Here is a 72,089-nt window from a genome sequence, read left to right as displayed (position 1 = left end):
GAGATTGAAAAGGTCGAACAGATTGCGAAATTACGCACCTAAATAAGAAAAGGTTGCCTAGTAAGCACCACTCAACCGTGTGCTGCCGAGAAAGACCATATTTTTTGTTTATCAAAACTTATATAGCACTTTCTTTATTTTTGGGAACAAGACGTATGAAACTCTTTCTGTCTGTCTGTTTGTCTCTGTGTGTCTCTCCGTGTCAGTCTGTGTGTCTGTCTGTCAGTCTGTGTGTCTGTGTGTCTGTGTGTGTGTGTGTCTGTCTGTCTGCTTAGTGACTCCGTTTCCCTCTCTTTTTCTGAAATCAATTCAAGTCTATTCATACTGGTCACAGGTAAACTATTTGTATGTCGCTGGATGTACTTTTTTTTTAAATTACGCTTTAGCGTTTATGTTTTCCTGTAGTTGATTGAATTTAAACCCTAAGAGTGATATACAATACAAAATAAAATAACGTTTTTTTTCGAAAAGCTGTGCTCGCGATGCACTTACAGAATTTCTCGCTGAAACATCTGTCCGAGTCATTCCATGAAAAAGCGTACACGTATTGTTTTGAATCAGGGACCTATATTAGACATTTCCCCCTCAAAATCCTTTTCAGCATCTCTTTGCAGACAAAGAGGGTAGAAAATAAAACAAGTCGCGTAAGGCGAAACTACTACATTTAGTCAAGCTGTCGAACTCACGGAATGAAACTGAACGCACTGTACTTTTTCACCAAGACATTACAGCTTCGTCAATCCCCGCGAGAAGGAAATCGCTCACCTTCCACGTGCAAAACGCAGTGAAATTAACACGCCACAATAGCGCGGTAGCGTATTATGCTAAACAGGAAAGCGCGTTTATCTGTATTTCTTGTTAACTTTCGGAGCTTGTTTTTAATACAACCTATCATATCTATATGTTTTTTGGAATTAGAAAATGATAAAGAATAAGATGAAAATCATTTTTGGATCGATTTCTTATTATTTTTATCGTAAGACTAATTAATCTATTTTCGTTAATTGTGATCACATTTTAGCAGCTGTTGGCACCAGCAGGCTGGCCCTTCTTTGGCCCCTATTAAAAACCCTGGATGTTTACAATTTTCAGTGATCTATTGCAAGTGCTGGCAACCTGTTGGTTTCCCAGGATTAACTGTGTTAGTGAATTGAAACTTTAGAGTATGCACCAGAGCAAAAATGTTTTTGGTTACCAGTATTCTAAATGGAGTTTTTATTGTTGAAAGAGAGCAGGGTTCTGAGTGTTTTTCACAGTGGTAGATGTGTTGTTGACACTTTTGATGCTGTTACATGGATTTTAACATACTATTCCTACTGTGTTTTGTGGAACCTGATTGTGGGTCTGTGTTTTAAACTGTCATGAATAGTCCTGTGTAGGACTTAACTTTGGAAACAAAAAGTTTTTTAAGGGCAAACTGTGATCTGTGTATTTGGGTGTTAATTTTCTGACTGGCAATAGGACTTGAAAGGTGGGTGTGGATTTTTTTGTTTGTTTAATTTCTGCACACTTCGTGATGGAAACTCTTCATATGAAAGAAGCACACTTGGAGAGACTACATTCTCTTTGTCGTGTATGTGGAGAAAGATCAAAAAAGAAATATGACACTGTAGTGAAATTGTGTAGATATTCCACCGTAGAACAATATTTGCTTGAGAGTCACTGTGTGGATTGTGAAAATGTGGACTAGCACTACATGGAGAACAGGGGGTGAAGAAACACATTCCTTTGTTTACACCCTCAAGGGCCGAGTTCTGGAAATAAACAATGATGAAGATAAGATCAGAGTGCTCATGAAGGAACAACTAACTATTGTCTCTCCCCTCCTTATAGAACAGCATTGTCAAGTCCAAAGAAATGCAAACCTGTCTAAACTGGCCTAAATTACAGTGTTTCTTTATGGTTTTGATTTTGTAGAAGTGTTTATGTTCCTTCAGAGACAACAGAAAGGTGTTTTATTTCCTTCTTTGAGAAGTGTCTTTTTGTGAAACAAGTTTGAATACGATGTTCTGAAAAAGATCTCAGCCTGCTTCTGTGATACAGTTTTAAAGAATTAACTGTCAGCAACTGACTCAGTGACTGACTAATAGAATAACCAGAGTTCTATAGACACAAACAGTGAATGTGAGAACCCTCTCTCTCTAAATGTTTACACAAGCAACAGGAGTACCGTTAGCTGCTATCAGTCTTGCCTGGCGCTCGGCCCCCCCACAGTGGAGTAATTAACCCCTTCCTGCCGGCTAATAGGATTCGGTAACCAGTGATCGGTGAGTGATTCTGCATGCAGGCATGCTGTACTTCACACTGCATTACTAACATTGCTTGTGGGATGTGGACATCTTGAGTAATTGGGGTGTGAATGGAGTGAAGATCGGAAGGGATTGTGCTGGGACAGGAATGCGTCTGTTTGTATTCTGTCTCTTTGATACACCACACACTCTTTGCATCTACTCTCGACCTTTTCATGCTTGGTATCATTTTAAAGCTGAATGTATCCCCTATAATCCCATGGGTTGCCCGATTATATTTAATCGTTTCAGTTATGTGTGTTAAGTCAAAATACACACTACCATACTTTCTGGCTGTAGCAGCCAGCACTAGCAGACAGCAGTGGAGCAAGTGTGTTATTTATAGCGGGCCTACTGCCAGGCGTGAGACTGACCGGGTTACGCTGCCAGGCCAGCCCAGCTAAAGAGTGGGCTCTGCACAGCAGTGCATGATTGATCTTCGGCTCAGCGGTTTGTTAAGTTGACGACCAGACAAACTCTTATAATACAGACATGTTGCAGTTTAATATATTTTAGGTATAGCAATTGTTGGTGTGTCTGTACGCTTTAAAAACCGCTGGGTTGAATATCAGTCAATGTGACGTGGGTTTCATGGCCAAGAATTCAACTTTCCAAAAACTGACCTTTCTTTATTTTGTTACATTCTAAAGTTCGGAACGTTGGCAATCTATTTGCTTTAGGATTTTTTCATTCTACAAACACGGATACATTTGCTGTGTATCCGATGGTCTTTACAACAGTTGAACCTTTCCAGAACGAACGCTCAAGGGATTGACTAAACATTCGCGTTAAGTTCAGGCGATCATTATGGTCAAGGTCACTTTTGTAACTCCACCACTATTCCAAATGATGTACAAAGAAAACACGATAGAGAAACAGACAGACAGACAGACAGACAGACAGACAGACAGACAGACAGACGGACGGACGGACGGACGGACGGACGGACGGACGGACGGACGGACGGACGGACGGACGGACGGACGGACGGACGGACGCAGGGACGGCCAGACAGACAGGGGGCCAGACAGGGAGCCAGACAGACAGACAGACAGATATACAGACAGACAGACAGACTGACAGACTGACAAACAGAGAGACAGTTAGTCAGACAGACATAATTCACAATATTTTTTTAGTGAGGTTTAGCCTCTTCACAAGGGAAGGAGAACTTGGCCATACAAAACTTTGCACATACAAAAAAGTAATCCGGAACCGATGCAACAAAACAGAGGAAAGAGACAGAGAGACAAATCGATGTGTAATTTTCGAAAACAATTAAGAAAACATGCAACATTTTTTTTCTGAATGAGAGAGAGAAACAGAGACAGATAGACAAACAGACAGACAGACAGACAGACAGACAGACAGACAGACAGACAGACAGACAGACAAACAGTCAGACAGATAGACAGACAGACAGACAGAGAGAGAGAGAGAGAGAGAGAGAGAGAGAGAGAGAGAGAGATTATTGGATTGATATGACTATGGGGCACAAGAAAAATGGGTTTAAAGGGATTGATAGCTTTTACTCCAATGCAAAAGGTGAAAAGGTACTACACATTTACCAATTGATTGAGGGAAAAACGAGAAAGCAAAATATATTTTCATGCAACATCTATTGTCGTCATCACATCAAGCATGGGGTCCTGATTTGGCCTAAATGGTCTGCTGGACCCATTAAGCAACAGTTAACTAACTAACTAACTAACTAACTAACTAACTAACTAACTAACTATATATCAAGCATGTGTTCTATTTATGTGTAAAATGTCGGCACTGAAAAAGCAATAACTGTTCTTTCAGTCGGGCCAGTACATTGATCAGTGTACAGCTCCCTTGCTCTCTCTGTCTCTGTCTGTCTGTCTGTCTGTCTGTCTGTCTGTCTGTCTGTCTGTCTGTCTGTCTGTCTGTCTGTCTGTCTGTCTGTCTGTCTGTCTGTCTCTCTCTCTCTCTCTCTCTCTCTCTCTCTCTCTCTCTCTCTCTCTCTCTGTCCCCCTCCCTACTCTACCCGAGTGAAGGTGAATGGAAGATACCGCAACATTTACCACATAACAGAACAACAAGTTATGTTATAGCAAAATAAATAATTAGTTGATACATTTTTTATTTAATTTAATACATAAAGGTTGTTCACCTGTAGTTCCAAATACGGACGCTGCCTACGCAGCTCAGAAAGGAAACACTGTTTTGTTGGTCCTGAATAGCCAAATAAATTAAAAACCGTACACAAAACACCCATATACAACACAACACTACCGTAGCACAACCATGCACTACACAGCACAACCGTACACAACACAGCCCTGCACAACACAACACGGCCGTACACAACACAACACAACCATAAACAACGTAGCACACACCCCTAAACAACTTCACCTAATCCAGCACGACACAAACATACACCATACACAATCGAAAACAACACCACACCACAACACAGCACAACCATGCACACCACAACACAACACAACGCAACACATCCGTACCTCTCTCAGCACAACCCAACACAACCCAACACCTCACAACACGACAAAACACCTTACAATAGAAAGAAACAGACATACATAACATAACCGTACACAATAAAGCACAATAGTACACAACCCAACACAACCTAAAACAACACAACCCAACCCTACACAGTTACTTTTAGTAGGCCTACACACTTGTGAGCGTGATCTGGTAATTTCGCTTCGCTTGCGTCTGGCTAACATACGAGACCAAACATAATATGCAAAATTGCAAGGATCGACCTCCTTGCATGAAAAGTCAACAACACTTTGTTATTTTCTCATTGTATAGAAACCTGAAATGTGGCAGCAGCCCACAGGGGTATCTGTGTTCGTACACACCGAAGTCTGTTCACTCGAAACCGTTCTGACAATTATGTTTTATGTTCAAAGATATGTTCATGTATCATGTTTAAAATCAAATTCCAACGACAAAAAAAGAGAGAGAGAGAGAGAGAGAGAGAGAGAGAGAGAGACAGACAGACAGACAGACAGACAGACAGACAGACAGACAGACAGACAGACAGAGACAGAATCAAATGTAAAGCGAACTGTTCAAACCTGTTGCGATAATTAATGTACAGTTCTGTAAAATAAACTGTACTGTTAGTGCCCGACCCGACTCCCCAAACCTACGTCGCGGTTATCTGATGCTCTCTCTACGTCGTGCCTCTGCGCGCCTCCATTACAGAGAAATGGAAGGTGACAATCTCTGTGTCTGTTTGACTCTTGATTTTAAATACAAAATCACGGAATATCTTATAAAGATTGTTGGTGATTGAAGGGTTTGTGTGCATGCTATAGTCCGACTAACGTGTCAATAGCGGACGTTTTTGGCGTTTTAATTTTTAGGAAAAATTAAAGACCTTTTGCCCAATCGGCTTCAAGAAGAAAACTTGTTTTATGACGATTAGTACTATCTTTTGTTGATAAGTTTTATTGTTTTTGAATTACCTTAGTAAATATTTGAGTGAGATGACCCAACATCGGGTACATTTGTATCTCTCAAGCCTCAATGAGAGCAATGATGCATTTAACTGATTTTTAATTAAAAAAGGGCTCACACTTTAAATGTTGAAAACGAATAGTTTCATTACAAGATAGAACTAACGGCCATCAACCCCTTTTTTTCTCTCAAGCAATATGTAAAAGTTGTTTCAATTTGTTTCCATTTAAAACGTCCGCTACTGGCACCTCAGTCGGACCATACATAACACTCTGCGACTCGCTCTATCTGAGAAGTAACTAAACTGTTTTCTTTTAAAGTAATTTGTAACTCTCCGCTCCGCACGCCAATCAAAACAATTCCAAGGAGACGCCTACATCGTTCGGCAAAAAAACACCAAAAAACCCTGCCCCGAGCCAGAACTGAACTAGAAAGGGTTTCGATGACCGTGGGCGGAGCTTAGTGCAGAGGCTGATCACGTGGTCAGGTGGACCAATGGCAACGCGACCCTTTTACGGCCTCTCTATTGTCCAATGTGTGTACTCTATGACCCCTTGAAAACTTCAGCGATTGGTGTGAAGTGTCCTCTTTAGAGAGGGTGAGTTCAGCGGTTAATTGCTTTTAACATACTTACCTGAACACATTCATTCCTTCCTTATAAACGATTCAGAGAAAATACCCCCCTTTCTATACCCCCACCCCCTTGCATTTTGAAATCTTCTAACATTATCTGAAATTGAAGCTGGCGTTAGAAAACATGACTGAAACCCCACGCTGTTAATATCCTTCCCGATAAAAGAAGAGATACACGAAAATAACGGCCGTTTTCTCAAGGCATATATGTACATACGTGTCAAGGCTTAGCTGTCCAAATGAAGTGCTACCTGAATTTAACTCTTTAAAAAAAACACTAATATTGATTTGCTAGATTAACATCACATCGCTACCCGAACCGATTTTTATTGAAAATAAACACCTTTTTAAGCTCATATATAGACGACGCATATTGTGTAGTAAGTTTGTCGGAACTTTGGCGGAGTAATTTGATAGAGTTTTTAGATTGTGTCAACGACTGTAGACGTGATGTAAGGCTACTCCCTAATGGACCAAGTTCCGTGGGACTGAAGAATCATCAACCGATGTAAACTGCTATTTGTTTAGGTGGTTCAGTCTTTCCCCATCGGCAGCCCTGTAAGCTTACATTTACTGAAAAAATCCTGTTTCATTTTTCTCTTTGAGTAAGAATATTTGTCCGCAGCTTACGGACTAACCCGTTCGATAGTATTACTTGGGTATAAACTTCCTTCCCAGATTGTCTCTGTCTCATCGCAAAATGACACAAAAAAATTTCAATTTACAATATTTTACTTTGCCATCTTTTTCCCTGTTCGACGACTCTTCCGACTCTGTGAGTTTGTATGCGTATGTTGAATCCGATTACGCTTGTTCGCTAAACTGAAACGTGATCGAAATGACATTCGATCGATTTTGACACTAACTAGTTTAAAAAAAAATGTATTCACACACATACGCACACGTGCGCCCGCACTTTTGCAGTCCCATGCACTGACCGCTGGTTCTACCTTGTGCGCTTGTCGGGAGTTTTTCTTTGTTTCTTTTTTTATTTTGAGGTAATCGATAATAGCGTGGCATGAAAAACAATGTTATGAAAACCCGGTGAAAACATATCACTCCAATGAATGCTGTCCATCATGTGCGAGGTCGGGAAAAGTGTTACACATATCGCGTGAAAACGAAGAGTGTACAGATAAAACTGAAAAGGAATTAAAGCGGAGAAGTCGGCAACTCAGTCAAACCACCTCTAAACAAGTGACAAATAGTACTTAACTATCGACTACTAAGGTTCATTTGATTTTAGTTTTTGTTTTTAACGGCGCCATTAAGTTAAATGAAATGCATCTTTTCTGGTTCACATTTAAATAAATAAAAATTTTTTTTAAAAACCCCTACCTTTCTTGTTTTTTTATTCACATTTAAATAGTCAGCATTTTATCTTTTACATTTAACGTATACTGCATCCCGGTATTAGCATGCTTATTATACAATAACATAAAAACAGCGCTAGCAAACCATGAACATAATTAATTTCCTTGTAAATCTGTTTTGCTTCTTTCTTTCTTTCTTTATTTGTGTGGGGTGTTTTTTTGCGTGTTTATTTTGGGGAGAGTGTTTTATTGTTCCTCAAAAGCTCTTTGGTCAGTATCCCTTTAACTTTGAACTACCGTTCACTTTTAGGACAGAGTGCAATTCTTTTATTTTTGGACAACAACACTGTTGGGGTTGATGTACAAAATTGATGGCTGACTGATCAAAAGATCAAAATATTGTGTGCGATAAAAAAAGCAAGTCTGTTCCTTTAAACCTTTCGTTTAACCAGCAGGTGACATATGGCATGGCACGGCCCCCGTTTGACCACCCAGGCTCTCCCTCGCCCACTTTGTCCCCGCAAGTTTTGTTGCTACCTTTTTTATATGCACTGTCAATAAAATGTTTTGAGGCGAATTTGTCGTTTGCTTACAAAAATAAGATAGTTAATTATCAGATCAGCTTTGTAAAGGAGATACTAAAAACCGCACATAATTATAAAAAAAAGTCGGATGCGTGGCGACAACTGCCGCTCCGACTGAAGGCTATTTACTGAAAAGGAAGGTGGGGGGGGGGGGGGTCCTGGGGAGAGGTGAAGGGGTGGTGGGCAAAATGGGACAGAGCCGATACGATTACGATGTGAAGGGGGGGGGGGGGGGGGCAGCAAATGTTCGCATGCACATGGTGGTCAGTAACTTTTAGTAACACAAATCGACGTTTGATTTTAATCCCACACAGATGTGTTAATTTTTCTTTTGTTATTTTCTTTTTTTCTGTCAGAAGAAAATGTATGATTGAAAAACGTGACAGGCTGGATAAAATTTATCTGAGTGAAACTTTATTTCTTTCAGGGTCCGCCTTGGTTTTTAAAAAAACAACAGTGTTTGATTTTTAACTTGATTTCATTTACATGAATTCAAATCAGAAACGAAGAAAATATCGTAACACCGCAATATAACAGTGTCACAGAACCGTGAAACAATTCCGCGAAAACATTCTCTCAATGCTGACAAGGTCTTGGTGCGTGGTTCTCACATGTGGTGTCCAGATGTCCATCTTAGCTAATTTAAATTCCGCGTGTGATGTTTTAAGTGGGCCTATTGGGACGAAGCTGAGTAGATTCGGGGTGCGAAAATCAGCAGATTCCACGATTTTATGATCCGCAGCAGAGACTGTCAAGTGCTCTTACCGTGCAAGACGTGACCAGTCGGTCGGATCGATCGAGTCCAGGTGTGATTTTTCGCGTTCTACCTACAGGCGTTTTATCTCAGCTGATAACTCCTTGCCAAATGGTGGCGAAAACTCTCAATGAAAAGTGACATCGCATGCGTTGGGAAGACCGTGGGAAAATATTGAGACCTCAGAATATGGTCCTTTTAATCAGAGACGATTGACCAAAGCAAAAATAATACGACAACACAGCATAGTGTGTGTGTTTTTGCACGCGGTTTGTTTCTCATAAGGCACGCAATAAGCACACCCTGGTCGTAAGGGAAGATAGCCTAATATGGACAACTGCCTGATATGGACCACCTCCAGTTCTGACAAACTAACGGTGCTATAGGTCTCAAAACATTTTTATTCGATGTATTCGCCCTCTCTGGATAACTTGCATATATATTTTACTGAATATATATATATATATGTCAAAACAGTTGCAGAAACACAAACCTTAAAACCGTTAGGCTTTTTCTCGTTTGTGCACTTTTGGTAGCGTTCACTCTAAATTTGACACCTAGTAACGGATTAATTTCTGTCCACAACCAAGGCTGTTAATTATCACACACACATTTCTACATATGACAGCTAAGACCGTATTTGCTACATTTTAGCAGTGTTGACCCCGAGTTTTTACTGCAAAACAAAAAATTAAAAAAATACAGCAACATCTCAAAGTACGTGTGTGTCGCCTAAATAAATATTGACCACCATCAACTCAACTGAGAACAAAAAAGGTAAAGGCTAATTTGATTAATTCAGATTGGTGAAAGTAACCTATAACTAGTCCTCGAGCTTTAAAAAAAAAATCATTTTATTTTCATTTTCATTACTTTATTGTCCCATCGCTGGGAAATTCGGGTTGCTTCCTGAGTGGAAAGCTAGCAGCAACGGAGTCGCGCTACCCAGGCTTCTGCGTGTTAAGGTGTATTCCGCCACCTGCACTTATGGCAGAATGACCAAGGTCTTTCACGTGCCATTGCGGTGACAGGAGGTGGGACATGGCTTCCGTCTTTGGGTCTGCACATACAGTTGACCCGTGTCCGTCCCGGCCTGAAATCAAACCTGCGACCTTCCGATCACAAGTCCAGTGCTCTACCAACTGTTCTTCTTTTTGTAGATGTTGATAATGTCATTTACTTTCACTCTGTGTTCAATAAGTTTCTTTAGTTTGCTGTTGTACTTCAAATAATATTCTCAGCAACCCGAAACAGATACATTTAAAGCATCTTTGAATTAATCTGACTTGCACACTAAGTTGTATTCTGTTATTTTGAGGTATAGGGGTCTTTTTACAGTGATTCGTGAAGGCCTCTTTACAGGTTCATAGTAGGCGCCCATGCTCCTAATATGGACCATTTGTCTGTTTTTAATTGTTGTTGGATGTTTATCAAAGCTAATTCACTTTAATTAGGCCTAATGGTTAACATAAGAGAGAAGGACTACCAAACACAAAATAAAAACAAAATCTGATCTTTGGTGATTGAAATACAAATTCAACATATCCTGAGTCCCGCTTCATACAGAAACAAAGACAATTCTACATCGTAGATCGGCTCGCGAGAAAAAAAGAGGTATTAAATCAATACTTATTGGAAAGAGCAAAGTGTACTCTCCTTGTGTGTAAAGTTTAAAGCCAATTGGATGATATTAGAAGCAGAACGACTTTTACAAAGCAACACAACCGATTTTTATTCAAGTAAAATCATGTACCTGTCATATGCGGCTGACGAAATCGGCCGGTATTTTCACACTTCCACAAAAAACAAACCGCTGGATCAATGAACTTCATGCTTTTGGAAACGTTAGTTAATTCATTCCTCTTTCAAGCACAATAGACATATGAACAAAACAAGATTCGTTCTGGGCAAAATCTATTTCGAAAGTGTGCAACCCCCCCCCCCCCCCCCCCCCACAACCCGATGTTTCGTTCAACCATTCAGTTTTCATAACTTGACCAATGTATTATTTTCTGTAAGAAACTATCGTTTGGTTAGCAATTCACAGAAAGAAAAAAACTAGGAAATGAATAATGTAGCAGCAGCTGTAGACTGCACAGTTGTGTTTTTAAGAGAGGCAACAGCCGATCATGCCGTGAAACAATTCGATTCACAGTTTCAGATCTGACCATGCTTTTACACGCAATAAGACAATCACTCTCGTTAGAAGCTTGCTCAAATCAACAGCTGGTTTGTGTTCTCTGTGCAGAGTTGATTTTGTAGGCGAAAGTGTGTGACCTTTCAACCGTCTGCGCGCCTTAAGTCATTGCTCTGCATAGCTCTGCACTTGTCATGCTATTTTTAGCCGTGTACGGGCCGTTGCGTCCGTGTCGTGTCGTTCTCTGATGATAACGACATGGGCTGCCTCGTTCAAAATGTCAGGTTTCGTAACTCGACTAATGTCGTATTCCCTATAAAAAAAATATAAAAAAAACCCACCTACCGTTAGATCAATACACAAAGAGAAAACACTTGGACATTATTATTGTAGCTCCAAGCCAATGGACCCATTTTAGTTGCTTCGATCAATGTTCCAAGTGCACAAGACTAAAGCATCCATGCATATGTAATGTAGTTTCTGTAATATCAAATTGTTCAGTTTAGTTGCTACTGGGTTGTGTTCTGCATTGAGTTCATAGCCTACATGTATTCATGTTCTGCTGTAATGTTGCTGTTGCAATATATGCAAGTGCCAAGATTATGTCTTTGACGTGGATGTGGGGAATTTCATATTCGCATGCCTTTCATAATTAAAGGCCCGCTCTGCTTTTACATGTGATACGATCTTCCTTCCACTTGGTCACATTAAACATACAGCGTTGAAAGCACTGCCAGTCATGTGATCGTTCCAGTTTGCCAGAAACGACGACATGGCCATTGGTTTCAACACATTTCAATGGCGCTGGCTAGGCAAATAATTGATACGTGTATCCAGGCCTTTAGGGCTTGGACACACGTGTCAAATCAGTAACCATAACCATTAAACATGACGCGGTTCTGCAACTAATTTGTTGAACTGAAGCACTGGTCGTGTGATCGTTCCTGACAAACTGGAATCCGCTCAACTGGAATTGACGGACATATATTTCTCATATTGAACGAAACATGGCCATTACTTGACACATATGTGTCCAAGCATTTAGGCCTCTGCCACACGGAGTGTGTCATTGTCTTGTTCAGTACATCCGGAATAGGTATAATATTCGTGAATCATCATGTTCAACACCATAATTACTGCATTGTGTAAATGCTAATGATGTTGGTGTGAACTGTATTTGTTTAACCGTGTTTTATTTTGCAAACACGTGGCTGCCGGGTTCGTAAATGTAAAGAGTCACTTGGACATATGCCCAAGGGAACACTGCGTCATCAAGGAATATGCGGGATCATTAAACCACTTTGACCAGAATGCTTTTTAAACGGATGAACACATGGCATACGCTGTGTAGTGAACGTCCAATAAACAGACAATATAAGTGTTAAACTATGGAATTATCGAAGCAAGTTATATAATTGTGTGCGCAGTACCAGTTCCATGATGATGACGATGTCATGGCATAATTAGTGTATACGCAAAGGGTGTTTCTAGACATTGTTATTTTTCATGAACAATTTTAACGGAAACTGATAAAATACATTTCCGAGATTTGAACACTTTTCCAGTCAGAACCCTTACCAGTCATCGTTTCTCAAATTTCCTAAATCTACCGTAAATCTCACAATATTTGCGTGTTTGTGTTTGCAACTTATTAACATCTATGTTTTATTGACAATAAAAGCATGTGTTGTCTGTTATCTGTTATAAAACAAGCTTTTAATGCTGATTACTGCAATTTAGTCAATGATAGTAATACGAACAAAAAGGATTTCTGATTTAGACACATTATTTTCATCGCAGTTGCGTTCTTCCATTCCCCGCCTGACAAAACCCCGACCCCCCCCCCCCCCCCACCACCCGCCCGCCCGACCCCCCACCACCCACCTCACACTTACGATTCACTGACCCCAGCATCGGCAAAATCACGTATGCGTGTGCTAGCAGCAACAAAGTCGCGATACCCCAAAGTCAAGGGATCTGTTAGATTGTTATGTCATTACTTTATTGTTCCATCGCTGAGAAATTCGGGTCGCTTTCTCACAGAGGAAAGCTAGCAGCAACAGAGTCGCGCTACTCCAAAGTCAAGGGATTTATTAAGTTTGTTTTATTTCTGTTCATTACTTTATTGTCCCATCGCTCAAAAAGTCGGGTTTGGTTTCTTTGTTATGCTAAAAATTGTAATATTTTATCTATCGGGTCCAAGCCAACCCCCACCACCCAGCGTAGAGGCTCTAAACAATAAATACTATTAATAATAAAAGGCATGCATTACTTTGTGGAATGCGGTATTTTTAGATTGCTCTTATACCAAATTGCTCTCTTTGTCTCTCATTCCTACTCCTTTACACCCATGCTTGTTCTCATTCCTTTATTTTAGTATTTTTCCAAGTTACATCTTCTGTTCTATGTCTATCTAAATACGAAAACATCGCCTTATGTATGCATGTTTGAGAACATGGTATGATAATTCAATATGCAACAATATGAATGTGATACATGCATGTATTTGGGTAATAAAAAACTCTGAAAGAGGAATAATTAAGCAGTTAACCTTTAAAAAAAATTACCGACAGCAGCGAACCAGTTTTCAGTTATGGAGCAACATTATATTGCCTCCCCAATCCGAGATTCGAACCAGCGCAATGTGCTGACAGACTTCGCTTCTTGTCTCCATTAAGAGATAAAGAGATAATAATACAATTTCATTTCATTTTCAACTCGGGCCACATTTCGGGGCTTTACTCCTGGTTCTCCTGTCTGCCCCCCCCCCTCCCCCTCAAAAATATTCTTAAAAAAATATAATGTTAACTAGGTTGGGTCTGGTGCACTCCAAAGTTGCGAGTTTGCCTTCGTTGAGAGGGCTGCCCGAAATTTCTCCCGAGGGAGATGAAAATAGAATCCAAAATGTCAACAAACAAACAAAATTCAAATCAAATAAAATAACAAACAAAAACACTATCAAAATTATCAAATAAAAAATCAAACACAAAATATTAAACAAGGCAAAATAAAATCAAATAAAAAAATTCAAATTTAAAAAATTCAAATAAAAACAAACTAAGTTCAAATCAAAAGTTAAATAAAAATAAAATCAAACTCAAACAAGAGAGAGAGAAGGCAACACAGTGACGAGTTGAAGGGCACAGACTGGTGCCAATGCGAAAATATTTACCTTAGTCAAAGGGAGATAACTGCGATTTCATAAAATTTGCATAAATTTGTTGGTACTTTTATGGGAACCTGTCTTGGTTCAGAAAATGTTGGAGAGTTCCCTGGAACCTTCCCGAAAATCCTGCAACATGTTCTAAGGTTCCCTCCAAAGTTCCGGAAAAACCATCTATATGTTCCTGCCCAAACACCTAGGTTCCCGTATAGACACCTACACCACGACCCTCGTTTCGATTCCCCCTCGATGTTAAAATATTTAGTCAAAACTTGACTAAATATAAAAACAGTTATGTTCTGTCCTAACACTGACTAAAAATAAACACAATGCTCTGATTTGTCCACCTGGCCACGATGTCCAGATACTTGTCATCAGTGAGAAGAGTGTCCACAATACAGGCCATCCTGTGTTGCCACCAGGTGCTCAGCTGTGATAACACGACGGGTGTCACGTGCCAGTACGATGCAGGCTGGGACAGTTGGTCAGAGCAACAGCACAGCTGTAAGGCATCCGCGGTATTTGCTGCACCCAGGCTCCTACACACTGCCTGCAACAGGGAAATGTGAATGTGGTTAGAGAATCCTCTGAATGTTATGTTTGTTTTAGAGTGGCAACTTAGACCAAAGAAATGAATTAGCTGGCAGTCATTCCGATACATGTAACCTTCTAACGTAATATTCTAACCCTTATCTCTTTCTTTCTCTCTCTCTCTCTCTCTCTCTCTCTCTCTCTCTCTCTCTCTCTCTCTCTCTCTTTCTCTCTCTCTCTCTCTCTCGCTCTCTCTCTCTCTCTCTCTCTCTCTCTCTCTCTCTCTCTCTCTCTCTCTCTCTCTCTCTCTCTGCCACATGCTCGCTGATGACACAACACTACGGACACAAAATAGACGTCTTGAAAATATTCAACAATCTCTTCAGCACACCCTAAGAGACATCTCACAATGGTGCTCTGAAAACAACATGGTCCTAAACCCTCTGAAATCTAAATCAATGGTAATTACAACGCGCCAGAAGCATCAGTTGTCCCCCCTCTCACTAGATCTCACCATCAACGGAAACTCAATAGAAAAGGTTAGCGAACACAAACTGCTAGGCGTGATTATCGATGATAAGCTTAGGTGGCATTCCCACATTGAACATCTGTGTAAACGCGTTTCAAGAAATTTATTCCTACTTTCAAAACTTCAGTCAGTCATAACTTTAGACGCCCGAAAAATGTTCTACAACGCCCACATCAAACCTCACATTGATTATGCCTCTGTCATCTGGGATGGCTGTAGTGATGCATTATTCAAAACTATAAATTCTCGTCATCGTAGGTCAGCTAAACTCATTCTGCCTGACCCATCACTAACTACTGACGCAAAACTGACAGCCCTCAATATACCTCAACTTAAACAACAGCTTTTATTTAATAAATCAGTTTTCATGCACAAGATCCTACATGACCAAGCACCCGAATATCTAACTCACTTGTTTCAATCAACACCTTCTCGGTATTCCACTTTCAAGCATAATCTGGCCTGCCCGAAGCCACGCATTGACATATTTAAAACTAGTCTTTCATACTCGGGAGCTTATGTCTGGAACTCCCTACCTACATGCTTAAAATCGACCAGTAACCTTAAAACATTCAAAACACATCTGCAAAAATACATTCAAACATCACTTTAATGTAATGTGCCTGGTTGCTCAAACGTATGTGTGCCTTTTATCCTTCTGAAAATGTGCATGTATGTGTCTTGCGTCAACTTGGTGTGATAAGAATACATTCTCGTGTATTACTCCTTCTAGTATCTAAGATAGTATTACTGCATTTTATATTGGCATGGCGATTCCTTCATAATCTAAGATGGTGTATATTAGGTCATGAACGGTTTTTTTTTTATTTTTTTATTTTTTTATTTTTTTAAACTTTGCTACCTGATCCTTTATTTGGTTAGTGTGTCGTGTTATGTTGGCTTGCCTTATAAGTTAGTTGATCTTCTGTGTGTGTGTGCGTGTGCGTGTGCGTGTATATATATGTGTGTGTGTGTGTGTTCTGATAACGTATGGTTGTATATCTGTATATCACATGTCGATAAAAAATGATCTTATTCTTATATTACTATTATTGCGTGTGTCTGCGTTTCATCATAAAAAGTTTGTTCCTATGTATTCCCATTTCGATTATAACCATTTTGCTTAGATCAGGACTAGCTGTAAGAAAGGTCCTACGGACCTAATGCTATCTTTCCTGTAATAAAGTTCAATGTTTCAATGTTTCAATGTTTCAATGTTTCTCTCTCTCTCTCTCTCTCTCTCTCTCTCTCTCTCTCTCTCTCTGTCTCTCTCTCTCATAGACGAGCTGTTAAATTAATTATTTAAAAAAATACATCTATTTCCATGTCTGATTATAAACGATTGCAAATTATTCCTATCAAATTAGGATTTGCCTATGACAAAGGTGTGATGATGTATAGAATTATGTCTGGCAATGCACCTATACTCATTGCCTCGAATTTTAAAATAAATAATTCAAGAAATTTTAACAAACTAATTACCCCAACTCCAAGAATTGACCTGTACAAGTCCAGTCTCTCATATGCTGGCTCGCTTATGTGGAACTCCATTCCTGATATGATTTAATTACAAACCCATGAAACATCATTCAAGGAATATTACATGCTGTTTTTTTTTTACAAAACTCATAAGAAATATTATCAAGCAGCTGGCAAAATATAACTGTACTCTCTGATTATATTGAAAAACATGATTATATATAATGCATGAAGGATATTTTTTTTATACAAACACATATTTCTCTGTTATATATACATTTTCAAGCATTGCTAAAGAATCCTAATACATCTTAAAATGTCTTATTGGTTGCTTGACATGTTAATTATGGTAAATATGTCATTTGTACTCTTATCTTTTATTTCTTCTTGTTTGTTACCCCTCCATGGGCGAGGGCCGGATGAAAACAAGCATGTATACCTTGCTTATTCTGTCACCCTCGTGAAATAAATTTCAATTCAATTAAATTCAATTCAAGTCAATTCTCTCTCCGAGTCTCTGGATGTCTCTGGATGTCTGTCTGTCTGTCTCTGTCTCTGTCTCTGTCTCTCTCTCTCTTTATCTCTCTTTCTCTCTCTGTCTCTCTCTTTCTCTCTCTGTCTCTCTCTGTCCCCATTTGGTTGAGAATTTGTGTGGACTTTTTGCAGATGACACTACCATACATTCTAGTAACACCAATTTAAGTCATTTATCAGAACCACTGCAATAAAGTTTAAACCAATTAAGTGAATGAACTGAGCTAAATCACATCTCTTTGTCTCTCTCTCTGTGTCTGTCTCTCTCTGTCTCTCTCTCTCTGTCTGTCTCTCTCTGTCTCTGTCTCTCTCTGTCTCTGTCTCTGTCTGTCTCTTTCTCTGTCTCTCTCTCTCTTTCTCTCTCTCTCTTTCTCTCTCTCTCTCTCTCTCTTTCTCTCTCTCTCTCTCTCTCTCTCTCTCTCTCTCTCTCTCTCTCTTTCTCTCTCTCTATGTACAGTAAGGCACAGTAAGCCTCCCGTAAACCATCACAGATACTGTCAGGCTTTTACACACAGCACAAACACCCTTTCATTTAAACACTGACCGCTTGAGAACATCCGAGCTTCCCTCCGACAAGAGCGAGCAATTTTCAAAGAATTTATTTTTGCGTGGTTTATTAGCCTATTATTAGTATTATTATTATTATTATTTAAGTTATTGAGACATCCCAGTGCACTAAGGGATTTATAGAGCAAATCGAGAAAATTCATTATTGAACGAAGCGCATAGCGCTGAGTTCAATAATTATTTTCGAGATTTGCTCTATAAATCCCTTAGTGCACTGGGATTGTTTCAATAACGATATTGTCGGTACCGCCAGAGAAAAAAGAAGACACATTTTGCTACGCGCATTTGAATAGGCATAACTGTGTGGTCAGGTCGTATAGAAGATCTACTTTTGTGTGGGATGTCTCGTGTGTCGTGCTTTCATCACACGCAAACTCTTGTTTTAATTTCTGTTGGTAAATTCCAGTGTAGCGTTAAGCTAAACAGTGATGATCTTTCTCTCATTTGAACTCGGAGAAAGGACTGTGCTTTCAGTTATTTGCGGTTCGAAACCTTCATCGAGCTTCGACAGATTGACTGTGCAGAGTTTTGCCCCTTGCCAAGGTCGACGGAAAGCCCATTTTCAAAATAAACGTGGCATGTTTTTCGTGTGGTATCTTCCCTCATCGGGGAGTCTGGTACTAAATATGAACGGTAAGAATGCTCTGAACCCTACACGTATTATATCCCCATCGTTTTATCGTTCACATTTGCCTAACATGTTAATTTGCTGAGCGGGATTTATGTCGTCTGCTAGGCTATTGCACTGAGTCTCATTTCAAAAACAAAAATTGCTCGTCCCGTTGCACTGAGTCTGCACACATAAAGCAGGCTGGTAATAAGTCTTATATGTGGTACAAGAACGTTCTAAACCCTACACGTTTTCGATTCCGATTGTTCTTGCCTTAAAATAAACGGAAAACATTCATTTACTGAACAGATGCAGTCGTATTTCAGTGTAGTCTGCTACGTGCTGATCTAGCTGCTACGTTATCGGAATAACACTTGTGTTTTCTGTTAGCTGCTGGGAATTGTATACTAACTCATTATTTGGTAATGTGGATAATAAGGTACATGCCACCAACACGGCATAATTATGAGAGGAATCTTCGCAAGTCGAAACTGAAAAATTAGACACAGCGGGTTCTATTTTTAGATCAGTGCAACTGTGGGCGGCACAGGCGCATGCAATCTGTCAGAAAAAAAACACTTCTGCTTTAATTGAAAAGCAGGAAATTTATGGTCATAATCATTGGTATTGTGGAGAATATAAGCTACATGTCATTAATTAATTCTGAGGATGAGAGTACAGTCTCGCTTTGGCAAAGGGTGTAAGAATACGCTCTGTGGAAAAGTTAGCGCACTCCAGGAGTGCGCTAACAGATTTAAGCGCATCGCCATTAGCCAATCAACTGGTTCACATCAGTCATGTGACACCAGTACTTACTGACAATTATTATTATTATTATTATTATTATTATTATTATTATTGTGATCATTTTTATGCGCCTAATCTAGATATAGCCCTAGGCGCTTACATATTAATATTAATTTCTGCCGTTTGAAATGGAATTTTTTACAGACAGACAGACAGACATTTTTTACACACAATATATAACGCATTCACATAGCATTCACCTTTCGCGGCCTTTATTCCAAGTCAAACGGGTATTTTGGTGGACATTTTTATTTATGCCTATACAATTTTGACAGGAAAGACCCTTTTGTCAATCGTGGGATCTTTAACGTGCACACCCCAATGTAGTGTACACGAAGGGACCTCGGTTTTTCGTCTCGTCCGAAAGACTAGCACTTGAACCCACCACCTACCCTAGGTTAGGAAAGGGGGGAGAAAATTGCGGCCTGACCCAGGGTCGAACACGCAACCTCTCGGTTCCGAGCGCAAGTGCGTTACCACTCGGCCACCCAGTCCACCCAGTTTATCTTATTATCTTACCCCTGAGCCATCGTGAACCCGTGTGATCAAGTTTCCCTTTTTCACAATGTAGTCGTCAGTTAGTAATTTGAATGCAACTCCATGTGAGCTTATCTGCAATAGCACGTTATCATGTACCTCTGACTATGCACGAAACAAACGGCTGTGTTTCACAAGAACTCTAGCAATGGCTTTTGACTGTTTAGAGGAACTGGCGATGGGCATAAACCGTCGTCTGCTACGAGGACCACGACCTTGCGTGACCCTGCTTCCGGGCTTTCCTTTTTTCAAACTTTCAAAACTTCGAATTGCACTGATCGATCTTGTCTTGATGAAAAAAGAATTCTTTTATGATTTAAGAATGTTTGTGTAACAAGCTGTCAATTTATTATTTAGATTTTAAAAATTAGGTCTAGCGCCAAAACGCACCACGGTCCGATTGTCTCTGAGACAATCCGCAAAATTAGTTCTTTAAAAATTGCTCGGTCTTTACGTAGGGCACCTAGCATGTTCCGGTTTGGTGAGCGTTCAAATGGAAGAGTGTTTGTCCTGTGTGTAAAAGCCTGACAGTATCTGTGATGGTTTACGGGAGGCTTACTGTGCCTTTGCCGGATGCCGCTTTTGACTACACACGCCCGACGATGCGGGTTTGTCTGAACCCATACATTTGAAAGAGGGTTTTTACCGTTTATTTCTCTAACGACGGGGTGGGTTCAGGGAAACCCACAGCGCTACTTCAGTGGGTGCATCGAGTTTCTCCCTTCACCGACTTCTTGCAGGGGAGGGAGAGGGGGAGGGAGAGACTGAGAGAGACTGAGAGAGACTGAGAGAGACTGAGAGAGACTGAGAGACTAAGAAAGAGAGAGAGAGAGAGAGAGAGAGAGAGAGAGAGGCTAAGAAAGAGAGAGAGAGAGACTAAGAAAGAGAGAGAGAGACTAAGAAAGAGAGAGAGAGACTAAGAAAGAGAGAGAGAGACTAAGAAAGAGAGAGAGAGAGAGGGAGACTAAGAAAGAGAGAGAGAGAGAGACTAAGAAAGAGAGAGAGAGAGAGACTAAGAAAGAGAGAGATTAAGAAAGAGAGAGAGAGAGAGACAAAGAGAGAGAGAGAGAGACTAAGAGAGAGAGAGAGACTAAGAAAGAGAGAGAGAGAGAGACTAAGAAAGAGAGAGAGCTAGAGAGAGACTAAGAAAGAGAGAGAGAGACTAAGAAAGAGAGAGAGAGAGACTAAGAAAGAGAGAGAGAGACTAAGAAAGAGAGAGACTAAGAAAGAGAGAGAGACTAAGAAAGAGAGAGAGAGAGACTAAGAAAGAGAGAGAGAGAGACTAAGAAAGAGAGAGAGAGACTAAGAAAGAGAGAGAGAGAGAGAGACTAAGAAAGAGAGAGAGAGAGAGAGACAAAGAAAGAGAGAGAGAGAGAGACTAAGAAAGAGAGAGAGACTAAGAAAGAGAGAGAGAGAGACTAAGAAAGAGAGAGAAAGAGACTAAGAGAGAGAGAGAGACTAAGAAAGAGAGAGAGAGACTAAGAAAGAGAGAGAGAGAGACTAAGAAAGAGAGAGAGAGACTAAGAAAGAGAGAGAGAGAGACTAAGAAAGAGAGAGAGAGACTAAGAAAGAGAGAGAGAGAGACAAAGAAAGAGAGAGAGAGACTAAGAAAGAGAGAGAGAGAAAGACTAAGAAAGAGAGAGAGACTAAGAGAGAGAGAGACAGAGAGAGAGACTAAGAGAGAGACTAAGAGAGAGAGACAGAGAGAGAGAGACAGAGAGAGAGAGAGAGAGAGAGAGACAGAGAGAGAGACAGACAGTCAGATAGACAGACAGACGGATAGACAGATAGACGGATAGACAGATAGACAGACAGACAGACAGACAGACAGACAGAGCAACTGACAACAGACATACAGACAGAGAGACAGACAAACAGACAGAGCAACTGACAACAGACATACAGACAGAGAGATACGGACAGACAGACAGAGAGACAGACAGTCTCTTGGAGACAAACAGGCGGACAGACACTGTTCCGCCGCTTTGGTAATTATGGGTGTAGCAGAACCCGCGCCGTCGGCAGAGGGATAGTTACAATCACTACTACTCTTTAAAAGTATGGGTTTGTGTGAACCCGCGCCATCGGTAGTGTTTATGTTTTCCAGAGTTACAATGATTTTAGTGTGTCTCTGGGTACAGGTGAACCCAGGAAGCACGGCAAAGGTTAACCCACACAAAACTAAATGCATGATAATAACAAATAGGCAAAAACGCCAGAACATAACCTCATCATTTCCCTATTTAATGGTTAAGGATAAACTTGTTGAAATATTCGATCATCATAACGTTTTGGGAGTGACCATTGATAACAATCTGTCTTGGTCACATCACATCAAACAACTTTCAAAACTGTGTCCAAGAAAGTTGATCTATTATCTAGAATCAAGCACTTTCTGAATGTGGAAGCCAGGACACTATTATTTTTGTAATGCTCATATTCAGTCAGCTGTTGATTACGCGTCCACCTTGTGGGACTCGGCAAGTGATCATTTATTCAAACCACTTATTAGATTACAAAAACGGGTGCTTAAAGTAGTTTTATTAAAGAAAACAACCCTATCTGAGTTAGGCTACATACACCTCGGCATTCGTCCTCTAAAGGCAAGGCTATGTTATAATAAAAAACGCTCGCGCTGGACCCGAGTACTCTTCAGACTGGCTCGCTCCCCCAGTATGAAAGTTTTTGTCTTGTGCACGTTTAAGACCAAGTGATTGCTCTGTGTGAATTACAGGCATTCCATTTGCTGTATAAATACATTGCATGCGAGCCGAGGATGTGCGTGGTGACTGGCCTTTCTCTTTTATTTGATCACAGTGAAAAATATATACTGCCAACCCTCTTTATAACTTCCCAGCAAACAATTTTACGTTGTATTCACGTTATATTCACGTTGGGTTACGTTGGGTTTACGTTGCGTTTCAACGTTTTTTTACGTAGATTTGTATGGACGAAATCACGTGGGAATAACGTTGGAAAACAACGTTGCATTTTACGTGACACCAACGTGAATGCAACGTGAATTATTGGTGGAGGTGGATTGTTCGTAAAAACATTACGTGAATTTTACGTTGTCACAACGTGAATTTTTGGTTGTGGTTGTGGTTTGGTTGAAATTGCGTTGCATTTTTACGTAATGTCCACGTGAATGGAACGTAAATTTTAGGTCAAAATTTAGATCAAAAATTACGTGAATGCTACGTTGACACAACGTAAAAATTGTGTTTTGGTGCTTTTTTTCCTGATAAAATTGACGTGAATTACACGTCGACACAACGTGAATTTTTGGTTGTGGTTTGGTTTGATTTCGACGTGAATGCAACGTTGAGAGTGAATGTAGGTTTTGGTAAATGTATACACGCACACGTGCACACACCAACTTTCACACTCAGTCACAGATCATAAGGACTATTACATGTAACACCATAAACTCAAGATACGATCAACAATTTTATTTCATAACAAAAACATGCATATTATGTTGCGGAGAAACTAAAAATGCACGCAGCTTTGCAGGGCAACAGCACAACATATTCCATCGATTTCATTCTTTGTCCTGGTGGTCCTCTTCTCCCAGGCAGTCCTCTGTGCGCCTCTTTGATGCTGGTCGCTAAACAAAGCAAAGACAGCACATTGATATTAGTGACACCAGAGCCTCCATAATGTCTGGAGTAGAAATACACATCTTTTCAACTTAGGTCACTTTTTAGTAACTTTCCACTGCCTACTATGTCTCTGGCCTACTGCCAACTGAGTGTTGACACTACATGTATTTCTTTTTAATATATGAAATAAAGCATTATGTCCCTTCTTCGAGCCTTGTTGTGTCAGATTTAGGCCGCAAGCCAAGACAACAAAAGACTGTGTGCCAGTGTGTATTCCTTCCATAAGAAATGAAGTATTTCAAACGAAAATTGATCGTTTCAGAACAGTTTGGGGGTATTTTATTTGTATTTGCATCATTAAGACATTTGACCTGGAAGGGAAACTGTCTTTAATCTGTGTACAAGAATTAAATGTTTGTAATTGTCCAAACACAAATAACATCCGTTACTGCTATATATATATACGAATCACACACAAACTCACACTAGCGCGTCACCTTATTCCCACTACTATGAGTTATACACAACTACAATAAGCGATAAACGTTTCATATGCTGATCAGGATGCAATGAACTTTGACACGCTCCAAAGCCCATTATAGGGGCCGGTGTCCGTCTCTCTCCTTGAGGATAAAAGGGCTCACAGCCTTTTCAACATTGTTATCAAAATCAAAGTCTTTCGGTAACCTGGAAAGCTCCTCGGAGCTAGTACTGTCTCAATTATCCACCGATCGCCGTAGGTCGAAGTTGAAGACTATCAAGTGTATGCATGTTGTAGAGGTGGAAGGTGCACAGAAAATGGAAGCAATCATTACAATCAAGCTTTGTTTGTTAAATACACTACTCCTTAATTGTCATCGGAAACTAAAAGTTATTTGCTTTGGGCCTTTTTTTTCACAGATTATACATTGTAAATGAAAAAAAAGCAAAATGAAGCAATACCAAATAAAAACAAAATGTTCAGAAACATACATGATACATGGGTAGTATCAAAACGGTTGGTTGGTTGGTTAACCTAAGCTTAACGTCCTCAGAGAAACTAGTGCCAATTAGGGACATGAAGTGGTTATATGCTGGGACAAAACGGTTGGGAAAAAGGAGAACTTTAAAGTTGCCATCAAGCAAGAGAGGGATGGGTGGTTTCAACTTGCAAGGGTAATAAGAAAGCAGTGAGAGAGACAATTAAGGGCGACATGTGCGATCAAGTTGAATTTGAAAGTCCAGCACCTATAATTACAAGTTTTCCACGTTATATTTCCAGTGTTATCCATACCAAGAAGGTTCCTTTTTACATTTAGTCAAGTTTTGACTAAATGTTTTAACATAGAGGGGGAATCGAGACGAGGGTCGTGGTGTATGTGTGTGTGTGTGTCTGTCTGTCTGTCTGTCTGTCTGTCTGTGCGTGTGTGTGTGTGTAGAGCGATTCAGACTAAACTACTGGACCGATCTTTATGAAATTTTACATGAGAGTTCCTGGGAATGATATCCCCGGATACATTTTTCTTTTTTTCGATAAATACCTTTGATGACGTCATATCCGGCTTTTTGTAAAAGTTGAGGCGGCACTGTCACACCCCTTATTTTTCAATAAAATTGATTGAAATTTTGGCAAAGCGATCTTCGACAAAGGCCGGACTTTGGTATTGCATTTCAGCTTGGTGGCTTAAAAACTAATGAGTGAGTTTGGTCATTAAAAATCGGAAACTTGTAATTAAAATTATTTTTTTATCAAACGATCCAAAAACAATTTCATTTTATTTTCCGTCATTTTCTGATTCCAAAAACATATAAATATGTTATATTTGGATTAAAAACAAGCTCTGAAAATTAAAAATATAACAATTATGATCAAAATTAAATTTCCGAAATTTCAAAACCAATTTCATCTTATTCATTGTCGGTTCCTGATTCCAAAAACATGTAGATATGATATGTTTGGATTAAAAACACGCTCAGAAAGTTAAAACGAAGAGAGGTACAGAAAAGCGTGCTATGCAGCACAGCAAAACCACTACAGCGCTGAACAGGCTCGTCAGTTTCACTCCGTTTTGCACAAGCGGCGGACTACGGTCATTGTGAAAAAATGCAGTGCGTTCAGTTTCATTTTTCTTTTTTTCATTTTTCATTACTTTATTGTCCCATCGCTGGGAAATTCGGGTCGCTTCCTCCCAGTGGAAAGCTAGCAGCAACGGAGTCGCGCTACCCAGGTGTCTGCGTGTTTAGGTGTATTCAGCCACCTGCACTTATGGCAGAATGACCAAGATCTTTAACGTGCCATTGTGGTGACACGGGGGTGGGAGATGGATACCGTCACCGGGTCTGCACATAAAGTTGACCCGTGTCCGTCCCGGCCCGGATTCGAACCAGCGACCTCTCGATCACAAGTCCAGTGCTCTACCACCTGAGCTACCCGGGCCCCCATTCTGTGAGTTCGACTGAGCTTGACTAAATGTTGTATTTTCGCCTTACGCGACTTGTTTTCTAACCTTCATCTGTCCGACACGTGCGATCTCACTTTTTCAGTGAGTTAATTTTTTCCCTTTAACATCTGGTTGCCAGACTTCCGTCAACCTCTTGTCAAATGTCACACTGTGATTCTCACGGCGCACTTAACAGTGCAGCTAGTGTCCAGTCAATCACTTCTTTCAGACGGGTCATAAAATTGCAAAGGCTCCAATTGCCCCGCTCCTGTACGCTTCGTTGGGAAAAGTCGAAGAGGATAGCGGAAAACTTTGGGGGGAGGGTCTATGGGGGGGGGGGGGGGGGAGGGGGGATCTTAGATTGAGAGGAGACGGAATGCATGGAACGGAACTTTTATGAATCGTTTTGTAGTTTTTGTGTCTGGGGCATGTAAACAAAACAAAAATGAGCAAAATTCTGAGAGAAAAACGGAAGCTTTATCAAAGCAAATTTGTTTTACAGTTGTTGTGATTATTTAACGACAAGAGGAGACACAATACAATTTGTTATACTTTTGATTTCTATGAGTTGAAATCAATTACGCAGATATATTATAAGTCTACAAAGCCATGACGGTGCCAAAATAGCATGATAGCATTTTTGAATATTTCACTAATCAGAGCAGCAGAATTCTAACTTCATTATATAAAATCAATCTAATCAATGAATTTAGTAAGCACTGAAGGCATCGTGATCATTAAAAAATCTCACAACTTAAGAACATCATACCTCTGCATAAATTACGCTTATGCAGTATGTTTCTTCCGATTAATGCAAACACTTTTTTTTCGCAGTGGCTGTGTTGTAAGACCTACATTTTGTGATTGACAATGACTTGAAAAGGCACGTGTCCTAAGCATATAGGAAAGGTAATACATGTACACTCAACGGTGTCTTTTGCACACTGCTATCTGACAAATTATTTAGAGCGGTCATCAGAAGCAGGCGACGATAGTCGAGTGATTTATTACCCACGGGGGGGGGGGGGGGGGGGGGGTTGAGGCTGCAGACAATTAACTGTGAACTGAGAAGGGGTAAGCGGTGGGGGCGGAGGGGGGGGGGGGGTAAAAGGGTGGGGTGACAGGCATAAAATAATGAAAACTTGTTACGGTCCGACTTTGGGTTTGGTGTGTGTTGGCTACGCTGATGTCTCAAGTTGACTCACGTTCATAAGGGGGTGGGTTAATCAACATGGTCGGCAATTTTATAATCCAGGTCGACAAAAGACAGTCAAGTGTGTAATTAGCCAATCAGTCAGATGACATCAAGGTGTCAAGTTCTGAATTCTTCTCATACCACCGTTCCGACCTCATCTCTCGGACAAAAGTTGGACAACCAAGTTTTGGAAGAAATTTTCAAGGAAGAATGACATCACAGGTTTCTGGAAAGCAAGGATTCGGGACAAAAGAAAGAATAACTGACACTATAACACACACACACACACACACAGGCACGAACTCAAACAAACACACTGGCACACCACACACACACTGACACCACACACACACACCGACACCACACACACACACTCACGCACGAACACATTCATACAAACTTGCGCGCGCGCGCACTGATTTCTAAACAACAACAACAATAAGCAGTGAACGATGCATATATGCTAATCATGAGGCAAGAAATGAATGTGGCAAGTTTGATTCAACTTTGACCCGCTCTAAATCCCACGTTGTACACAGGAGCGGTGTCCGTCTGTCTCGCTGAGGATGAAAGGGCTCACAGTTTCCAAAACTTGTGATCAAAATCAAAGTCTTTCAGTAACCTGGAAAGCTACTTAGAGTGCTGTCTCAATTATCCCCCTATCGCCGTAGGTCGAAGTTGAGGACTATCAAGTGTATAGGGAGGGGTAGGGGGAGGGTGGAAGGGAATTGTTACGACACGACTTTGTCGTGTAAAAGGAAATGATGGGTGGCACGCGGATATCCGTGGGATGTTCAGACATGGAAATTGCTCGAAATAACGATTATCTATTAAACTCATAGCTCATGGATTTCCATTAAGTACTTTTACCCCGCGTTGTACTTGAAGTCCGACACCTAGTGTGAAAACGATCGTTCAATAGTCCAACATATTTCTGCCCCTTTTCCCGTTTAACCCCCAAATAACAACAACTACAACAAAGACAGCAAGAGCGACGACGACGACAACAAAATGTTGGAACCAAATTGAAATCATTGCAAACAAGACACCAGCAAATGTCGGACACCTACATGGTGGTTTTCAAGTTCCTCATTTTGTTACATGTCCCCATACAACACTTAATTTACCTATTGATCTTGTTATTTGGTTAGTTAATTTGAAATTAATGTTAAAGTTCCTAATTTGTTATCTAAATTTCGCCATAACGCATTTATTAACTCATTCATTTATGAACTTATTTATGTATCATTTCCCTATTCGTCTATTTGTTTATTTTTTTATTTCAGTTATTTCGGCATGTAGGTATTTCGGTTGTAAGCAATTCAGTTATAATAAAACAAATTCACCCATTATTAGAAAGGGGAAAACAAATTGGAATGTCGGGTGCACATTCCAAGTTGATCCCTTTTTTTAACTAAAAATAGCGCGCGTTATTACTAACAATGCTCTTGTACAAGCTTATAAAATATAAAGCCCACATGTTAAAATACCTTGACAACTACAAAGTGGGAAATTACAACGACGGTCAACAGTCAGAGTTATATATTGCTTGCAAGCCTGTCCGCCCTGTATCCAAGATATCCCCCATGCACTGGCATGGTCCTAAGATGACACACTTATTACTCAACAGTAAATTCCAGTAAGCCTTTAGTCGGACTCTGTCATTTGTATGTTTGTGAATGTCACAGAAAAAACCCACAACTCCCAAGATCACGGAAGCATGATTAACCATTCAGTCAATTCAAGGGAATGCACGCTGAAAACGTCCGCTTTCATTTCACCTAAGGTGTTTTGTTAATTTTCTATTGCTGGTACTCGCACGTGTCCAAAGTGTGTGGGAAAAAGATCAAGTCGCGTAAGGCGAAATTACTACATTTAGTCAAGCTGTGGAGCTCACAGAATGAAACTGAACGCACTGCATTTTTTCCCAATGACCGTAGTCCGCCGCTCGTACAAAGGGCGGTGAAATTAACGACCCTGTTTAGCGCGGAAGTGGTTGCGCTCTGTTGCATAGCACGCTTTTCTGTACCTCTCTTCGTTTTAACTTTCTGAGCGTGTTTTTAATCCAAACATATCATATCTACTTCTTCTTCTGCGTTCGATGTTGGTGGCCGTGCTAGATCCTCAGACCAGTGGCTGCCAGGAAGTCCGCAGTATCATATCTACATGTATATGTTTTTGGAATCAGGAATCGACAGGGAATAAGATGAAATTGTTTTTGGATCGATTTCGGAAAATTAATTTTAATCATAATTTTTATATTTTTAATGTTTAGAGCTTGTTTGTAATCCAAAAATAACATATGTATACGTTTTTGGAATCAGAAAATGACGAAAAATAAGATGAAAATGTTTTTGGATCGTTTAATAAAAAAAATAATTTTAATTACAAGTTTCCGATTTTTAATGACCACAGTCATTAATTAGTTTTTAAGCCATCAAGCTGAAATGCAATACCAAAGTCAGGCCTTCGTCGAAGATTGGCTTGCCAAAATTTCAATCAATTTGATTGAAAAATGAGGGTGTGACAGTGCCGCCCTAACTTTTACAAAAAGCCGGATATAACGTCATCAAAGGTATTAATCGAAAAAAGGGAAAAAAAAACGTCCGGGGATATCATTCCCAGGAACTCTCATGTAAAATTTCATAAAGATCGGTCCAGTAGTTTAGTCTGAATCGCTCTACACACACACACGCACAGACACACACAGACACACACAGACACACACAGACACATACACACCACACACACACACACACACACACACACACACACAACGACCCTCGTCTCGATTCCCCCTCTATGGACATTCTGTGAGTTCGACAGCTTGACTAAATGTTGTATTTTCGCCTTACGCGACTTGTTTTTTGCTGTATTTTTCTCTCTTTTTCTTTATTTTGTCTTATATGTCTGTAATGAACATTTTAAAATGATCCTCTCAACGAAACAGTACATTAAAAAACCTGCGCACGCGCACACACACACAAACAGAACTTTTCGAGAAAACATTGACTGCATTTTTTTTTTACTGGTGAGCGTACCCTAAGAAGAAATCCAACATGTGTTGTCCATATGATTTGCCCTTTCGGTTTTCTTTTGTTCTCATACGCGAGATGTCTCAAGAGGACCCATTTTGGCAAAGTTTAGAGGAGGGGGGGGGGGGGGGGGTGGGGGAGCATGTCCGTGATTTTATTATCCAAGTAGACAAGCGATCGACAAAAGCCCGACAAAAGACTGCCAAGTGCCGTAAATGAGTCAGGTAAGATCAAGGTGCGATTTTTGACTTGTACTTCATACCAGTTTTCCTCGCCTCTTCTCTCCTCAACAAAGGTCTAGCAACAAAGTTTGTGGGGTTATAAGGAGTGACATAATATCACATGCGAATATGAGGGAACGAGACAGAAGAATGAATAAAACAGCCGCTATTACGCTATCTGTGTTGTGGCTAGAAGAAAAAAGAAAAAGAAAGAATACCGTCCAACTAACACGAAGAAGAATGGGAAAAAAATCTTAAATAAAGGGAGAGGTACAAAGGTTGCGATTCATCTCGGCTAGATATTATTCACGATTTTTGTAAACATAGTAAGCCTATACTCGCATCAGACACATATTTTACATGTATCAGCATCCTACATTTTGTCCGTGTCTGCCTTCTGGCCGGGTTTGCGATTTCTACATATTATATTCCTGTGTTCTTCTCTCTGACAGTGCGGGCTCAACTTTTACAAACGGGAAAATATGACATCAAATAACGCTATCAAATATCGGAGAACAGCCACACAAGCGAATGCTCTCAAGAATATGTAAACCAATGTTCATCAAAATCCGTCAGGTAGCACACACACACAGACACAGACACAGACACACACACACAGTCCGAGTGTGTCATTACTTGAATGGGGTATGCACGTTAAAGATCCCACGATTGACAAAAGGGTCTTTCCTGGCAAAATTGTATTGGCATAGATAAAAATGTCCACCAAAATACCCGTGTGACTTGGAATAATAGGCCGTGAAAAGTAGGATATATATGCGTCGAAATGGCTGCGATCTGCTGGCCGATGTGAATGCGTGATGTATTTTGTAAAAAAAATCCATCTCACACGGCATAGATAAAAATCCCTGCGCCTTAAATATGTGCGCGATATAAATTGTACAAAATAAAAATACAAAAATAAATAAATAAATCCCTGCGCTTAGAACTTACGCGCGATATGAGCCTCATATTGATTGATTGATTGAATCAGTGAATGAGAAAAGACTATGGGTAGTCGTCTAAGACAGGTTAAAATCAGTCTAACGAATGACTACACAAACCTGCATGTGTCAGGTTTTAATTTTTGTTTGTTTGTTCTTTCTTTATTTTATTTTGTTATTTCGTACGTTCGTTGATAAAATGCCGTCCCAGCCTGCCGCCCAACACACACACACACACACACACACACACACACACACACACACACACACACACACACACACACCGTGCATTATAATTCCCCCTCCCGAATCCCCTCCCCCATTCTCTACCCGATAGCTCCTCTTTGTCTCACTCTCTCCTCCTTACAAATAACAATTTGATACGTTCATCTTTAATCCACCTCCCTCCCCGAATCACCTCCCCATTATCCACCCGATAGCTCCTCTTTGTCTCGCTCTCTCCCCCGGTGTGACGTTTTCATCTTTCGCCGTGTTGATATTTCGCTTCTCGGCCTCGTTGATCTAGTATAAACTCTACACTGAACAAAAAAACACCCTTCGATAGTACTGATGAGCGACCTTGTGTACCTTACATTTATGGGGCCAAATTTGTCCAACCAATTTGTTTTATTTAACTTAGAAATTTGATTCATCCTAAAATGTTTCCTTCTTACTCAAGGGACGTAACCACTCAGTACACGTTTTCGAAGAATTCGATTTTGGGGTTGAAATCTATTAAATTTTACCACCAATTTTCTTCACATGCAAGAAACTGACATGCTTTTCGTCCTTAAATAATTTCACTTCTTAATTTTACCAGGAAACAACATTTCAGTCTTGAGTATATGTCGAGGGGGAAATATGTACACAGGCGAAAGATGAAATCGTGACACCGGCAGGGTATCTCGGCTGCCTACTTGAGTGAGTAACAGAACAGGTCGACAAAAGACAGTCAAGTATGTAATGAGCCAATGTGTCAAGTTCTGAATTCTTCTCATACCACTGTCCGCTGGGCAGATTCACTTGAACTTGAAGCAGCTTGTCTGGATACATCGTCCTCCCTCAAGATCGTAAAATGCCCAATTAAGTACTTGAGATATCAATGGCCGCCCCCGCTTTCAGTCTCATGCACTGAGCTAGTCTGATTAAACAGCTTTCTAAAGGTTGCGTCCGTCTATGTGAAACGTGTTTTTCCTTTGTGTTCCACTGCGTGTGACCCATTCTTTCGCTATACTGACTCAAAAGTTGAGTCTAAAAGAATGTGTATCGATCCCTTGAACTGAGTTAGGGCTGACATTGTGACTATTGGAAAGACCCGCCATCTTTGGCCGGTGTCACGGCGTGAGTTTACACTGTCCTGAGTTTACGCAGTGGCCCCAATGCGCGTGCGTCGAAATATGCGTCACTTCCGCCATCGTGAATTTGCCGAACTCGAAGCCGGTTGTTTTCACTTTGAGTAAGGAAGGTGTCAATCACGTTTTTAGTGATCATAACCCGCACGATGGAACAGTTCGCTGATCAGATGCTTTCTTTGAAACATTTTCTCCGAAATCACACGCACCGAGGCAGAAACAAAATACAAACAAAAATACAGAACAGAAGAAAACAGAACAGAACCCCACCCAAAAACACCCACCACACTGGGGCGCATTTTGATCAGTTTTGGCAACTAGAGGAAGCATTTCTGATTCCGAACATATCCAGCTTTATGTGTGTTTTTTTTTTAAACACAAACATGAAAAAGGTGACTAAAACAATCTCTACGAGGGAGCAAGGTAACAAACACAAAACCATCGATTCCCACTATTCTAAAATTCAAATCTAATCTAAATTTGTTGAGAAAAAAATCTACACCTTTTCTTCCAACACTCGCAGACCACTGACAAACACAAACCCATCGATTTCCCACTGAATTCTTTGATACAGTGGCGAACGCGATCGGGCGAAACAAAGACGGTCACCGTGGCAACCTCAAAAATGCTTTGGTAAATTCACATCATCATAAACTCACGACGCTGTAGGCGTCGTGAATTTGGTCAGGAAGTGACGCATATTTCGACGCACGCGCATTGGGGCCACTGCGTAAACTCAGGACAGTGTAAACTCACGCCGTGACACCGGTTCGTTTCCAATCATGGTCTCGACAATCAAGTGATCTGTGCATGTGTACACAGGAGTATAATAAGGGATAACGTCTCATGTGGAACAAGTGAAAACAACTTACCTTCGAGTTGATTATGATGGATACGGGTTCATCAAAGTTGAAAACCTAATTTGGGTAACATAAAGTCGACCGTGGCCATCACCGGAGAACACTGTCGGTTAGTAACGCGTCTTTTTTTGGGAGGGAAAGTTTCGCACTCGCAAATCCATTTAACTCAGCAAATTCCTTGAAACAATATGCATTTATGTTATACTCTTTTCGTCTTACACAATTAGTGAACCTCTATGTTTGACCGAACATTAATTGAATAGAATATTACGAAACTAAAAATGCAGGTGAAAAAAACGTAATGATTGACAAAGTTTCGACGTTGTCTCTCTCTGTTTCTCTCTGACTCTCTCTGTCTCCCTCTCTCCCCTCTGTCTCCCTCTCTGTCTCTCTCTATCTCTCTCTCTTCCTCTCTGTCTGTCTGTCTGTCTCTCTGTCTGTCTGTCTCTCTGTCTGTCTGTCTGTCTGTCTGTCTCTGTCTCTCTCTCTCTCTCTTTCTCTTTCGTTCTGTCTCTCTCTGTCTCTGTCTCTCTCTTTCTCTCTCTCTCTCTCTCTCTCTCTCTCTCTCCCCCGACCCCCAGCCCCAATTTTTGGAAGTTTAGAAACTAGAGGACGTACATTTCTGTACAGTCACCATAAAATCTTCATCATGAATGCAACAATGTTAACAAAATCGGCAAACCATAAAAGAACATGAAAAAAAGGAAAGAGGTGCATTTTATTTAAAGGCTGTTGGGTACTGGCTCTCAAAATCCGTTCAGCAGAATGAGTTCGCATGTAACTGAAACTATTCTTAAAAGTTACTTGGTGATTTTAAAAGCTTGATAACACAAGTCCCGTGATTTTAGACATGCTACAATGCCTTTAATCGAAGAAAGTTTGCGTTCTTGGCCGAGTCAATGCAGCTGGCTCGAAAATTACCTCCCTTGGACGCGTGACGTCTATAGCGGAATCGGCCGGGTGGAACGGGCGCAATCGGGTAGTCTAGTCATGTCCTCAAGAATACTTCAAAGGTAGGTCAAGAGAAACTAAGGACGGGGTGCGAGGGTGACTTCTCCCAGGTTATAACATTTCAAACAATAAATAACGGAGTTCAGTCATAACATGTATTCTGCTCCCTTCCTGCTTTTTCAGGTGTAATTCCCACTTGAACCCTGTTTTAGTTCAACTTATTGGCAGATATATTGTCACGCGCCGAGGGACACACACACACACACACACACGCACGCACGCACGCACGCACGCACGCACACACACACACATACACACACAGCCACCCACAAACACACATACACAAACTGATGTGACACACACACACACATACTGATGTCACACACACACACACACACACACACACACACACACACTAAAACGTGTACACACACACGCACACACACACTAACACGTGTAATCACACACACACACACACACACACACACACACACACACACACACACACACACACACACACATGCACGCACGTATAGACAATCACAGAGATTAGGTTCATGTATTCTGCCCCCCTCTCGGCAATTTACAAAATACAACAAGAGGTTTGATGAGCACAGTAGATCAACTTTAAACGTACACAATTATATTTTTAGCATTACTTTTCAATTCTCGTTGATGCATTAATGATGCCAGAAAATGTAACCGGACGCATTTGGAACGCCAAAGCAATCAAATACATTGCGCGGTACATCGGCGCTTAATTTCATAACGTCTGACTGAGTCATTTGTTATTCGGTGATAGTTTCGCACATATCTATCTCCTGTATTTGAAAATCTGTTCACCTTACGTAATTTTCAAAGGCTTTATATATACATTTCTTTGATAAACGATACGAAACCGTGCAGGTGAAAAATTGGTAATGACTGACGTAGGATTTACGTTGTGGATTTCACGTTGAGGGCACGTTAGCGATCAATCAAACCTCAACGTGTGTTTACGTTGTAGGAACGTTTGTTGTATCAAACTAACTTTTGTTTTTAAATCACGTGAATTTCACGTGAAAATCACGTGAGTATACCAACGTTGTTCGAACACCAGAAAATCACAATAATACAACGTCGATTTTACGTTGCTTTTTAAGGTGGAATCCACGTGAAATTTACGTTATGTACCAACGTGTAAAAAACAAAAAAACACAACTGTAACGCAACGTTGCTTTCACGTTGTGTTTTTTGGTTGGATCCACGTAAATTTCACGTAATCTTCGCAACATTTGTAAGACACCAAAATGCAACGTGAAATTCACGTAAAATTTACGTTGTATTACAACGTCGAAAGAACACCAAAATCTCACAATGACACAACGTTGGTTTTACGTTGCGTTTTTTGGTTGGCTCAACGTAAATTTCACGTAAAGTTCGCAACGTTGCTAATGACACGAAAAATTCACATTTTCGCAACGTCGTATTTACGTTGTGTGTTTGCTGGGTTAACAATATAAATGTTTGGAATGCCTGTGGTGTGAATGTTGGTTTCTGAAATTAAACTTGAGCGATTGGTTTAAACATAAGTTTATTTTAACAAAGGTTACAATCATGACATGTATACAAAGTTCACAGAAACAGCAACAAGCTAGAAGCTTATAGTGGTGTTCCTGCATGACAGTACAACATAACAGACTAGGACAGATTTCAGAAAATCTAACACCCTCGGGCATTTGTGGGTAATTAATGGCAACAGGTTGTTTCTTATAGATTTGGGTGTGCTGAATCCATTTCTGCCTGTTGCCAAAGTCAACAATGCCTATATTCGTTACTATTCAACGGTTTCCAAGATGGCCGCCATGATATCAAGAGACTACTAATTCTCAAACAAATGCTCATATCTTTGGTGTTTTTAGAGATACAGTGTTAATTTTTGGCTAGTTGGTAATGACCGATAGACAACGGTTGCCTTGTCAGAGTATTTGACCTTGACCTTAAGTCAAGGTCACATGAGACTTGACAATATTGACTTGTACTGTTTTGTCATGTGTGCATTTTAAGTTGTCTTTTGGCAGTAAACTACTGCGAACTAATCACTAAAAATAAGTGATATTACCCAGTAGGTATTCAGCATTAAAATGAATATACATTGATCATCATTCTGACAAGGTCAAGGTCATTTTGACCCCATATTTCAGATGTGTTTAAACTTGAACGCCATCAATATTTGCAGTGGCTCATCTGTTGTACACACTGGACATCTGATTCAACAATTACATTTCAGCAGGGGTTCAGATCAATGGTGCACAATCAACTAGGTCAAAGGTCAAGGTCAAAGTCAAAGGTCACTATTTGGACCATTTATTCTCAAAAACGGGGCCTAAAATAGAGATAGGCCATTTGTGAGTAATTATGGTGTGCTCTTCCCATTTCTGCTGTATGACAAAGTGTATATTTGCTAGTTTGTCCTGTATCATTAAATATTCAAAATGGCCGCCACAAGCCTGAAAACTCACCCACACACAAAAACTGACAATTCTTTAAACATAACCACTCTATTTATTATCAACTTTTGTTTCAACATACGTTTTTATCAATAACGTTGCATAATCTGTACAAATTTCAACAACATTTAAGATGTTATGGTATTTCTGTGGCAATTATAACACAATATACACAAATCTCAAATGGGCTAAAGCTGAATATCAGAATCTGCTGGTGGTCTCCATACGTCCCTCAACTTCCTCAAAGCCATCGGGCGTCACATGGAGTGCTCTGGTCTTCTGGATCTGTGGGTCGAGAGCAATGTCCTTGGCCCGAAAACAGCTGAACAGGTGCTGGCAGGCAAGTCCTATGTCAGAGGGATGCGAACTCATAAGTTGACCTGGCAAGCCTTGTGGAGAATACTCCTACCACAGTTGCTGCAGTACGTCCACGGCAGTGATGATGAGCTCGCACAAGAGATTGAAGACGAGATGGTTCGTGATGACACAGCAGCACTTGTACATCTTCTTGCCAACAAACGCTTCACAGACCTTGTGGACTCGTTTGCTGCTTCGCGGGCCAATCCAAACTTCCAGTTCTGGTGGGAGTACCTGAAGATGGTAGAAATTCTCCTCCAGTTCACACGCGCCAGTAGAGATGGCGACTGCAATCTGCATCTTCAAGCTTTCACGGCAATGCTCCCCTACTTCATGAGATATGATCATACCAACTATGCTCGATGGGGCACAGTCTACGTCAGTGAAATGAATCAGCTCCCCGAAGAAGTGAAGAAGGAATTTGAAGCTGGGCACTTTGTTGTGAAGAGGAGCCAGAGCAAGTTCAACCAGGTGGACCCAGATCAAAGTCAAGAATGGCTGAACGGGATTGGAAAGTCATGTGGAGGGATTGTGGGCATCACAAAGACACCGTCTGCTCTGAACCGTTGGGCCCTCTCGTTCAATCTCCGATCTCACATTGCAGGAGAAACAAGAGCAGTCTTTGGAGCAGAGGTTGACGAGAAGAGCATTCACAACGAATGCAACAAGGCCAGAAAAAGACAAGACAAAACTGATAAAGAAAAGTTGTTTGACAACCTTAAACGCTTCAAGGTTTTTTCTCTGGATGTGCCTGAAGATCTGCAGAACATTGCATCGAAGGATCTTACAACCAAGAACATCGAAGAAAACCTGTTGACAGCACGTGAAAAAGGACAAGAACAGGTGAAAACATTTGTTCGGGAGAGACTTGTGCCCTGTGAAGAGAGGAAAGTGAAATTCCGCGATGCTCTGCCGAAGAACAAGCCTCTGACATTTGCCAGTCTGTACGAGGTGAAGCAGAAGGATGCAAAGAGTGGGAAACAAAAGACGGTCAGAGCTGACAGAAAGATTCTTCAGCGGTTGATCACGGCCTATGAAGCAGGGCGCAGTGTTGATCTTTCTGTGATCATGAAGCATGAGCTGATGCCAGTACCCCCTTCACTTGCTGAAACTGATGGCAGTTTAAGGTCAGGATCAAAAGCAAGCTTGCTTAAAATCCTCACAAGTGGTGTAAACTGTCCTCCAGGCATTGAAGCACATGAGCTTGGAGACAAGGCAACACTTGTCGTTGATGGGCAAGCACATGTTTGTGCACTTGGAAAGCCACAAGGTGCAGCTACATTTGGTGATCTTGCTGACACATTCGTCAAGTCTCTCCTTGCCCAAGGACATGCCTTTAAACGCACCGACATCGTCTTTGATCGGTATGATCAGCTGTCAATCAAAGGTGGAACAAGAAAGAAGCGGAGCAAAGGAGCTCAGCCCATCAGGAAACTGATAGAGTCTAAGGACACACCCCTGCCAGCCAAATGGGACAACTTCATGTCTCACCCTGAGAACAAAGCTGATCTGGCCAAATTTCTGTCTCGGCAACTCATCCTGCAGGCACAGATGACAAAACTGTTGTGGTTTCCGGTGGTTTCAGTGATCCAACTCAAGTTGAGTCATCCAAGCCAGACGTGGACACGACTCTGCTAGAGGCCAGTCACGAAGAGGGTGATACACGTGTTGTTCTGCATTGTGTGAACAGCGATGCAACCAGCCTGGTTGTTTCTTCACAAGACACAGATGTAGCTGTATTGATTCTTGCACATTTTGACAAAATGAAGTGCAAGAAAGTGTGGATGAAAACTGGCACAGCAAAGCGTAGACAGTACATCCCAGTTCACAATATTGCCAAGAGACCTGACATGGAGAAGGCAAAGCTCCAGAACTTGATAGGATTCCACGCCATCACTGGCTCGGATTCCACATCTTTCCTGTCTGGCCAAGGCAAGGTATCTGGGTGGAAAGTGTTTCAGCAACATCACCAGCTGCTGGCAAATTTGGGGAAAGGGCAGCTGACAGACGACACGTCAAAAGAAGCAGAGCAGTTCGTTTGCAAGCTGTACATCTCAAACTGTGAGACTGCAGATGGTGCCAGAACCATCATGTTCCGGAAAGCCACCGCCCCAGAAAATCTGCCCCCATCCAGTGATGCTCTGAGCTTCCACATCAAGAGAGCTCATTATCAGGCCTCAGTCTGGCAACAAGCTCATGAGAAGAAGCCGAACCTGCCGCCGATTGAAAGCATGGGCTGGCAACTGAAGGATGGCGTCTTCCTCCCCGTCCTGAAAACCCTTCCGTCTGTTCCAGACGCGTGCCTAGACATCATCTTCTGCACCTGCCAGAAGCAGTGCAGCAGTGGAAGGTGCAGATGCAGAAAGGCGAAGCTACCATGCACAGCAGCGTGCAAATGCCGGGAAATGCACGAGGAGTGTCTTAATTAACGAGTGGTGAACTGACCGTGACCCTTTGGACGTGTGTGATGTTCATTGACCTTACCATATGAAATGTGAACATTTGACATTGTTTGCTGAATGCCTGTACATAGCTGATATGTTTACCTGTTGCTGAGCTTGTTCTCGACATGTTTCGGAAGTTTTTTTTCTCGTGACAGAGTATTATGGAACATTAACGTTTGTCATCTTTCAGATTTGTGTATATTGTGTTATATTTGCCACAGAAATACCATAACATCTTAAATGTTGTTGAAATTTGTACTGATTATGCAACGTTATTGATACAAACGTATGTTGAAACAAAAGTTGATAATAAATAGAGTGGTTATGTTTAAAGAATTGTCAGTTTTTGTGTGTGGGTGAGTTTTCAGGCTTGTGGCGGCCATTTTGAATATTTAATGATACAGGACAAACTAGCAAATATACACTTTGTCATACAGCAGAAATGGGAAGAGCACACCATAATTACTCACAAATGGCCTATCTCTATTTTAGGCCCCGTTTTTGAGAATAAATGGTCCAAATAGTGACCTTTGACTTTGACCTTGACCTTTGACCTAGTTGATTGTGCACCATTGATCTGAACCCCTGCTGAAATGTAATTGTTAAATCAGATGTCCAGTGTGTACAACAGATGAGCCACTGCAAATCTTGATGGCGTCCAAGTTTAAACACATCTGAAATATGGGGTCAAAATGACCTTGACCTTGTCAGAATGATGATCAATGTATATTCATTTTAATGCTGAATACCTACTGGGTAATATCACTTATTTTTAGTGATTAGTTCGCAGTAGTTTACTGCCAAAAGACAACTTAAAATGCACACATGACAAAACAGTACAAGTCAATATTGTCAAGTCTCATGTGACCTTGACTTAAGGTCAAGGTCAAATACTCTGACAAGGCAACCATTGCCTATCGGTCATCTACCAACTAGCCAAAAATTAACACTGTATCTCTAAAAACACCAAAGATATAAGCATTTGTTTGAGAATTAGTAGTCTCTTGATATCATGGCGGCCATCTTGGAAACCGTTGAATAGTAACGAATATAGGCATTTTTGACTTTGGCAACAGGCAGAAATGAATTCAGCACACCCAAATCCATAAGAATCAACCTGTTGCCATTAATTACCCACAAATGCCTACCTCTTTTTATTTAGGCCTCGTTTCGAGAATTTATCCTAGTCTATAGGGCGGTAACGGCTGAAAACTTTGTCTCAATAAACCAAATCTATTAATAACGTAATGAACGTTGCATAATGATGATAAAGAAAGACAGTAAAGGAAGAAAGGAGGGAAAGAAGATAAATAAAAGAAGAGGGATGGGTAGGAGATGTGCAGAAGTTAAAGTTGTTGTCCGGCTTGTAGAGCATTTATTCTGATTTACCCAAAGCGGCCTGAACGTTTAATGAACGAGTGTACAGTGGAAAAAAATTTCCTGTTCAAATCTGTGGAATACTGTCTGTCTCCGTTTAAAAGGTGGGGGAGGTGAATTATGTGATTGGGGAGGGTACAGTTTAAATGAAAAGCAAGCAAACATGAAGAGAAAATTGAATGAAAATTGTACATCAAAACAAAAACAAGAGGCGAAGCCTTCAAGGCTCACGTAAGAAATCGACAAACAGTAACACAAACTCAATCACTCCGTCACACATACACACACACACACACACACACACACACACACACACACACACACACACACACACACACACACACACACACACACACACACACACACACACAGTAAGCATAGGTGAAACTGTGCAAGAAAGCGAGACCCTGGATCTGCCAAGTAGTCTCGGCCCGCTCACAATAACAATGACCGAGACTTTCAGTAATTCCTTTGCGTGACGTCTAACCCTCTTACGTCATAATGTGACGTCTTCAAATAGTTTCTATCACACACGTCGAACACTTTTGACCGAGACTGACGTAATCCATAGACTCGGAAATGTTAAAGTTTCTATCACGCACACACACACACACACACACACACGCACAGAAAGACAAAGTTTATCATCGCATAGGCTACACTTACGTGAGCCAATCAGTTTTAGAATACATATATAATATTTATGGTGTTAGCGAGTAAGAGATAGGGAGGGAGGGAGGGAGAGAGGGAGGGAGGGAGGGAGGGAGGGAGGGAGGGGGAAAGTGAGAGAGAGGGGGAGAGTGAGAGAGAGAGAGGGGGAGAGAGAGATAGAAAGAAAGAAAGAGAGAGACACAGAGAGAGAGACACAGAGAAAGAGAGAGAGAGAGAGAGAGAGAGAGAGAGAGAGAGAGAGACGAGTAGACGTATCGATTTTGTTTTCACTTTACATGTTTATCTGAGCGATTGTTCTGTGTGTGCTGATCTCTACAATCGTAAACGAGTGGCTGGTCTCGGGATCCAACATCTGAGAAAAGTTCCTCATAATATGTTTAATACGGAGTGTTTATTCTGTGCAGGTGTTGCTCTTTATAACTATCATTATGAAGTGTTAATACGATCAATCGGACCTATTATCAAGTTAGTGTATCAACTTTGCCTGTTCCTCCGTGTGAATTCCTCCCACCGCCAAGTCGTTTTTGTGGTTTATTTCGCATTTAGGTCCCAGGTAACATTATGAAGTTTTAATACGATCAATCGGACCTATTATCAAGTTAGTGTATCAACTTTTGAACGAACTGCGCCCAGTAGTTTCCCAGCAATAAGCTGTTAAGTCGAGACAGACACATACACACACAGACACACAATTAAAGTCTGTTGAGCCCAAGTACTAGCGTACTCGGGGATAAAGGTACCCTTATGCATACAATTATTCATGGATGTGTACCTGAAACCATATTTTCAAAATTCACGTCGAGAAATTCACGCCAATTGATGAGATTAAACACTCCTTTACCTAGGATTGACCTATTCAAGTTTAGTTTAGTTTATTCCGGTAGCAGGCTGTGGAACACTCTTCCGAAAATTCTGCGTCAAACTACCAGAACAAACGTTTTTAAGACCAGATATACATCTTATCTCATGAAGTCAAAATAAACTACTTTGTTTCGCTAGAAATGTTGTTAAAACCAACAACCGGTGCTTTTTTCATTTTTTTTCCTTCTTGAAAGCAATGGGCATGGTGTTCAGATTGTTTGCGTCAGTGCAATCTACTCTGTAATACTTTACTCACGTCAAATGAACTCACATTTTTCATTTATGCAATGTATTGTATGTAGAGGTTACATGCCGAGTCTCAGTGATTATTAAAAATAATGGTCGAAGTTAGCGGATCATGAAAAATGCGAGCTTTAGCGAGCTTTTTCATGACCGCGAACTGAGACCATTATTTTTTATAATCACTGAGACGAGGTGTGTAACCTCTTTATTCCTCCTTTCTTCAGTTATTCAAAGAAAAGAGGAGTTTTTTTTGCGAAAGTTTGATCGAATCCTATTCTCTCAACCAGTCAACCTGCGCAGGCGATCGATTAATGCGCGGTTGTATAGTTCCGTGCAAATCATTCCATTCTGTTAACACTTCTTGTCAGTTTTCCTATTTTGGGCTAAAATCAAGTACACAGATATGCTGTTATTCTGCTGTGGCGGCAAAGGCAGATATTGTGTGTTCTGTATATGTTTTGGTATCGGTTAAGATAATGTTCTTTCGTCAAATGGGACTAGCAGACGAACTTTTGCACCCGTGTTCCAACGTTAAAAACTGTATGAAGTTAAGTTTTCTGGGGAAAATAGTGTATGAAACCGCTTTATGTTGTTTAAATTGATGAGATGTGTGCATTTGGTTGCGTGTGATCTGTTTATTAAATGAAATATTGTTGAAAACTGACCGTCGGATTGCAGTCTGTTGTCGAAGAAACTGAGTGAAAAGAAGGGGAACTACTCTTGTCGCTGGACAAAGTATGAGTTACTTGCCTTGGGAAATTGCTTGTGATGAACGTCTGATCAAGATTCAGAAAACAACCGAACTCATGGATTTTATATGGAGATTCATGTGTTCAGGCCTGTAGTTGTTAATTTAAATGCGGTATGTTTGTATTGTTTGCTCCAGAGATGTATACTTCGTACATTAGAGCGTTCGGAACTTTTCAGTCGCAAAAAGTAGTACCGAAACAGAACAGCTTCTCAACCCATTGCACTATCGAGGATTCAGGCTGTTGCTGGGTCGTTATTTGTTTGGTTGCTGGGTCATTATCGAAAAATAACTACCCCTACAAGTTTACAGAGGTAAAGAAGCAGAGGGGGGAATAAGTAAATTTATAATAATTATGTTTGTGCATGCCGATGTGGCATGCATTCACCTACTTTTTGTTGTAATTACGTTTGCTCAAGCCATTGCACGATGTATAAAGAAGTAAACCGTGTTTTTATTGTGGCACCTTGTTGTGACCCGTTTTGTGGAGCGTTAATATTTTTACGTGAGATTCACGTGCTCCTTGTTCAGTAGTTGTGACCTGGTTTTGGTCGGAGCGTCACAAACTGCGTCGTTTAGTTTTAGAACACCGTGAGATTCACGTGCTTTTTTTTGTGTCTTGATTTTGGGGTGAGCCCTGCGAATCTGCGTTGCAAGTTTTAGAATACGTGTGACTCACGTGTTTTTAGCTTTGTGATGTCAGCTAGTTCCTTGGTCTTCTTTCTGTTAAATATACCGTTTTAAGTTTTGAGCATGCACGGAGTGCGTGATCGGTTACTGATTGGTTGTAAAATAGTAGTTTCACCCGATTCTGTCTTAGGAATGTTGTTGGTTGGTCAATCCGGTGACCTTTGACTTTTGAATAACTATTCCATGTTAGGTTTTTGTTTCCATAAATACCACTGCTTGACTCCTGTCTCGTCAGTCGATCTGAGGGTTTTAGGAAGTGTTTGGTTTTGATCTGTAAACGTATGAAGGTTATCAAGTGAACCAACGGAGTGTTTCTTATGTTTTAACGTCAACGTAATGTTCTTGGAGACAGTTGTTTCTCAAGTGTGAATCGTTTTGTGCCCTTCGTTTGAGAGGCAACACGTTTTTGGTACTGCTGGTCAACCCACACAGCGCATAAGGTAATTTTGTTGTTACTTGTTTGTGTTGTGTTTTGGTCGCCATTTTGTAATGACTTTGTGAGTTGTTTATGTATAACGTGAGTTGAAAGTCTGACTTGTTGTAGTGTTTCTTTATTGTGTGTTCAACTGTTCTAGTGTTGTGAACGTACAGCAATGTTTTGTAGACGCTAGAAAGTCGCTAATGTTTATAATGATAACTTGTGTTTTCTGTGGTTAACAAAGTTCGAAGTGAAACGTTTTCTCCGACTTTTTCAGCCTTACGTTAAAAGAATTTAGGTAAAAGAAGCTTGCGGTCTGTGGTGATCGTTTGTAAACGGGCTTATTTCTTGTAACGTTATTGAGGGAAAGTGGATGAGTAAATATCTTGTTTGTGACTTTGATTAACGCAGGAACATTGTCGTTAGGAGACTTTTTGGTATGACACTGACAGTTTGCTTTGTATTCCTGGCCTGATGAGTCAACGTTTTGTAATTTTCTGAAAGTAGCCATTTCGGATTTAAACGTATGTATGCTAAGTTTCTTGAGTATTCTTAGTGCTTATGGTATTGTTGAACGTACGGAACGTAATTCTTTATTGTTGTTGAAGGACTAACCAACGAGTGTTTGGTATTGTAACTTTCTTGTCTGTTTGTATTCACCTGTCTTGTGATTGTTTATTTTTCTTGTTTTTACTTCTTGTGTTTTGTTAATGCATTTGATACTTTTGCCATGTCTAATAATTTGTTTTCTTTTCTCTTTTTCTTTCTGTTCATAAGTTTTTTACCGCAATACGTAGTACTGTAACTATATATATGCATTACTGATATCTAATATCAGATGTAAAATAAATAAACCAGTACTTTTGCGCGTTATGGCTTGTAACCTGTGTTTGTCATTTCGTATGAACAATATGTAGTACCAGCCTCGCACACGAAGGCGCGCACAATGTTCTTACTTCAGTTTATTCATAAATATGTAGCAGTTGTTTCCTTTTAATTGTTTACTCTTTAGCCATGTTAGACTGGTCCCTCTTTAGGGCGAGGGCTAGAAGTAAAAAAGCAGATCTCTGCATACTCCATTACCCTCGTTAAATAAACAATCGTTTTTTGACTAAATGTTTTAACATAGAGGGGGAATCGAGACGAGGGTCGTGGTGTATGTGTGTGTGTGTGTCTCTCTGTGTGTGTGTGTGTGTGTGTGTGTGTGTGTGTGTGTGTGTGTGTGTGTGAGTGTGTGTAGAGCGATTCAGACTTGATTGAAAAATGAGGGTGTGACAGTGCCGCCTCAACTTTTACAAAAAGCCGGATATGACGTCATCAAAGACATTTATCGAAAAAATGAAAACAATCTTCTGGGGATATCATACCCAGGAACTCTCATGAAAAATATAATAAAGATCGGTCCAGTAGTATAAATGTTGTATTTTCGCCTTACGCGACTTGTTTAAATATTGCATATGTAGTTAATCTGAATGCGTAATCGTGAAGAGAGAGGATGGATACACCTCCCCTACAATAGGAAAGGGAACCACCTCCCACTCCCCCCGAGACCCATGAGCCTGTTGCGTCGCTTGCGCACGGTCAGCAGCCGCATCTACTAGGACAAGGTAGTCTGTCAGTGTGGCAAGACTGGACATCTCACACACGTGTTTGAAGGTTGTGACACTCTCAAGGAAGAGATGTCTAGTCTCATCCGCTACAGAAGGGAGAATGGTCTCCGTCCACACCCATCACTCGGAGAGAAACCGATGATGGTCTTGGTCACCTATCTGTTCACCTCAACTGTTGCGAGCTGGTTCTAGTGTGCTTGCAGCAGACCCAGCACAGCACAGATCCACTTCTGGAATCTTAAGCTAAATGTGTCCCAAGACACACATTTTGTAGTCCTGGCATCCTGAAAGGCAGAGGCCCCAACCTACAGGTTTGCTTCCACACCAAAAACGCCTCCAGACACGGGAACATGGGAGCAGAGGCAACAGCTCCGCTTGAACCTCAGAAACCAAATGTGCCTCCAGACACACCGATCTCTTAGACGGCCGAGGCTGTGGCCTCTAAGGTTCTCTTGTACCAAACCGCCTCCTGACTCTGCACATCAGATTGCTTGCGCTGGCATCTGCTTACAGAGACCCACATTAAGTCATTACCGAGTGCTAGACACAGATGACGATTGGTAGCACTGACTTCACGGTAATGCGTACCCCCAGCGCGGCTCTGCTTGGGTGGGAATGTTCTGAGCAAAACACTATGTGTTACTCCATACCCCCCGCCCTCCATGGAACTTCTTGACCCCAACCAATTGGGGGGGGGGGGGGAAAGTTTGCCAAGTCGGTAGAGGCGCTGGCTTTAAAACCGGTTGTTACTATCAGCGTGGGTTCAACCCCCAAGTTCGGCGCGGGATGTGTGTCCCAGAGTCAACTTTGTGCAGACTCTCCTCGGTGTCCGAACACCCCCGTGTGCACGCATGCGCACGATAAAGATCCCAGGGTCACAGCGAAAGCCTCAGGCCTTGGAAACACGAATACATGCATGCAAAAATATGAAGCCCGGGTGTCCGTTCGGCCAACAGCCAATAAAGTAACCATTTCAGCACTGACCCAAGTCGACTCAAACCGGTCCCCAGCCCATTTCAGGTCTCCTCTAGCAGCCGGCAGCCAGCTGTCTACATCCCCCCCCCCCCCCCCCCCCCGGCCCCCCCGCATTTTTATTTTTTAATTTCATACAAAGCCGGGTTTTCCCGTGTAACATGCCCCTAATGGCTTTGCCGTGAGGGCGTAAAACTTACATTTTCTCGTAATCCCTCGTCCCCCTCCCCCTTCTTCTTGAATCTTAAGCTGCCTGTATATGGCCCTGTTCGGCAATACATTGTTATACTTTGTTAAGAAATTTAAAAAAAACATGTCCGTTGTTTGTGTCTGGTCTTGTTTTTACATTTAGTCATAGACCATTTATCCTGGACCGCCAACTAGCTCTCTCTCCGCTCTTTCTCTCTATTACGAGGTAGCGGCCCTCGCATCATAGGAACGAAGAGAGGTACAGAAAAGCGTGCTATCCTTCTCAGCGCAACTACTACCCCGCTCTTCTTGGCCTTTCAGAAATCAGGGGGATGTCATATCCGGTGTCGATTGTAAACATGGACGAAGTTGCCGAGGTAAGTTCTGAAAATGCTAAAATAAACTCAGCTAAAGAGCATATGGAACATGTTTTTCGATGAGTTTTGTTAAGTTTAGTTTGGAGTTTTGAAAAATCCAGTTCACTGTCACCTCCCATTGTCACAAATAACTGGAGCGTGCTTTCTTTTCACTGTCTTTCAAACCGGACGCTGAGCGCCCCTGTGAAAGTCGAGCGTCGTAACCTCGAAGGGTCACGTGACGAGTTGGCGGTCCAGGCTATTTGGTCTATGATTTAGTCAAGTTTTGACGTAGAGGGGGGAATCGAGACGAGGGTCGTGGTGTATGTGCGTGTGTCTGTGTGTGTGTGTAGAGCGATTCAGACTAAACTACTAAACCGATCTTTATGAAATTTGACATGAGAGTTTCTGGGTACGATATCCCCGGACGTGTTTTTCATTTTTCCGATAAATGTCTTTGATGACGTCATATCCGGCTTTTTGTAAAAGTTGAGGCGGCACTGTCACACCCTCATTTTTGGTTTAAGCGTGTTTTATTCAATTTCTCATACACACGTTTCAAACAATAACAACATTAAGAACGTTAACAAGCAGATTGCTTATGGACACGTTCTTGAAATGATAATCAATACACATTCCGATAGCAAAACATGGCGAACAAGTGATAGCTTCAACACTTATCTTGATAATCTTTAATTATATTTTATACAAATAAGATGAAGAGAGAGACACAGAGAGAGAGAGAGAGAGAGAGAGAGAGAGAGAGAGAGAGGGGGAGGGAGGGAGAGAGAGAATGCCTGGCTACATCAATTGCACAGTCGCTCTCATTTTTCAACCAAATTGGTTGAAATGTTGGTTAAGTAATCTTCGACAAAGCCCGGACTGCGGTATTGCATTTCAACTTGGTGGCTTAAAAGTTAATTAATTACTTTGGTCATTAAAATTCTGAAAATTGTGAAAAAAAATATTTGTTTTATAAAACGATCCAAATTTACATTTATCTTATTCTTCATCATTTTCTGATTCCAAAAACATATAAATATGTTATATTTGGATTAAAAACAAGCTCTGAAAAGTAAAAATATAAAAATTATTATCAAAATTAAATTTTCGAAATCAATTTAAAAACACTTTCATCTTATTCCTTGTCGGTTCCTGATTCCAAAAACATATATATATATATGATATGTTTGGATTAAAAACACGCTCAGAAAGTTAAAACGAAGAGAGGTACAGTAAAGCGTGCTATTGAGGCAGAAATGTGTAATTCTAAGCTGCACATCTTTTCAGCCTGATATGGAAAATGTGTTTCGACTGTTTTCATCCAATTGAGGATAGTTAGATCGCGTGCAGCTTCCATTGCATCGGCACTGAATATGAGGAAGAAAGAATGAATGAAATCTAAAGTATTTAATTATAAAAGTAAGACATATCTAATAATAGGGTGGTCCGTGTACGTCCGTGTCCATTTTTATATTTAGTCAAGTTTAGACTAAATATTTTAACATCGAGGGGGAATCGAAACGAGGGTCGTGGTGTATGTGCGTGTGTGTGTGTGTGTGTGTGTGTGTGTCTGTGTGTGTGTGTGTGTGTGTGTAGAGCGATTCAGACTAAACTACTGGACCGATCTTTATGAAATTTGACATGAGAGTTCCTGGGTATGAAATCCCCGAACGTTTTTTTCATTTTTTTGATAAATGTCTTTGATGACGTCATATCCGGCTTTTCGTGAAAGTTGAGGCGGCACTGTCACGACCTCATTTTTCAACCAAATTGGTTGAAATTTTGGTCAAGTAATCTTCGACAAAGCCCGGACTTCGGTATTGCATTTCAGCTTGGTGGCTCAAAAATTAATTAATAACTTTGGTCATTAAAAATCTGAAAATTGTAAAAAAATATAATAATTCATAAAACGATCCAAATTTACGTTTATCTTATTCTCCATCATTTGCTGATTCCAAAAACATATACATATGTTATATTCGGATTAAAAACAAGCTCTGAAAATTAAATATATAAAAATTATTATCAAAATTAAATTGTCCAAATCAATTTAAAAACACTTTCATCTTATTCTTTGTCGGTTCCTGATTCCAAAAACATATAGATATATGTTTGGATTAAAAACACGCTCAGAAAGTTAAAACAAAGAGAGGTACAGAAAAGCGTGCTATCCTTCTTAGCGCAACTACTACCCCGCTCTTCTTGTCAATTTCACTGCCTTTGCCATGAGCGGTGGACTGACGATGCTACGAGTATACGGTCTTGCTGAAAAATGGCATTGCGTTCAGTTTCATTCTGTGAGTTCGACAGCTACTTGACTAAATATTGTATTTTCGCCTTACGCGACTTGTTTTTATATTTAGTCAAGTTTTGACTAAATATTTTAACGTAGAGGGGGGAATCGAAACGAGGGTCGTGGTGTATGTGTTAGGGAGGCCCACAGAGAAAATCCAAAATGGCGGCCACAGCCGTGATTTTTTTTTACTTTTCTCTGAAGATTTAAAAGGCTAAATAAATATTTTGAAAACGTCAAACAACTTGCAAGGGTTTCTCCAGTTGTTGTTCTTTTGAATGATTGTTGGTATGTGAACGTGCTGTTTTTGGTTCATGAGTAAAACAAGTCCCGAACTTGCCCCAAAACGCTATCTCCCGCTTCGGACTTAGCCGCAAACGCGGTGTACAGGGAAAAAGCTATTTGACGTCGCGGCAAGCGAAACACTCGAAATCGTCACCCAAGTTCCAAGAGCGCGCGAAGAAAAACTATTTAAAGTACAATACTGAAATTTAGTGTGGCATAAGATCAACCCTTTGTTATGATGTATGTGAAAGAACGACTTATCAACATTTTATTAACGTCTTGAAAAAGGGTGGGTTCTGAACACAGTGTTTTACTTTTTACACAGATGTTTCTGGAAATCGCCCATTCCTGTCAATGTTAAAAGGCCAATCTACCAGGACAATGTCTTATCTAATCAATGTGTGCATTACTTTAACCGGGCCAACCGATTGAAAAGAAGCAATATTTCAACTTTTGCGCCGTCCAAGGCCGAATCGCGTATGTTCTGAGATCTCGCAAGGAAAAAGTATTAGATGCAGTTTACTGACATTTTGCATACCATCAGATCAATCCTTTGTAATTATGTATTCCGCTGAGCGACTCATAATTACTATTAACATGTTGTGAATATAGTTGATTCTGAACACAGTGTTTTTGTTTTGACACAGGCGTTTTTGGAAATCGCCCATTTCTCTCAGTAATCTTAAAAGGCTAATCTACAAGAAGAACATCTTTTCTCATCAATACGGGCTATACTTTGACCGGGCCGATCGATTGAAGTGAAGCGATTATCCAACGGTTGCGCCGCAGAAGGCTGAATCTAGTCATTTCTCGAAATTATCGCCCCAGTTCCAAAGACTCGCAAAGGAAAGATATTCTAACCAGATTCGTGTAATTTTGCGTGCGATACAATCAACTTTCTGTTATTATATGTTTAAAAGAGCAACTTACACAAATATCATTACGTTGTTGAAAGGGTTAATTCTGAACACAGTGTTTTCTTTTAAACACAGGCGTTTTAGGAAGTCGCTCGATCTTTCTTCTCATTGATCTCAAGAGATACATCTACCAGTAAGTTCAGTAACATTTTTCTAATCAGTATGATTGTGCTTTGGCTTGACCTTGACAAGCGATTGAAGTGAAAAACCAAAAGCTGATCAACTCTCACAGTCATGCAAAAGCTGAATCAGTTAGTTACGCAGTGTTCAGTATCAGAGTATGCACAGTGAAAAACTTGACGTCGCGACAAGCCGAAATTCGAAATTATCGCTTATTTTCCACGAGCTCGCAAAGAAAACTTATTTAAAACAGAAAAATATATTGTGTAGTGAAAGATCTCTGCAACAGATCTATCCGGAAGTCTGTTCTCATACTGATGTAAATGTGTTTGACTTTGCCTTGCGATTGAATTAAAACGCTTTTCAACTGTTTCACCACCGAAGGCTGAATCAAGGCATGCCGTGAAATGTCACAGGAAAATACGTTACAATTTTAGGTTTTTCAACTCCCCACCAAAGTTAGATCAACGAACTAGCAACATCTTTAAAAAGAATAACCGAGCCTTCCGGCTGTGGAAATGATTTTTGTCTCTGCGACGCGGCCTTGAGTAGATCCATTATAGTGAACAGATCTAACAAGAACCGCAAATGCTTATATGACTCACCTTCGCCACAAGTATTATTATGAGAAACAGGCTATTGACGACACGCAGGACCCCGTGACCCAGCAACATTAACAGACCCAAGGAGAAGGTTTGTTGGTGGACAATGACATTTTGGTTAAAAACACGTGGACAAAACACGTAGCTACCTCACTGCAACATGAATTGCTTCACAGGACTGATCAGCACGCAGAAGCCCTTTTCGAAGTAACCTAGCTGTAGATACTCACTTTGCAAAGTAAATTCTCGGTAAAACGTTCTCTCACAAAACACACACACACACACACACACACACACACACACACACACACTAATAAATGTTGATCCAGAATCACAAAGACAGAGAGACACATTATCATTATCCAAGCGGAGCGCGGGCGAAGCCCGCGCGTAGCGAGGTAGTTTTTTTTTTCATCTCCCAGCACTGAACATTTTTTTGCCAAGTGGTGTCTGTCTGTGAACATTGTTCTAGAATTCATCTTTTAGCACAATATTAGCGACACTGTTTGGACAATTCTATTAAAATTAGGCGTACAAACTGATTTTGTTTCGGGGAATCCTCTCAGAGGATCAGAATTTTCATATAATATCATCGGAAGCTGTTACAACGGGAAAATGTGAAACTTTTGTCACTTTTTAACATGGAATTTCATCTTTGAGCGTTTCAAGCGGACTTTAATAAAATAGTTATTTGCGAATTAAGCAGCGGAAGACACTCACCGGTTCAACATGTGTATGGTCATTAAACCTCAAAACATTTCAGTAAGTGGTTTAGACAAACACCTCCGACATGTGAGGGTGACTGGTTTGTAGCTGAAGAGTTTTTTGGCTCACGTAAGTGTAGCCTATGCGATCGTAACTTTGTCTGTCTGTGCGTGCGTGCGTCTGTGCGTGTGTATGTCTGTGGTAGAAACTTTAACATTTGACTAAACACCGAAATACTCATTTCACCTGGTTATTTTTCAAGCAACATCTTCAAAGTATTGAACCAATGATCAACATTTTGTCGGCATGTGTGTAGTTAAAGTGTGTATCCAAAGAAAACGGGTGGTGGGGTGGTTTATGGGGGTACACGCAGCTGACCGGTTTGTGTCGCGTTTGGTATGTAGACCAGGTTAGTCAAGACCAGGTTAGGTTGGGGTCGCGCCGCTAAGGATTGTGGTATACATGATTCACTGACTGACTCAGCCTGGTCACTGAGTCGACTGGGTTCGGTTTCTAAGCTCCAGATGAAATAGACTAAAGAAGATACCAAAGTGAGATTTCCTACAGTTTGATCTGCACAGCGTTTTTTTCCAATCATCTGCGCGAGGAAGAGCTGTCGAAAGTTCAGTGTCGATCTGGCCGAGTCCCGGTAAGTACGGACAGATCTAGACTAGTGAGTAGTCACAGTGTCTCCCCGGTATTTTATATTTTGTTTTATTTCAGCAGATACGGATGACACAGTGCTAGGTAGTCACCTCTAGTGAAATGAGTAGATCTAAAGTGCCTGTAAGGATTGTATGTCTTTGTTCTTGGTTACATTTATGTGAATTTCAAGAACGGCAGCACTAATCTGTGTCGGTCTGACTAATTACCGCGCGACCGTGGCCGGCCGGATCGCTCCCAACCACAAGCGACCGCGCCCGACTGACCTCAAAAGAAAGCATTTACACGTAATATTTGAGCTGTTAGTATATATCTCCATAATATTTTCTCACGTTGGACCAGTTTTTAAGTCAGTAGTGATCGATAAGGGTGTTATAGTGTATTTTGAACTTACAACAACAAAATATCATTACGGCGCGCAGTTAGCTTATGATTAGTCAAACCGTTTTTCTGGAATTGTGGGATAGCTTGGGTTTCATCCATGACCGTAGGCGGGTTCTGTTTCGCTCTTCGATTTTTGTGAGTACACGGTATGTGTTATCATGTCAACCACTTCAAAAGTGTGTGTGTGCCTGGGGGGATTCCCAGTTAAGGTGGAGATCATGTAGTGGAGCTCCTGAAAGCGTTTTCTCTGAAAACAGGAGATACAGAAGGATGACACGCTTGTAGGAAAATTCGATGCTGTTCAGTTCGGCGCCAAGCGCGTGACTGCCGCCGACTAGACTTCCCCTTCCAAAATTGCGGCTCGACAGGAAAATATTGTGACCTGTTATCACAAAAACAGTGCTGATACTATCAGTGATAGACTACGTCGCTGGCGGCCAGCTGCTCAGCAAACCAGGGCCTAGCAGCTGCATTCATTGTAAGCCGTTCGGCGCATTTACGCCGAAATGACATCTCCAATAAGCTAACGCGAAACTCGAATTGGGGAGGGGGTTGTAGACGCAAAATCACAAAACCTCTTCAAATTCCAGGGGTGATGCCCCAGACCCCTGCCTTTGTAGTTTGTAAGCTGAAATCTCTTTTTCCAATGCTAGACCCTGACGGTGAACAGTATAAGGTGGTGTGGGTCAATGATTATGTGGTTGAAATTCCACGTTTTTGCTGTATCGGATAGAAGTTTAGAACTATGCTTTATTTACCTAATACTTAGCTAATTGATGGAGCGAAGCGACGGAGAGCTTTAATTAGCTTTGGTCGGGCGTCAATCCACGCTTCGGATCAATAGTACGTATCAATAAAATCAAGCGTAACATGTATGTTTAGATGATTTTGACTCTATCTTCATCGTGGATTGACGCCCGACCAAAGCGAATTGAAGCTCGACGGTGCGAAGCGGCGGAGGGATTCAATTAGGCTTTGGTGGGCGTCAATCCACGATGAAGACCGAGTCAAAATCATCTAAACTTACATGTGTTACACTTGATTCTATTATTATTGGGTCAATGATTATGTGGTTGAAATTCCACGTTTTTGCCGTATCGGATAGAACTATGCTTTATTTACCTAATACTTAGCTAATTGATGAAGCTCGATGGAGCGAAGCGACGGAGAGCTTTAATTAGCTTTGGTCGGGCGTCAATCCACGCTTCGGATCAATAGTATGTATCAATAAAATCAAGCGTAACATGTATGTTTAGATGATTTTGACTCGATCTTCATCATCGATTGACGCCCGACCAAAGCTAATTGAAGCTCGACGGAGCGAAGCGACGGAGGGATTCAATTAGGCTTGAGCTTCAATTAGCTTTGGTCGGGCGTCAATCCACGATGAAGATCGAGTCAAAATCAAGCGTAACATGTATGTTTAGATGATTTTGACTCGATCTTCATCGTGGATTGACGCCCGACCAAAAGCTAATTGAAGCTCGACGGAGCGAAGCGGCAGAGGGATTCAATTAGGCTTTGGTGGGCGTCAATCCACGATGAAGACCGAGTCCAAATCATCTAAACTTACATGTGTTACACTTGATTCTATTGATTCGAAGTGTCATTTTTTGTGTAAAGAAAGGCCACATTGTCATACTGATTTTTTGCAGAACCCTCGCTTTTAAATAATACATTGTGAGCATGGATGATGTGTGTGTGAGTGAGTGTGTGTGTGACGTGGTTTGAGCGCACGTCTGTGTGTGTAGTGTCTGTGAGTGTGCGTGTCTGTGAGAGAGAGAGAGAGAGAGAGAGAGAGAGAGAGAGAGGCGATTTGTTCTTTGCTGGGGGTATGCACTGCCTTGGCAATGCACTTCTACTTATCAAGTTAATAAATTAACTCTTTAGTACATGCATTGGTCAGATAAGACTTTGCTTCCATACTTTTGATACTGCATTTTAAGGTTAGGACGGTTTGTAGTGCTTGGCAATGTGCTTATGCTCTGAAAGTCAAAAACAATTTGCACTAGTTGACTAATCAACTATCATGACTGCAAACTGACTGTTTTTATATTGCTTCACGCGACTTCAGTGCATTACTGCATTGTCAGTTTTTGCTTAACATCAGATAGAGTGCGATTTCAGACAAGACAGTCATCTCCTGCGCTCAGAAAAAACCTGACCAAGTTTAAAGTACAAAATTTTACATTTTCATTTTCAGCGCAGCATCACGCTCTTAGGATTTCTTCCAACTGGACAATCATGAGCCTGACAGTTTGGTCTTGATCTTATTTTTGGATTTTCGCATGAGCAACATCTTTGTGAGTACCCATACTATTACTAATATTCTAACTTTTCATACATCATTAAAAGATTTTTTGAGTCCTGTCCAATTTTTCTTCGATTTTAGAACTTGAAATATTTTTTGTCTCGGTTCTGAAAGTAGTTTCCAGACCTAGTGGTGCTGCCAGATTTGTCTGCAATTTTAGAAATCTCAAATATTTATTGTCTCGGTTCTGAAAGTAGTTTTCAGGCAGGAGTCCCAGCCAATTGTTCTGCAATTTTAGAACTTGAAATATTTTCTGTCTCAGTTCTGAAAGTAATTTCACAGTCAAATCTAACGATAACTAATGATATTGTAAATAATGATAATCATTGTTTTTCTTAAACGTCAATTAGACAAAAGGACAGTCATCTCATGCGCCAAGTTTAAAGTGCAATTACATTTTTATTTTCAGCGCAGCATCACACTCTTTGATTTCTTCCACCTGGACAATCCTCATCCTGACAGTTTGATCTTCAGCCTATTTTTTGATTTCGTCACGAGCAACATCTTTGTGAGTACCCAACTTTATACTATTACTAATATTCTAAGTTTTCATACAACATAAAAAAAAATTTGTCTAGGTTTTGAAAAAAATTTCCAGGCCTAAGACTATTAAGGAGTCATGATGCCCGATTTGTGTGCAATTTTAGAACTGAAATAATTTTTCGTCTCTGTTCTGGAAGTAATTTCAAGGCCTTAGGGTCCTGCCCGATTATTCTGCGATTTAAGAACTTGAATTATTTTTAGTCTCTGTTCTAAAAGTAGTTTACAGGCCTAGGGGTGCTGCCCGGTTTTTCTGCGATTTTAGAACTTGAAATATTTTCCGTCTCCGTTTTGAAAGTAGTGTCCAGGACTAGGGGTGCTGCCCGATTGTTCTGCGATTTTAGAACTTGAAATATTTTCCGTCTCAGTTTTGGAAGTAGTTTCCAGGCCAAGGCCGGGTGCTGCCCGATTTTTCTGCAATTTTAGAACTTGAAATATTTTCCGTCTCCGTTTTGGAAGTAGTTTCCAGGCCTCGGGGTGCTGCCCGGTTTTTCTGCGATTTTAGAACTTGAAATATTTTCCGTCTCAGTTTTGAAAGTAGTTTCCAGGCCTAGGGGTGCTGCCCGATTTTTCTGCGATTTTAGAACTTGAAATATTTTCCGTCTCCGTTTTGAAAGTAGTTTCCAGGCCTAGAGGTGCTGCCCGGTTTTTCTGCGATTTTAGAACTTGAAATATTTTCCGTCTCCGTTTTGAAAGTAGTTTCCAGGCCTAGGGGTGCTGCCCGATTTTTCTGCGATTATAGAACTTGAAATATTTTCCGTCTCCGTTTTGAAAGTAGTTTCCAGGCCTGGGGGTGCTGCCCGATTTTTCTGCGATTTTAGAACTAAATATTTTCCGTCTCCGTTTTGAAAGTAGTTTCCAGGCCTAGGGGTGCTGCCCGGTTTTTCTGCGATTTTAGAACTTGAAATATTTTCCGTCTCCGTTTTGAAAGTAGTTTCCAGGCCTAGGGGTGCTGCCCGATTTTTCTGCGATTTTAGAACTTGAAATATTTTCCGTCTCCGTTTTGAAAGTAGTTTCCAGGCCTAGGGGTGCTGCCCGATTTTTCTGCGATTTTAGAACTAAATATTTTCTGTCTCCGTTTTGAAAGTAGTTTCCAGGCCTAGGGGTGCTGCCCGATTTTTCTGCGATTTTAGAACTTGAAATATTTTCCGTCTCCGTTTTGAAAGTAGTTTCCAGGCCTGGGGGTGCTGCCCGATTTTTCTGCGATTTTAGAACTAAATATTTTCCGTCTCCGTTTTGAAAGTAGTTTCCAGGCCTAGGGGTGCTGCCCGGTTTTTCTGCGATTTTAGAACTTGAAATATTTTCCGTCTCCGTTTTGAAAGTAGTTTCCAGGCCTAGGGGTGCTGCCCGATTTTTCTGCGATTTTAGAACTTGAAATATTTTCCGTCTCCGTTTTGAAAGTAGTTTCCAGGCCTAGGGGTGCTGCCCGATTTTTCTGCGATTTTAGAACTAAATATTTTCCGTCTCCGTTTTGAAAGTAGTTTCCAGGCCTAGGGGTGCTGCCCGATTTTTCTGCGATTTTAGAACTTGGAATATTTTTCATCTGTTCTGAAGGTCCTGCCGATTTTTCTGCGATTTTAGAACTTGAAATATTTTTCACCCTAGTTCTGACAGTAGTTTTCAGGCCTAGGGGTGCTGCCCGATTTTTCTGCAATTTTGGAACTTGGAAACTTTCAACTTCGAATATTTTTCGTCTGGATGTTCTGATGGTGGTTTCAAGGCCTAGGAGTGCTGCCAGTCATTTTGCACATTGTATATGATCTAATGCGTGTGTGCAAGTTTTGATTCATTTTCTTTTGATCCTGAATTACGTTTTTTGTGCTTGCATAATTAATTCTTTTTTAGTCTTTGAGTCTGAGCTTTGTTGCCAATTTTGATTTGGTGACAATTTCTTATTATTATTATAACTGAATCCACACTTAACAGTCACTGTGTATGTTATTTGCTCCTCAGAATGGACTCAGTTGTGCAGTGTGTAGACTGCCAGAAAATGTTCAGTAGCCGTATTAGGCTATTGAAACATAAATGCTCTAAGTGTACTTCTTGTGGCAGAGTGTTTTCATCATTCCAGCGCCTTCAGTCACACAATTGTTCAGATTCACAGGATATTCAGGTTAAAGCCATTGAGCAACATGGTATCACATTCAACCCTGTACACTGCCAGTGGCAGTTAGACAAATGTCGCGAGTTCACTTTGCCTTTGAAGCTTGCAATGCCTTCATCAGATCATCTGCTTCCGGCTGGAGCACCCAAACATTTTAAAAGGGTTGGGGGAGATGGTAATTGTTTTTTCCGCTGCCTGAGCTTTGCAGTGACTGGGTGTGAAGAGTACCATCTCCAACTTCGAGCTGCAGTCTGCCATTTCATGACACAGTCTGCACACACATATCGAATTGAGCATGTTCTCCTGCAACAACAAGGGCTGACAGCCGCATCCTATCTGACCAGGTCGGGCATGCGGAATTCAGGGACGTGGGCAACAGAAGTGGAGATTTACAGTGCTGCCCTCATGCTCAACACCAGAATCTGTGTTTATCGCAATGTAGTCGGGCAGAGTGCCTGGCACACACTTGATCCAAGACTGATTGCTCCACTGACCCATGTGAGTTCACGGTGCATCTTCATCAACCACCTCAACAATAACCATTATGAAATTGTGACTGACGTCCATCTTCCATCTGATGGACCAGTGCTGTCATGCCAACATCAACAAGTTCATGTACCTGTGCTTGCAGCAGCAGAGTGTGAAGGTGCTGAGAGGCCACTCGTATCTCATACAACCGTGACACTTGTGAACCGCAGAAATACAATGCAGAAACTACGTCAAAACCAAGAGTACAAGCAGAAAGAGTCAGCTGAAAATAGGCAGAGAAAAGGTGAGAGGAGACTTAGTCAGGCATATAGGCACAAGGAAGCACACCTAGGCAAAGCAAGAATTGCAAAGAGAAGATGCAGTGGAGAGTTCAGAGAGCAAGAAGCAGAAAGAAACCGACTTAGAATGGCTAAACAGAGAGCCACTAAAGAATATAGCCAGAAAGAAGCAGGTAGAACCAGACAGAGAATGGCAACAAAGAGAGCCAATAGGGATTACAGTCAGAAAGAAGCAGGTAGAAACAGACAGAAAAAAGCAACAAAGAGAGCCAATAGGGATTACAGTCAGAAAGAAGCAGGTAGAACCAGACAGAGAATGACAACAAAGAGAGCCAATAGGGATTACAGTCAGAAAGAAGCAGGTAGAACCAGACAGAGAATGACAACAAAGAGAGCCAATAAGGATTACAGTCAGAAAGAAGCAGGTAGAACCAGACAGAGAATGACAACAAAGAGAGCCAATAGGGATTACAGTCAGAAAGAAGCAGGTAGAACCAGACAGAGAATGACAACAAAGAGAGCCAATAGGGATTACAGTCAGAAAGAAGCAGGTAGAACCAGACAGAGAATGGCAACAAAGAGAGGTAGTAAAGAATACAGAGAGAAAGAGGCCCTAAAAGACAGGCAAAGGAAAGCAGAACAAAGACAGAATAGAAACTATAGGCGAAAGGAATCGGAGAGTGACAGATTGAGGAAAGTGAAGAGAAGGCGTTGTCCTTCATACAGAGAAGCTTATCAAGCTAAGGTGCGAGCAGCAAGGGACAAACTGACCACAAAAAGCAGTTGCTTGACGGCCGATGACATCAAGAAGGTCTTTCAGTCCAATGTTAGTCACGGACCTTCATTCATATGTACATGCTGTAATGGTCTCTTCTACAAACACTCAGTGAGTGTTGCTCCCTCTGCTGCATCTCTCCAGAACAAGGGTGTTAAGTCTTCCATTATAGAGCAGGTTCTGTTAGGAACAAAAAGCTTCCAAGACACTGAGTGGATATGTTCCACATGTCTTTCCAGTTTGAGGAAATCTGTGCTGCCCAATTTAGCTGTGAGAAATGGTCTTGAATTCCCGGCTATTCCGTCTACACTTGAAGGTCTCACAACCCTGGAGGAACGGTGTATATCACCACGAATTCCCTTCATGCAGATGCGAGAGCTTGGCTGCGACCATCAGTTTGGTATCAGGGGAAATGTAGTGAATGTACCAGTGGATGTGCCAGCTATGGTGACTTCATTACCTAGGCGATTCGAAGAGACAGAGACAATTGCCTTGAAGTTGAAGAGACGCTTGCGCTACAAGTCCTCCTACCACTTTGAAAATGTCAGGCCTGGGAAGATCTTTGCTGCTGCGGAGTGGTTGATTGGGAACAGTGTCCTGTTCAGGGAAGAGGGTATTAAGCTCGATCCTTCTTGGTTCAAACCAGAGTGGGAGGGAGCAGAGTCGGTTGAGTTCAGAATCAACAGTGCAGATGATGACAGTTGTATCCAAGGTGAGAAGACCAACCATGCACACTCATGTGACGGAGGCAAACAACCTGAATGTGATGCTGTGAGTGTGAAGCAATGTTCTAATGTACCGCCACAAGACCCTGAGCACTTGGTAACTGATCAAGCTTCTTCTGGCACAGTGAAAGACAACAACAAACCAGAACAAGACCAAGATGGCAATCTGCAAGAAGAGTATGCAGATTTGTTTCAGGAGTGGCAGGAGGAAAACATACCTGCTAATGACAAAGATAACACCGGGGAAGATGATGAAGACAAAGAATGGGTAGAAACCAGTCAAGAGGCAGAACTGGGAGGTGGATGTCGTGACACCCTTCTGCACCCCAACGACTTTACAACCGATGGCCAGGCAGCACTGAACATAGCACCAGGTGAGGGTAAACATCCACTTGGTCTGTTCATGGATAAAGATTGTGAGGAGAAATCCTTTCCAACCATATTTTGCGGCCAACGACGTGTTGATAACAGTGATCGAATGAAGCCCCTCACCTACAGTAAGATCTGCAAGGCTGAGCTAAGAAGTGCTGACCGGCGTGCTGCCCACTCCATTGCAAACATCTTTTTCAAGTTGAAGAAACTACAGATGTTACAGATTCGAGATTTAGCCACAACAGCACTTCGGAAAGTGAAAGGAGCAAAGACAGGCCATACTGCAGGGCAGTTGAGGAAAGATGGTGCCATTGAAGATCTTCTGCGCCAGGATCAAGGGTATCGTGTCCTCAAAACACTGCGATCCTCTCCCCCGTACTGGCAAGCGAAACAGAAGGATCTCTTTGCTATGATTAGGCAGCTTGGTAGACCAACTTTCTTTGCTACATTTTCTGCTGCTGAAACAAGGTGGATTGATCTTCTCCGTGTCCTCTACCGCATGGAGCACAGTGTAGACCCCACTGATGATGACCTTGAGAACCTGACCTGGCAGGAGAAGTCGCAGCTTATACAAAAAGATCCTGTGACTTGCGCTCGTCACTTTGACTACAGAGTTCAGGTCTTGTTCAGAAAAGTCATCCTGAGTGATCTGCAGCCTCTTGGAAAAGTGACGGACCACTTTTTCAGAGTAGAATTTCAGCAGCGGGGGTCCCCTCACATTCACTGTATGATCTGGGTTGAAGATGCACCAAAGGCTGATACAGACTCTGACGAAGATGTGGTGGCATTTCTTGATAAACACTTGACATGTCAGAGGCATGAAGAGGGTGAGTTGAAGAACGTTTCGAGCCTGCATGAACACAAGCATTCCAAGTCATGCAAGAAAGGTGGAAAACACGTGTGCAGGTTTGGTTTTCCTCTTCCTCCCATGTCAAAAACTATGATGCTCCGTCCACTGACTCAGTCTGAAGCAAAGGATAATTCTGGCATCACAGAAAATTTGAGAACCATCAAAAGAGAACTTAGCCAGTTGAAACTGGGTGAGAACATTTCTTTTGAAGAATTTCTGGCGCGAGTCGGCATTGATGAGAATCAGTACATCCTTGCACTTCGTTCTGACCTTGACAGCACCAAGATCTTTTTGCAACGCGAACCATCAGCGACACGCATGAACAGCAGAAATGATATTCTCGCTCAGGTGTGGATGGCCAACACAGATGTGCAATTTGTCCTGGATGAGTATGCCTGTGGAATGTATATTGTGACGTACATCAGCAAGAGCCAGCGTGGCATGAGCGATCTTCTAAAACACGCTGATGATGAGGCAAAACGTGGCAACCACAGTGTCAAACAAAAAGTCAGACACATTGCGAACAAGTTTTTGAACCACTGCGAAGTGTCTGCCCAGGAAGCTGTCTACCTCCTGATGCAGCTGCCTTTGACCCGATGCACAAGGGATGTGATTTTTGTCAACACATCACCCCCCTGCCAGCGAGTTGGTCTGCTCAAGAATTCCACCATGCTTGAAGCAATGAAAGATGAGGACACAGATGTGACTCTCACAAGCCTGATCGACAGGTACTCTGAAAGACCAAAGGAGTTGGAAAACATCTGTCTTGCAGACTTTGCTACTTCGTACGACGTGAGAAAGGCAGGATCAAGCAGCAGAACAGGTAAGAACACCAAGAAGAAGGAACAGGATTTCCTCCCTGAAGGTGAATATGAGGAGGATGCAACCGACAACATCTGGAACAATGACTCTTCTTCTGGTCACCTGTACAAACTTCCTGATGGCAAAGTCTTGCACCACCGGAGAAAACCAAAAGTTCTGCGCTGTGTTCGCTTTTCTCTGGAGTCTGACTCAGAAAACCACTACAGAGAGAAGCTGATGTTGTACATACCATGGCGAAACGAGGACAAGGATATCATTGGTGGGTGTGGGACATACCATGAGAGATTTGAACAAATGAAAGAAACAGTGTTCGAAGTCAGCAGCAAGTTTGAGACCAATGCTACTGCTGTGGACCAGGCTGTGGAACAGGTGCAGAAGGATGGCATTGATGAGGAAGCATGGGATGGGGTGGCTCCACAAGCACAAGACATGGAGAGCCGCCACGAGAAATACAACACAGAGAGTACCATCAATGCAGCGTTCCAACCAGACTCTGAACAGCACCGACAGTATGACATTGGTCTTGACCTGGGTTGTCATGCTACATCCGACATAACTCACGACCGTATAGTGAACAGGATACCAAATGAAGAATTTGATGCAATGGTAAGATCACTGAATTGCAGTCAGCAAACGTTCTTCTATCACATACTGCACTGGATGAAGACAAAGTGTAGTGGCAGTCTATCTGCATGCGAACCCTTCCACTGTTTTCTCTCTGGAGGTGCAGGTGTGGGGAAGAGTCGCTGTGTCCTGGCCATTTACCATGCCCTTGTCCGTTACCTAAGCAGTCGCCCTGGAGACAATCCAGATTGCCTTCGGGTACTTCTTGCCGCTCCAACAGGCAAGGCTGCCTATAACATCAGAGGTGTGACACTACACACAGCCTTCTGCCTCCCTGCAAACCAGAGTCTCAGTGATTACGTGAAACTTGACGCCAGTCGCTTGAACACACTTCGGTCAACTCTAGCAGAATTGCGATTGGTGATCATTGATGAAATTTCCATGGTTGGTGCCAACATGATGGGTTTTGTCAGTCAGCGTCTGCAACAATTGATGGGTTGCAGCAAGCCGTTTGGTGGTGTAAGTGTCCTTGCTGTTGGTGATCTATTCCAGCTGAGACCAGTCATGGATCGCTGGGTATTTCAGCCAAGTCGTGGACCATACGAAGCACTAGCACCAATTGTCTGGCAGGAGCTGTTCCAGATGTTCGAGTTGACCCAGGTGATGCGGCAGAAAGATGACAGAACCTTTGCTGAAGCTCTAAACAGGATCAGGGAGGGATGCCACACCAAAGAAGATGCAAGCCTCATCAAGTCCCGTGTTGTCAAATCCAGTATCCCGGACAACATGCTTCACCTGTTCACCAGCCGTCGTCTCGTCACTGAGCAAAACACCAAAAGTCTTGCCCTTCTCCAGTCTTCGGAGATTCTGCTGGAAGCCAAGGACAGTGTGATGGGTGACATCAGTGTTGCACTGAAAACCGAGATACTTCACAAAGCTTGTGATATGACAGTGCAACAAACGCAGAGTCTTCCATCACACTTGACTCTCAAAGTGGGCGGTAGATTCATGTTGGTGCACAATGTTGACATCAGCGATGGTCTGACGAATGGAGCTTCTGGCACCTTACGACAGGTTGGACACAAAGGCAGTGAGAAGCCAGAACATGTGTCGGTTGTATGGATAGAATTTGATGAAGAGAGTGTTGGTGAAAAGACCCGCCACCGAAACAAACAACTCTACACACCAGCCATCAGCTCCACATGGACTCCCATCTTTCATGCCGTCAAACAGTTTCGTGTTGGAAAACGAGAAAATGTTGCAGTGCTTCGTAAACAGTTTCCGTTGACAGCTTGCTCTGCAATCACAGTACACAAGTCACAGGGTTCAACTCTTGAACAAGTTGCGGTGTCTTTCCAGGGTATGGCACAACACCATCTAGTGTATGTGGCACTCAGCAGAGCCAAAACTCTGGGCGGCCTCCATCTTCTTGATTTTGACCCAAACAAGATCAGAGTGTCACCTGATGTCAAGACCGAGATGGAACGATTGCGGAAGAAGCCCATTGAGTGGTGTGTGAGCGACCTACAGCAGTTTGCCAGCAATGGATTTCTCATAGGTTTTCACAACAGTCGCTCTCTTCACAAACACATTGGAGATCTCCGCCTTGAAAGAAATCTGTTACGAGCTGAAATGTTATTCATATTTGAAAGCTGGGAACAAGAACAAGATGAACCACAGCACTACAGTCTCCCTGAATTCAAAGTTCTTGAGAGAAACCCTGCCCCAACCAAAACTCACCGTCCACATGCTGGCACAATAGTGTACATCCGTGATGACAGTCTGCTGTCTACCTCCAACACAGCTACAAGCCGAAGTTGCAATCACAGCATAGAAGTTACAGTGCTTGACGCCAGCAGCAGAATTGCAGGGCTGAGTGTAGTGGGAGTGTACTGTCCTCCGGGTGTGAAAACCAGCGCACTGCGTACTGAACTTGAGACCATTCTTCACAGGGTATTAGCAAGTCAACCCTATGTTGTGATGGGAGGAGACTTCAACAGTGATGCCTCTGACAGACTGTCAAAACCACTCGAACAGCTGTGTCAGGAATTCAGTCTGCGTCAGCTCATTACTGAACCCACAACAGACTATGGCTCAGTGTTGGATCTGATCTTCACCAATCTCCCTGAGTCTGCAATACTAGGAGGTGTACTTGAATCCTGGTACTCGGACCACAAACCCTGCTGGGTGTCAATTTCAGTGTAAATGGAATTTTTGAGAGATTGCGAGTTTGCTGTGTTGTTGTCTTTGTATTTGAAATGCACTTAACAATATTCTGTTTGTTGAAGAATTTGATATGCAAGCCATGACAGTGACACAACTAGGTGTGGATGCGTTAATTAGATTCTGTGTCTGGTGTTTTAATTGGCCCTAAATCTGAAGTTATGTACAGAAGCATAAGATTTGTCATGTTTTATTTTAAATTAATGCAATTGAAATAAAGAATCAGTAGCAGAACACTATATGTGTGCTGTAATATATGTGATGCGAGTATGTAGTGTGAGTGTGTGCGTTAAGATTTATTCCTATGCATTACAATTTACTTGTACATGTATTGCATGAGAATTCCAAAGTTAAAAAATCTCATCTTCATGTGTGTGTGTGTGTGTTCAACATATAGTTTCACATACGTGAGACTTGAATTGGCGCTAAATCTGAAGTTATGTACAGGAGCATAAGATTTGTCATGTTTTATTTTAAATTAATGCAATTGAAATAAAGAATCAGTAGCAGAACACATTTGTCGATTTGACTCCTTGTTTTTGCTTTTAATTTAATTTAGTGCTCTATCCTTTTCTGGTTGTAGTTTGTTGTTTATTTATTGATTGAATGGATGTCATAATCAAGTTTTCTCCACAGGTCAGTGCTTGATATCATCTTCAACAGTCTCCCTGAATCTGGAGGATCATCATGTTTACTTGACTTTATGCTTCGTGTCTCCTTTAATGTACACTAACTTTATTAGTGTATTGCAGATGTTTGTGGGGTGTAACAGTAGTAACACACAACATGCCTGGATGAGCTTATAGTTCATTGTGCTTGATGTATTTTCATCATAACACTCAAATTAATGTTCATGTCCTTGCAAGTGACTAACTGTACAGATCCCACAGGACACAAAAGGAGCGTCGAATTAGCTTTGCTGTATGCTGAGTGTGTGATTTGGAAATAAAATATGTTGATACATTTTGCTTCATGTTGTTGCTTCATCAGTGGTCTGTTTAGTAATTGTAATTTTAGGCTAGTGAGTATTATAACTGTCAAATTCGCATTTCACATAAGTTTAAGGTGTTTGCTTTGTTTTTAAAATTGATTAATTGAATATCATAGTCAAGTTGTCTCCAGGTATTGTCAAGTGGTATAATTGTACTATGACAATGAATTTGAACAATAAAGTCATGTCACTTATGTGAGGTAAGTAACTGCCCCCAGAAACTGATACCGTGTTGTGGTGGGGTGGCTTGCGTGCTTCCATAATCCATCAAGCTAAGTCAGCTAATGTGCAGGGTGCCTGGTAGGGTCTCCCATACTGAACAGTCGGTGGTGTCTGACCATCAAACTAAGTCAGTTGGCGCGTTTTGCACATTTTCAGGGTTTCCCATGCTGAACAGTTTGAATGGCTAGAAGCCTGACAAAACTCAGTTTCAAGATTAAAGAAGTAGAACTTGCAAACAATTTTATCAGCTATATATAATCATGTCTGCTATTGGTTACAGATCTGAGGATATGACGACATGGTGGCGAGTGATGACAGCAAGCACAGAGCAGCGGTGGAATAAATTGCAGGACACTAGGACACTCGACCCCCCCACCCACCCCTCATGACCCGCTGCTTCTCAGTGCCAGGCAAGCCTGCGTGGTTCAGAAGTACAACTACAAGTAGCTGGGCATAATCCTGGACTGACAACACAACTGTAGTGGTAACGACAGCAGCTGCTACAGAAATGTCTTCATTTTCTCCTGGAGCTGAGGCTCCATCCTTGTGGACATTGCCATTCTCTGGTTTCCAAACATGTCGGATAGTGTACTCTCAAACAAAATTGGTGACATTTCTGAATCATTTAGAGAGGACTGTGGTATGCTGATTGAAGTGTTGTGCTATCATTGACCCTAACACTGTGCGTGAGGAAACAGTGATGAAATTCAAGGCTATTCGGTGTAATCTTTCATATTCTTCCCTGCATGTGGAGCTGGTAATCCACAGGACAAGTGACACATCAGAGAGACTTCTGGGTGTGAAGGCTTGGATCATGGACAAATCACCCCATGGATAACATGATCTTCTTTCCTTTCTCCACTCCATGTATCATGTTTTAAAATCAATATTTGTATTGTCATTCTGTTGTCAAAAATTAATAGAAGTTTGAATCACTTAAATCAGTTCACCTTATTTTGTAAGTTAAGGTGATACGTCCTTGGGCACTGCCAAGGGGAGGTAATTCTTAACTTAGCGGTTTTTCAGTTGGCAACTCCTCTCAAAATTTATGTATTCAACATTGCCTGTGATCATGATCCAGGGCTAAAGATGGTGTGCAATTTACCAGGCACTGTCTAGGGGAGATAATTCACCAGTTCGCGGTTTGTCAGTTGCCAACGTCCTTCAAAATGTAATCAAAATATTATTTTCAGTGCTGGAAAATCATTCATTATTCTGGTAGACCCAACCCATTCAAATTCAGGTTCAGGCACAGTGATGTTCCCAGACACAGAAAAGAAAAGGTCAGTTAGACCTGGATTCAAAAGTGAGTTGAACCCACCTTGTAAGATCTCCCAAAAATGGGAAAATAATGGTCTTAAGAAGGAGGAAGTCTTAAACTGGGGGTAACTTTACAGAGATTATGAACAGAAAACAGATTATTGAAAGGGAGGGAGTCTTAACTCATTCGCTGCGCAGCTAAATTTCCCCTGTGTTCCCTGCCAACGCGCGATTTAGAGCCATTTTGAAAAAAATATTAAAAATCAACAACACAAGATAACCTTACATACCTTATGTTTTTGCAAAGTTTGAAACTTACTCTTTTAGAAAATATATGAAACATTTGAAAGTACATACCTTTTGTTGTCTTCATATCCACGCAAAATATCCAATTTGAAGCAAAACAAAAAAAACTTTCTACGTCATGGGTTCATCATACACAATGTCATGATCGACACTTGCATTGCCCGAATCATCACCCAAATGATCGTCCATTGGCACAAAATCGTCACCAGAATCTAAAATATCATCTCCACTATCATCATCACTGAGGTCAAGATCAGAACCGTACTGAATAACACGTTCTAGCACTCTTTTCAAGTTACTACGTCTCAGCAGAACGATCCGCCATCTTGGAAAAGTCAAAACACGTGGGTCGCACACCGTCAACAAAATTTTTATTAATCCCAACAATTTAAGGGAAGGAACTTTACAGTGAATGGTACCACTGTAGACAGATAGAAGTTCATTGCAGGGGTTGTTTCCCTTGGTCAGCAGGACCGTTTACACCGTTAAAAATTCGTGATATCCGTCGGAACTCAAGTGCCGGCACGCAGCCAACGCTAAACACAGGTGTCGGAATTCCAGTTCCGACGCGCAGCGAATGAGTTAAAAGGGGGGTTCCACTGTATGTGTACGTGATAGAAGACAGACCGAGGCCTAGGAACTGCACATCACTAAAACACTGCAATGTATCATGTGTGGAAGAGTCTTTAGAAAAAGATCAAATGAGTGTGTTTCTTGTGTAATGATTCCCATATTTGACTTTTTTATGACTTTTCAAGAATGAACCATCATTTTAAAGGCACATTTCTTTTTATAAAAAATGTTTGGCTCACCGTCTCACTTTCAGACGTGGCAAAGCTTTAGTTTTGTAAAAGCGACTTTTGGCTTTAGCAAGCACAAGCAGTCAGCATTTTGAATGTTGGCCTGTGACAAATTCAAGGTATGCTCTTACCAAATACAAGTGAGCCTTGCTAGATTTGACTGAGATTGTGAGATGTTTTCACAAGGAGAAATGTGACTTTAATTGAACACTGGGGTAGTGTAGATTGCACAGTGTCATGGTATTCTGGGATAATACTTACACGGAGTGGTAACTGTACTACTACAAGTCATGGTACAGTAGAACTCCCTTTTTAAGACCCCCCAAGACCTTGTTTTCTCAGACTTTCTGTTCATATCCTGTGTAAAATTACCCCCATTTTTTACTTGCTTCATTTTAAGAGGGGTGTCTTAGAAGGGGGGTTCCACTGTATTGGACATTTTGTCTCAGCTTCCTCTTAAAAGGCCACTGCATTGGAACCGCCCCTTTTTTAAGACCACCTGATTTGGACTTCTTTACAATCCCGTGTCATCTCAGAATTTGTTTTCGTATCTTCTGACTTGTTCTGTAAATTAACCCCCATTTTGTGACCCCCCCCCCCCCCCCCCCCCCTTCAAATTTTCAAAAGGGGAATCCACTGTTTTTACTTCAAGGTGCTGTTTTCACATGAATGTGTGTGTGTGTGTGTGTTTGAGCAAATGCTTATGGTTACTGTTACTGTACATTGCATGGTACCTGCAATGTGAGGCCCCTCTGATGAATGGACACTCCCCATGAATCGACAATTTCTGTAGTCCCTTTGATCTTGACAAACATTTACCTGTTGTAAAAGTAAAAGGCCACTTGCAATTTAGGGCTAGTTCAGGTGTCCTTTCATCACAGGTACCTCGTGCTGTATTATCTGTGCCGTTGTGTGATCATGATTGTATGTTTGTTTTGTGTTTCTTTTTGTATGTAAAATATGTTCTTGCCAGTGTTACCGCAGGCCCCACTAGAGTGCTTTTTTTTATTTTTTATTTTCTTTTTTTTGGGGGGGGGGGGGGGGGGGGGGAGGGGAGGGGGGGGGGGGGGAGGGGGAGTTGATGGGATAGCACAAAAGTTCTTCTGATAAAAACCACACAAATTGACATTGACAAAAATGTAAAAAAAAAAAAATTTTTTTTTTTTTTTTTAATCAATTCACATGTTTGGCATTGTTTTTGGCTCACGTAAGTGTAGCCTATGCGATGATAAACTTTGTCTGTCTGTGCGTGCGTGCGTGCGTGCGTATGTATGTGTGTATGTCTGTGGTAGAAACTTTAACATTTCCGAGTCTATGGATTACGTCAGTCTCGGTCAAAAGTGTTCGACGTGTGTGATAGAAACTATTTGAAGACGTCACATTATGACGTAAGAGGGTTAGACGTCACGCAAAGGAATTACTGAAAGTCTCGGTCATTGTTATTGTGAGCGGGCCGAGACTTCTTGGCAGATCCAGGGTCTCGCTTTCTTGCATAGTTTCACCTATGCTTACTGTGTGTGTGTGTGTGTGTGTGTGTGTGTGTGTGTGTGTGTGTGTGTGTGTGTGTGTGTGTGTGTGTGTGTGTGTGTATGTGTGACGGAGTGATTGAGTTTGTGTTACTGTTTGTCGATTTCTTACGTGAGCCTTGAAGGCTTCGCCTCTTGTTTCAATGGTTTTGATGTGATCTTCGTTGAAATTATGATGACTACAAAAACTGACTGATGTGTTTTGTTTGTGAATGATGGATATATGTGCATGATTGCGTTTCGCAGACACAGTTGTCATATGCGTTGTAACTGGCGACGAATGCTTGATAATTACTATTTTTGTGCCAGGATTACTATTTTTGGGGCTGGGCATTACTCCAAAACACTTATGGGGGTAAACAGGTCTGCATTGTGCATGAAGTCATTGTGTCTAGTCTGCGTATTTTATAATGTTTCCTGAAGTTGACAGAGGTAATTGAATAAATTCTGAAACTGAAAGTGTGCATATGTGTGCTGTAATATGTGATGCGAGTATGTAGTGTGAGTGTGTGCGTTAAAATTTATTCCTATGCATTACAATTTACTTGTACTTGTATTGCATGAGAATTCCAAAGTTAAAAAATCTCATCTTCATACATGTGTGTGTGTGTGTGTGTGTGCGTGTGTTCAACATATAGTTTCACATACGTGAGCCTTGTAGGCTTTGCCTCTTGTTTCTAAAGTGTGTTCTAAATACAAATGACGTACTGGTAATGATGTAATGAGTTGTTCTAATCTTGTTCTTGGAACTCTTGCTGTTCCAAGCTTGTTCTTAGCAAGTCTTGGTGACGAGAACAAAGACTATCAATGAAATCTTTAGAAATAACCTCTGACAACGACGACGATGACGACGACGACGACGATAACAACAACAACAAATGACATCGACGACGACAACAACAACAACAACAAAAACAACAACACGAGAACAACAACAATCACGACAACGAACATGACAACAACAACACCAACAACTACGACGACAACTACAACGACTGGGTTATGATGACATCACCAATGATTTA

At 41.3% G+C, this 72,089-nt stretch overlaps 1 protein-coding gene across 1 annotated transcript; it reads left to right on the top strand.

Annotated features, from left to right (window-relative positions):
* The first annotated feature begins 39,117 nt into the window (after positions 1 to 39,117).
* LOC138957057 (uncharacterized) lies at positions 39,118 to 65,941 on the top strand. The gene is made up of 4 exons (XM_070328229.1): positions 39,118 to 39,704; positions 59,206 to 59,359; positions 59,448 to 59,524; positions 60,643 to 65,941. Exons 1-4 carry the CDS (start codon positions 39,118 to 39,120, stop codon positions 65,939 to 65,941), a joined length of 6,117 nt encoding a protein of 2,038 aa, XP_070184330.1.
* The last annotated feature ends 6,148 nt before the right edge of the window (positions 65,942 to 72,089 follow it).

Source organism: Littorina saxatilis, unplaced genomic scaffold (genome assembly GCF_037325665.1).
Source record: "Littorina saxatilis isolate snail1 unplaced genomic scaffold, US_GU_Lsax_2.0 scaffold_400, whole genome shotgun sequence".
NCBI lineage: Eukaryota > Metazoa > Mollusca > Gastropoda > Littorinimorpha > Littorinidae > Littorina > Littorina saxatilis.
The sequence above is the reverse complement of the archived record's forward strand: the minus strand, read 5'-3'. Positions and strand labels throughout refer to the sequence as shown.

Excerpts from the sequence above, each read along its gene's own strand:
- LOC138957057 (XM_070328229.1), top strand. The coding sequence starts at position 39,118 with ATGAAGTGCAAGAAAGTGTGGATGAAAACTGGCACAGCAAAGCGTAGA. Across the intron at positions 39,705-59,205 it reads AAGCAGTGCAGCAGTGGAAG|GTCGGGCATGCGGAATTCAG; the intron begins GTGCAGATGCAG and ends CTATCTGACCAG. Across the intron at positions 59,525-60,642 it reads AAGGTGCTGAGAGGCCACTC|TTTGAGGAAATCTGTGCTGC; the intron begins GTATCTCATACA and ends ATGTCTTTCCAG.